The sequence below is a fragment of the Cottoperca gobio genome, chromosome 10 (assembly GCF_900634415.1).
Source record: "Cottoperca gobio chromosome 10, fCotGob3.1, whole genome shotgun sequence".
Taxonomy (NCBI): domain Eukaryota; kingdom Metazoa; phylum Chordata; class Actinopteri; order Perciformes; family Bovichtidae; genus Cottoperca; species Cottoperca gobio.
The window spans coordinates 8369746-8430693 of NC_041364.1; the positions used below are offsets into that span (position 1 = coordinate 8369746).

General features: G+C 41.2%; 1 protein-coding gene and 1 long non-coding RNA gene across 2 annotated transcripts; one reads left to right on the plus strand and one right to left on the minus strand.

Annotated features, from left to right (window-relative positions):
- The first annotated feature begins 4923 nt into the window (after positions 1 to 4923).
- On the plus strand, positions 4924 to 60714 carry LOC115014392 (uncharacterized). The gene is made up of 3 exons (XR_003832896.1): positions 4924 to 5048; positions 6130 to 6209; positions 60287 to 60714. It is a non-coding gene; the product is annotated as an uncharacterized LOC115014392 (long non-coding RNA).
- On the minus strand, positions 14711 to 36997 carry apln (apelin). The gene is made up of 3 exons (XM_029441188.1): positions 36489 to 36997; positions 22650 to 22822; positions 14711 to 19087 (listed from the first exon to the last, which is right to left on the minus strand). The coding sequence occupies exons 1-2, from the start codon at positions 36553 to 36555 to the stop codon at positions 22656 to 22658; spliced, it is 234 nt and encodes a 77-aa protein (XP_029297048.1). The 5' UTR covers positions 36556 to 36997; the 3' UTR covers positions 14711 to 19087; positions 22650 to 22655.
- Positions 60715 to 60948: the final 234 nt, after the last annotated feature.

Genomic DNA, 60948 nt, shown 5'->3' on the forward strand with positions numbered 1-60948 from the left:
ATACATTATCTGGACTGTAAATGAAGCATATCTAATGGGGAAATAACAGATATCAAGGTTGAGCATAGAGCTGCTTTGTTTTTCAAGAGACGCTGACTGAGTTGAAGAGCCAGAGGTTTGTTCGGACGTCCCTTTTGTTGCCCTTTGAGTTGCGTTGTTGGCACACGGTGAAAGGTCTGTGGAGAGCTGCCAGCGGCTGAAGTCATTATTGTGTTTCTAGAAAACTGTGACCACAAAGTTACTTTCACTGAATCAGACACACTAGATGAACAATGCAACAATGCTACTGTGGTTTGGACTGGAGTTGTTACTGAGGCTTGGAAACTATATTTAGACCATTTGCAGCAGTTTATGCTTTTCATACAGTAGAAGACTTTGAGAATACTTTTAAAAGACCAAAGTCTGACTCTTTCACATCTAAAGACAATGTATCACATAGTTTTAGCTACATATTATTGCAAAGATGGGGATCTTGCAGGTTCACTATTTGCAAGATTGCAACTAGATTCATTTTGAGATCCTTTCCCATCCTGTTCAATTTACAGGAGAAAGGCTGAGTCTTTACTGCAGGGACCTGGATTTTAATCCGACCAGCGGCCCTCTGCTGCATGTCGTCCCCTCTCTCCCCCTTTACGGTCTGTTTTTCCTCTCTATATATTAAAGACAGGAAGTTCAAAAAAATATCTTTAAAAAGAGATGCACTTTTTTCTCTCCATTTTCTCCTCCTTTTCCACAGTCCAAGAGAACCGAGACTTGTTCACGTCCTTGCGACTCCCCAGAGTCCCCTCCATGTTTTTATATATATATATTTTTAATTATCTTTACATCCCAACAACAATCGCTAAATCAAATGACAAATGACAAAAATATCTGGTATTTGTGGCTGTCATAGGACTGTAAAAAATCCATCCAATCATTTAATTTGTCCAAATTAAATGATTGGACAGCTGGTCTGTCTGTGTACCTGCCTGCGCGTACTCTGCCCGTGCACTCACTGTGCGTCACTGGAGTCTTCGACAAGCAGCTTGACAGCTGTGAGTAATGGCAATAGCAATGTTCGTTGTTTACGTTCATTATGATAATTTTGGATGTGGTTATAGAGGGAGGCCTGACCAGACTGTCTGTGTTGCCAACTTCTTGCTAGATTTAGCAACTATTGGATGAAGTGCTGATAGCTACTTTCATTGTAAAAGAGTTGACAACACTGGGCTGGGATTTCCGTTCAGATTTTTTAATCTAGTTTACTCTCGCTGTTTTATCCGATGTTACCTAGCTAAGCTTTAAGACAGCTCGCACTGAGCATTATGACTACCTTACACCAAACGATCGAGATCATGGAGCGCGCCAGAACTCTAGCAAAACTGGAAACTGATTTTATTCCAAAATTGGAAATGTATTCTGAAAATAATCCTGAATTTTCATCTTGCACCGTCATCAGGTCCAAATTCTCCAATAATACCTGCAAAACTAATGACTAATTCCCATCAGGTGTACTTTGTGTTTAGTGATAATGAGCAAATGTTAACACGCTAAACTAAGATTATGAACACACTTAACATAACACCTGCTTAATATCAATACAGTAGAATTGTCATTGTTGGCATGTTAGTAAAATGATAATAGCATTTATAATTATCAGCATTTAGCTAAGTACAATCTCACAGAGCCACTAGCACGGCTGGAGACTCTAAATCTTATTTAATAAGCATGATGACAAAACCTTTTTGCAATACAAGAATGTTATACTTCCTTGATCATGGCAGAAATGTTGTTTCCTTCAAGTATTTGGCAAAACACAACAGTAAACTGAATTTTTTATGAGACAAGGTTGTGCGTTTATCTTCCTTTACTGCTCCAGCCTTGCTTGAATTTAACTGCTCTACCACAGAACAAGAATAAGAAGACATTAATGTGACAATAAAGTTTGTGAACTGACATGTTTTTATGAGATTATCTTGTGAAGTCGACTTCTCTTTTCTTTAGGTGACAGTGGGAGAAGTGTAGTACAGTGATATTAAAACACAACTCATTCACAGTGGAAAGTTAAACACAGACTGACAAAAACTAAAATGAATCTTATTTTTATGTGATGAATTAATGTGCTTAAGATATTTTGTCAGTGTCATCTCACTGTAGTTTTTCATGCACAACAATAAATGATATGTCCATGTTAGTTGACGTCAGTAGGAGTAATGCAAAGAGAGCTCAAACATCAGTAGTATCCGTTAAGGAACCCTCTGCTTCACTAGATAGTACTCAGTGGAACATGACAGGAAATTCAGGAAGGAAACAGATGATGTCTTGCAGAGGTCATGAGCTGGTTTTGAACCCTTGATGACAGGAACACATGGCGTTCACCTCCAGCCCGCTGCGCCACACAGACCGATGATTTATCTTTAAGTTGAGAATGTGACACTGAATTTTTCTCTCTATCTCCGCTAAGCTGCCATGTGTTTGGTACACGCATACTTGAGGATTTTCAAAGTGCCTGGTCTGGTTTTATAGCGAGTTCCCCTGGAATGAGATTAGTCTTTTTTTTTTTATTTAGGCTGTTGTTAGTCTAACAGAGGTCATGTTTACATGAGTGGAGTAGCTGTTGAAGCGACGGCCCCGTGAGGGCCAGCTGAGCCTCATGTCTGGAGTGGTCTGGAGGTTTTTATTTTAACCTACAATGGCCCTAAATCCGCTGTCGAAGCCATTGAATGTAATTTCTCTGTGTTTAAATTCAAATAATATCGACCAATTACTGGGAAATTACCTAATTTTCTGTTTAAAGAGCATGATAGGGGAATAAGTAAGGGGAGTCTTGTGTTGCCCATGTGTGTTAACGCCCACACGTCTGACCTTTGGAGATCTGAGTCAAATAATCCCTAATCCAGAGTCATCCTTATCTGTCAGTGTGTACACTGTGCCTTCCCCTGCTGTGTTTTCCTGACATTTGATTGGTTGGCTGGGTATTGAGGTGGTCTGTAATGTTTACCTGTTGCAGGCAGATGTTCTCCAGGAACAGGAGGAACACGTCCTGGCTGGATGTCAGCTGCTCTGTTTGGACAGTAAACCTTCCTAAACTACCTAAACACAAGTAATTAACTTTAAACAACAGCATGTTTCAGTCGGTCTGTGGGTTAGTCAGTTTGAAATTTAAATATTATTTAGTAGGCTAAAGCAGGGATACAAAATGACAGGAGGACAGGGGCCAATTTTCTTTATTTGATTAATAGATACATTTATTAACTAAATGATCTTGTCACAATGACTAACATTAGGCCTATACGGAAGATACATCTGATATTTTATTACGTTTAAAAGCTGCTACTGCATTTTGGTTGTAAATTATTTGGTTACATTTGAAAGAGTTTACACAAAATAAAACATAGGACCTCTTACATTTATTTATGTCCTATCTGGGCCACTGTGAAGATTTCAAACGAATTTGTCAAACTGTTTCATTTAGTATCATTATCCTCATATGTGTTTAGTATTATGGTACAAAAATGTTATCTGTAAACTATTTCCTTAAATGCAAGGAAGGACAGTTTGTCCTGTCGCAAACATAATATAGACTGACCACAGTGGCTAGTTGGGGAGGCCATTGCAGTCAATTTAATCAAAATATGATGAAGTCTAAAATACAAATATTAGGTTAGTGTTGACTGATTCGGCAGATAAAATCATACAGTATGACGTGTTGAAGGATACTAATCCTCTAAGGGTCCAGTCTCTGCCTGTTCTTCTCATTAAGATTATTCTAAGAAAAAAAGTAGGAGTACAACAAGGATTAAGAGCATTTGAACTCTTCTACCCACAGTGATAATGTAGACAAATTGATGGATAGCCCTATTAACACCACCATGTAATCTCAGTTTGGTCCGTATGTTGCTGTCCTTTAAAAAACTGTTTTGATGGATGTCTGTTCTCGTATTGACCAGAAACACGCAGTAAGTAATGAACTGTATTCTAGAGAGGATTCAATGCAACTAATCACAATCCAGTTAACAGCAGATCTATGTTCCTAGGGTCCTATGTTCCCATATTGATATGCTCTCAATATGACACATTAACAAGACCTTTCAAATGGTTTATGTTCCCAGCAATATATGTTTCTCTAGGCTAAATGATAAAAAATAAATGATTAAAATCACACAGCTAAAAGACTTCTGATGTTATACTCCTTGAAACCTATCCTCTCAAATGTGTGGGAAAGATAGTTTCCAGATTTGTATTGTTCAAACTGCATTTGAAATGTCCCTCCATTCAATTGAACTGAAAGATAGCCTTTACCAATCTCTAATAATGTTAGTTCGTATCAAGAACATAGTATACTAGGGACATAGTAAAAACATTCAAATTAAACAAATAAATGAATGTGATTTATTTTCATCTAAGTGTTCCTCTTCACAGCAGGTAATAAAGTTCTTACAAGGAAATGGTTATGGCGGGAGAGCCCAACTTTAAATGCATGGGTGGACATTATAAAGACATTTACAAAATGGAGAAGTTAACCACGTAATACTTTAATCAGAAATTGGAATTATTTGTGTCATTCAGGGAAAACTGATAGGCCAGATTGAATTTTTGCTAGTCTTTTATATGACAGGTACATATATGATGTATAGGTCTACATACAATATTTGAAAGTCATTAATGGAATTGTATTTGATAATGAATTTCAATTAAAAAGAATCCTCTTCACTGTTTTCAACCTGAGTTTTGTTTCATGTGGGGAAGTTGTGAGAAGCTACGTTAGCATAAATACTTCCCATAGCCCCTGCGTTTCAAGTGCTCACCCTTAACACCTCTCCCCATGTGTAAAATATTTATCACATCATACTCGGGATGTATTGTCCTTCAACTGCAGACATTAATTACCGCGTTTTAGTCAGTCTACCTCTGAGGGAGAACATGGACATCTCTACATTCAGACAAATGGACGCCATCTTGCTAACATGCTAACTGTTGGCGCTAACATTAGCATAGTTCGAGGACAAAAATAAATAACCAACCAAGGAATACCAGATCACTTAACTACTAACTGTTTCAAGTTTTAAGTAAGTGTTTCAGTAACTCATTGTTGTCTTTGTATTATTAATGTATGTAACTTACAGTTGCTGTTTAAAGTAGTTAGCCTACTGTAGTTATAGTGCAACATTAGCTATTAGAAACATTAGCTAGGTGCTAATGGCTAGTTTGGGTTAAATTAAAGTAATCCTTCCAAACAATAGAGATAATTCTCCATAGTTTGGTTGCTGTGGATCATAACTTTACAACATATTGTTTGTATTTTCAGTTTGTCATTTAAATACAAATGATTTATTATGCTGGTTTGTTGTAACCAGATAGTGTGTCTAAACAATAAAGTGTATTTAATCAGGTTGAACCAGGTGTATTTGTAGATTCTTTTTGTAATTTCAAAAGTTAAGAATGACACTGGCAGCAGGTTTTTCTTATTTATTTTTGCTACAATTATTGGTGTCATAGAGCTAATTATGTTCCCTAAATAAATCTTAATTTATGTCAAACCCATAATAATGCTTTTCCTGCTTTCTTTAATGTATTTCCAGAGTAGGCTAATGTTACTCAGAGAATATAAAAATAAATATTTAGTTCACTGCACCGTATTTTTTTTTTTCAAGTTTAATAATCCAAACAAAGAATGTAGCCTTGCCTGATTTGTATGACACGAAAGGAATAGTATTAAGTTAAATTCATATTGGTTGATATATGAATTCTGGCCACCATTTTTGTTTGGATCAGGAAATATATTTGCAACTTTGGAAATGGGTTAGAAATAGATAATATATATATTCAGATATATTTATATTCAATCAATATCTCCAGATGGTTGGAGGAGTCTAAGTCTAAGTGACATTAAATTACATTTTTGGGGGATTTTCTTTCAGAAGAATGGATGCCTAACTCTGTGACTCAAACACATTGTTAATACCTGAGAAGGGTCTGCCCACCTTTTTTTGGGAGGGTAAAATTGCATAAGACAGGGGTACATTATAAAAAAATATATAACATAATTGAATTACATTATCTTAATTTTGCAGTTTACATGAAATGCATTCATCCACCATCAAAAATTGTAAGGGCATCTCATATAAAACCGATGTGTGCTCTTTTCAGCATCTGCCGGTACTTGATCATCTCCTCTATCCTCCAGCACTCCTGACTCATCTCCGCTCTGTCTCCCTGTGGCATCCACGGTCAGTGTGCTTTGTATATTGCTGATGTCTGTGTTTACTAGTCTTACACGCAATGTTAGCCAGAGATGTCACCTACCGACACACACATACAATTCACACAACTGTGTACACAGAGATTTACACTGAGAGAAAAGTCTTCAGGGTTTGTGTTTGATAAACAATTCAGTGGAGTTAATTAGTTGATAAGACATCACTTTGATATACTGTGGGGACTCGACTGCATCTATTGCCTGCAAGCAGAGCCTCACTCACAAGCTTTGTATTACCATATGTTGAATTTTTAATCAATTATTGTCCTGAAGGAGAAATGGGAAAGTGCAGATTTGCTCCAGTGGGGATGTAGGGGCAAGGACAATTCTCTGATATTTGCATATGGCTCATGCTTGCACTCTTGTGCACAGTGCTAATGTGTGCTTCTATATGGCTTGAGAGACTGTCGAAAAACTGCTGTCTGAAGTAATTAGTAGCTCTGACCACTCAGACAGCTGGCCAATTAAATGTGCTTGTGGCTGCTGCTGCTGCTTGATGTGTGTTGGGCTTCACACAGAGGTGTAGATGGGAGGACAAACTCATCTCTCCGTAGTGGGGGGAGAGATGCCAGGAAAGCTTGGCTGTGTCTGACAGTGCTGTGTCGGTCTGCGTGCTTCTCAACTGGCTGTGCGAGCAGATAAGAAAGGAGGCAGAGGGAGAGCTGCTGATTCTGGGTTTATTCCACAAACCCCCCCTGCCTTCCCCCAGCCTGTCTTTCTCTGTGCAGCTGCAGGTCTGGGAGCTGACCTGCATTAAGACATCAGAAACTGCCTGACGGGCTAATAGGAACAGTTTTCTAGAACATCTTCAAAAGCTTGTTAAACTGTAGAGTTTTGGCAGTGATTTAAGGAAATCTGCTATTATGGCTTAAATAGAGTTCACCTAATCTGTGTTGGCAGATTAGAAATGCCTGGACATTGCCCAAATGCTTCCTTGCTAACTGATGTCTCTATCTCCACACTAATGTATTTATTAGACTTGTCCAAACGCAGCCTTTTTTCTGTGGGACTGAATGAATGAAACTTGCATTTTGTTACTTTTCAAGGCCCTCAAGACTGTCATTATTGGAGAGCACAGTATCGTGGGAAGATAAAAACATCATCTTTCCATCTCACTCTTAACGCACTTTGTTCTTTTGACTTTGGCACTTTTTGTTGAAACATGCCTAAAGGATTATTTCTGTTTTATTGTAACCATTTATTTTTATTGTCTTCTGTAAACCCTCTGATGCTGATGGGAAAATAGCTTTGGTTTGGAGTGGTCTAGCCAGTGGGCATCTGACAGTGATTTGCTGATCCTGTGCAATTGCATCCTCTAAGGCCACAGGGCCCTAAGAGCCAGCCAATCACTGCCCCTCAGCACTCTGCTGTTGGCAATTATAGGTCAGTGTGTGTCACGACATCTTTGTCTTTGCTTTGAATGGCTCAGTACCAGCTCCCAATGCAATCAGTTATGTTTTTCTCTTTGCTATTTAAAGAGGAACAGAAATCAAGTAACAACATAACCACAGTTTTCTGAATCATTGTTGTTTGGGTTGTTTTTAGGAAAACTCTCCCTCGCCTAATTACAAGCAAGTGAGAGTGAATGCAATAATGAAACTTTGCGTCTTTTATGCTTTTGCAATCACTTCAGTCAAAATCAAACATTCTTCCATTTTGAAGCTTCCAACATTAATCAAATAGATCTTCACCCTGATTAAACTTAAACATACCTAAGACCTGTTGCACCAGCTGAACATAAGTCTAATCATAAGTTGTAGTGTTAAGTGTAACTCCTTAGTTTCACCACTTTGTTCATTTGCATCATCTATACTGAGACACAATTTAACTAGACTCTAATCAAAACAAATATTCACAGACTGTTATTTCACAGTGCATCACTTAGAATAAATAACTAAATTATTTATCTAAAAACACTAATAACTAGTGAGGGAATTAAGAGACCTACAGTCCAATGTATTGTTTTATCGAGATAAAGAATGTGCAATCATGTGTGCATTAGCTAACAATGCATGTTTGTCTGTTGCATCATTAATAATTCAACGTTCTTTTATTGATCGCTTTGTGGTGTTTTGCTATTTATTTTACCAGAGTGTGGATGGCTGTATAACGCATAAAGATGGTCATCGCTGTGGATTACAATAAATACAAATTTTAATTTACGGGATATGGTGGAAATATTACCTGCAATATCATGGTCATAATCACTGAACATTTTGAATGAACTATATACACTTACCTGCACTTCAGATGTGATATTATACATAGCCTACATACTGTATCTATATGCCACTTCTCGTACCTATCTATATACATCTGTGGATGTTGGATACCTGTTATATATGATATTGCGCAGTAATTTCCATCGGGATGAATAAAGTTCTATTTTGTCTTATTTTTATCAATAATGAAAACACAAAAGTATCTGGAAAATGTCCGTCTTGGTGAAATAATTCTGCCAAAGTCGACGCCTTAACAGTTGCAGGTTTTTTTTTGTCAAGCAACAACTTGTTAACAGCATCAATTCCCATCTCTATTAAATGCACCATAAAATCCTACTGTGCCCTCATCGCATATAAATAAAAGTAACTGTCTAGCACAGAAAAAAAGTCATTATAGATGTTAAGAGATGTAGTCTGTCACAGGCACTGTGCTCCCAGTTTAAATATGAACGAATATATTCCTCCTTAGTCCTCCTTAGGCTCCTTAGTCCCTCTCTGTTAATAAGGAATGACTTGCACCTGTTTGGGGGAGGTGTACATTTTAAGAAATAACTTGTATGGTGCAGCTCATTATTATAAGTTATAGAGTAACTCCCCTACTGACATATAGCTACATTTGAACTCACATAAAACTGATGCATAGACATAATTTACAACTGTGTCTGATACACATTGATTTGTTAACGGTGGTATTTATATGAATGTTGGTCACTTACTTAATAATAGCTTTCTTAATATTCTTAACAGTCTGAGACAAAAACATTCAACGTCTCTCAGCAGACTCTTTGAACAGATCAGGGAAATACCTTGAGGTTAGTGAAGTGACCCATGTTATTGTCTGTCTTTGTGTGCGTGTTTGTACCCTTTGAGTGTCCATGTGGTAAAGAGGTTTGGACCGTTAACGTCTTTGTGGTCGCATGGCAGCCCACAGAGCAAAGTGACGCCTTCCAGACAGGTCGGCCTCAGAGACACGGCCTCTTAACCGGCCCTAACAAGATAATAACACCGCACGGATCCCCTGATCAGCACGCAAATTGTTTCTTTTAAATGCTTTGGGTTAGGACAGAAGAGGAGTGGGCTTGACTGACATGACCTTGAATGGATCTCATCAACAATCTCTGTAAATTCCAGGATGTGTTATCAGATAATCTGTGCCATGTGCACAGCTGATAAACATGATGTGTTGGGTGACACCCGGGCTCTGAGCACGCTATGGATACATATATGTAGCGTAGTAAAAGATAAACCTATCACAGAAAACCTCAAGGACAACTGGACCCTTTAGATTTTAGTTTCAAGCCGTTAACATCCTATGTTGTTAAAATACAACGCGTAGGAAGGCATGAGGAAGTTATAATGTTACGAGCAGTTAGACAATAGAAAGCATTCCTGTAAATAGTTATTGCTCAATGAAGTTTTAGGCTCTTTATAACATGACAGCACAACACAATGGCTTTAGTATGTCACATAAGTTCCCTGAGGGTTTCTTGTTTACTCCCTCATATATGGCCGTAAAGATTTCCCTTGCTAGTGTCTCCCTACTCTACATGGACAACACACTAGGGCTGCAACTAAGGATTATTTTCTACATTAATTGATTGGTCTATAAAATGTCAGGAAATGTCAACTTCTCAAAGTCAAAGGTGATGTCCTAAAACGTCTTGTTGTGCCAGTCTACAACTCAAATATATTTAGTCATATATGAAAGCAGGAAATTATTAAGATACTTGGCGATTTATTTCCTGTCTATCGGCTAATTGAGTAGTCAATTTATCGTTGCAGCTCTATAACACACCTTCATAATCGTTTAACCACGAGTAAGAGAAAATAGCAGTTGCCAACATTTCTCTGTGTAACAAGAAAGGAAGCGTCCTCTTGGCCCCGAAAGAGGACACTTGAGGAAGGGCTTAAGGTTAACTAACAGAGGAAGGCCTAACAGTTTATATCCTTAAATCCATCCATCATCAATGTATAACGTTCTAATGATGGGAAAGTTATGACCCAGATTACATTAGCCTATGGGCCGGTGCACTCGCTTTGTTCCTGGCCTGTGAGCTAAAGCTAATGTGGCTAAGCTGCAGAGGGTATAGAATAATCCTGAAGGAAGTCTTGGCTCATTAACAAGGGACTCGAGTTCAGAGAAAGTTACTAGTCACCATTGTCATGTTTTCTAATTGATGTTTTTAAAAGATCAGGGGAAGTTAAAACTTACAGTAAATCCCAAACACATGTACAGTAGAGGGGAACCTCTTGGCAACTCATGCAGCCCATAGTTCTTTTTTTCTATATGTCACTCCCGTCCAAGCTTTGCATTTTTCTACCAGCTGCCCCCCCCCCCCCCATCCTGTGTTTGTGCTGGCTTTGTTTTTATGACCACTCCAGTGATCCGTCTCCACTGCAGAGCTGATGGTGTTAACACAGCTGAGGTGCATTACACAGACTGTTGTTCCTGCCTCTTACCTGGCTCCAGGCGCTGTTTGTGGTCAGGAGTTGTTTTGTGTTCACTTCAGAAGCAGATGCAAGAATTCTCCCACACACACACACACACACACACACACACACACACACATATATATATACACGCACAATAAATAGGGTTTGTTAAATAGGGCTTCTTATTGTTGTTGAAAAGGGAGGATGAGTCTGCCGCTCAATATTCCAGCGTTAGTTGACACGTGATACAGCCCTATATGTTGTAGCTAGATAGATCACAACAGTATCTTAATCACTTTAATCAGGATGTCTGGACATCCAGGGATGAGCAGAAGCATGTCCTGTCAGTCAATGAAACTATAACATTGGCTAACATAACGCTATCTGAGCAGCTCAGACTGTCAACAGGCTCAACCGAGACGATATCTGCTAACTTTAGCATTATTGTCAGACATCATTTATAATTTCTTACCTCTGCAGACGACGTTTTTAGCAGTTACCATTAAAAACGATTCCACTTTTGAATGTAATGATTAGAATAATGAAAAAGTGGGCTTCCCTGGTGAACGACAGCATCCCAAGTTTTTCGGCTGGGGACCTCTAATGAAGGCATACAATGTATAAAAAATAACTAAATGTCAGCTACAGTAAATAGGTCTTTTAAAGTTGACTTCAGGTAAAATTAAAGCTGAAGCGATTAGTCGATGAATACATTTGTTGATAGACAGAAAAATAATCTGCAAGTAGTCATCATTTCAGCAGCCATAAGCAATTTTATAATCGCCCTATTTTTCATCATGTGAATTTAACATTTCCTAAAAATGATCATATTTTGTAATCTTAAACAGAGTACAGTTAGAAAGAGCAGTGACCGCCTTGGCTCAAACATTTGCAAAACCTGCACCCTTTGAATCATCTACTTGTTGCCACATAACTACAGAATAACATTGATTAAAATAGTAAAACTATAATCCAAACTTTGGCAACACCTGCTTGTTACATGTGTGCTTCATTTGCAATCTGTATAATGTGAGTCTATGGAGTCCAGGTGGTTGAGCGACAGGAGTGAGCTGGGTAATATCCATCATTGTGGGTTTGTCTGCGGTTCTGTGGGCTTTGTTGGTGGTATTGTGGGAGCGCCAACTGCAGTAAAGGTTTTAATGATGTGGCAGAAGTTGATTCTGGGACTCTGTGCCAAGATCAATCCAGATGTTACTCCTATGGTCTGTTTCTGTAGTATAAACATATACATATACATTGAAGTACCGAAGGCACAGAGCAACACATACTTCCGATCTATAAATCTCACTGCTTTTTCTCTCGCTGAAAGGGATGTCGTCAATAATTTAAAGAACCTCGAGAGGGTTTGCAACTGTGTCTGACACTCATTATCCACAGTACCTCACTCCTCATCCTGAAAGTTTTCTTTCTTTCTCACAACAAACCCAATATACCTACCATCTTCTTCACCCACCCCCACCCTCCCAGCAGTGTACTGGTGGCTGGCAGGCAGTGACACACATTCTTGCAGTGACAGTGTACAGGGCTGGAGCCACTCTCGCAGATGGACCTTGAACTCTTTAAAGGGACGTCTGGCCTCGCAGTTATGCCCCACCGGGTTGCGCGACTACAAACTGTAACTCTATAGCCTCATTGTCACGCTCCATATCCTCTCGGTGACCCCGAGCCCAATTATACAGCTGACCCAGGCTTGATGATATAACCTTGGGCGTCTTTTGGGGGCTGCTGGGGCTCAGGGGTTCACCTCTTGTCTATCATGACATGTCAGTTCAGTGCGTTAACCAGACACTTCCCTGAGTGGTCCCAGTGGGGCTCTGGAAGGAAGAGTGGCTCCCATGCAAGGCCCAGTACATTTCAACACATTGCCTAACTGAGGCTCTCGTTTGAGAAACGTATAATTTCTAGTGTAGCTTAATGCAAATATGTATCATGCACATCAGGGCTAGGTGATATAGATAAAATGAAATGTCACAATATGTTTTTAACCAAATACCTCAATATCGATATTACGACAATATTGTAGGGTTGGTGCTTTTATAAAATATTTACACAATGAGATTTTTATCAGTAATGTGGATATAATGACTAAGTGGGTAAAGGCAAATAACAGAACAGCTTTAACAGTCTGGAAAATTCAGAAAAATTACATCACTTTATTGTAATGCAGCCTTTAAAACCAAGAAACGACAACACTTATACCATATTACGATATCTGACATGTAAGTCGATATCTGGTCTTATATCACAATGTCGATATAATATCAATATATTGCCCAGCCTTACACATCCTATGTACAAAGAAATTGTTAAGCTAACTTTTGAAATGTCGCAAAAAAAGAAATGTGAATTAGGCGCCTTTCCACTAACCTCGGTTTTGAAGCTCGGCTACAGCGTGGTTTCGTCAGAAATTAGCTATATATATATATATATATATATATATAGCTATAACACCGCTACTCAGTGTCGTAAAAATTCTGACATATAAATGTGGATACAGTGCGCTTACCTCGGCTGAATAATATTTTGATTATCCAGCAGTAAAGACTGAAGGAGCCTCCATTGTCTGTAGATATGACATTAATGCACGCTGAATCTCAGTATATTTAGACATATCCATAGTCTCCATGCACGCTCAGCAGCTGCGTTGCATTAATGTGCAGCGTGCTTAGTATGCACTATATGCTCTGGAAAGGCTACCTGTCACTGTTGAAGTGTTCCTTAATGGATGAGGAGTTGATTTACATTTACAAAGACATGTGCATACTTCAGCAAATTCATTTATACACAAGATTCAACTGAAGGTAAAGGTTAATGGCCATGGCAGTCAGGTAAACATGTCTTCTGCAGAGTTTCCGGCCAGGTTCAGCTACGCAAAAGTAAAATACACAAACATCTGGGCTGACTCGAAGTAGAATATTTGTAAGTAAATCTTCAGGAGCTGAACAAATCTGTTGAGTAATGACTAATTAGATGTTTTCTGATTAGAGCTCCCCATTTAAAGTAAACAGTTGGCTCGTTGATGCCACTACGCTGCGTCAATGTTTAGGTGTAGTTTTACTGAATGTATACTTTACATTTCAATCTACTTTAACTGTTATACTGTGCATCTAACTTCTGTTGTTCAGTATCTTGATATACGATATATACTAAACTTATTGTTTGTGGCTCTAAGGGTGGTAATGTTGGTTTGATGGTTGGTGGTTCAGTCCAACACTTTGGTCTAGCCTGAAATATCTCAACTATTTGAGGGATTGACGTGGAATTTTGTACAGTTGATGGTCATGGTCCAGAGAGGATGAAGACGTCTGATTTAAGGGGTCCCGTGGCCCCAACTGTAGCGCCACCGGCAGGTTGACATTTTAGTTTTCTTGTGAAATGTCTCAACAACAGTCACAAGGATTTATATGACATTTTGTACAGACATTCATGCTTCCCAGAGGATAAATAATACATATTTTGGTGATCCCCTGACATTTCCTCTATCACCAACATGAGGTTTGCATTTGTAGCTTTAAGTGAAAGGTCTCTACAGGTTTTTGGATGGATTGACAAAATATTTGATGCAGACAATTCATGTCCCCGTCAGGTTGAATTTGAATTGAACACCTTTCTATTTAGCACCATCGTCAGCTCAAATATCAAATACTAGCTAACATGCTAAACTGAGACTGGTAAACATCACCTGCTAAACATCAGCATGTTAGCATTGTACCGCTTTGCCCCACGGTGTACATGGCTGTACACTCTTAAGATGTATTTCATTTTCAATATCTAACAAGAAAGACATGACACAGTGTTTTCTTAAAATAAGATTTTTAATATTACTTATTATCATAAAGATATATTTACACACTTTACAGAAATAGAAAATAAAAACACAAAGCTACGCATGAAAGGAAAAAATAAAATAAGTACTCCAAGAGCTAAAGCTTATCTTTTATAAATTAGAAACCAAAAGTTCAAATATGTACACAGTATTTCAACCATTTCTGATACACTTGTTTTATTTATTTATTTATGTCATTTATTTTTGCCCAGTTCAACATCAAAACAGAGACAGGGACTGTACATTTGGCCTGGTGAGTAATATGAGCACACACCATAAACAGAATATAAGTTTCAGGAGTAATACATTGTCTTTTAAATGGTATCTGCTTGAGACCTAGTAACACTGTTGCGATGGCGTGTAAGCCTACAGACTGCATCTCTCCTCAGATCGTTCTGAATGTAGCTGATCTTGGACACAGTGGTTAGATGGAGAATGTGTCGCAATCAAGGCAGGAGGGGCCTGTGCTATTCTGGGTGTAGGAAGTCTCATTTTGAGGCTCCAAGATAATGACAGATCTTAGTCATTTCCCATGGGAGATAAAATCTAGTTATGCTTTGGATTGCCCAGCCGGTGGAAATGTGTGAATGCATTGGATTGAATATCAGCCACTTGATCTTGCAGACACCCACTCTGAAGGCCAACATGATACAGTTTGATGGGCTTAGAGATTCACAAGGTAAAATCATGGAATGTGTTGCGTGCCAACTCTGTTTGCATTTCCACAATGAGTGAAATGTTTCAGTGTCATTTTAAAGGAATTTAATCTGGTAGAGAACTGAGTATATAATGACAATAAGATAAAACAAAACAACATAAAAACCTTGTGTTTTCCTGTGATCATTTTGTGTGGGGGTTGTGTCTATAGCTATTAGGAAACAGAGATAAATTGCTAAGCTAATATTTTAAAACCTGCTGCTAGCTTATTCTCGTCTCCACCTGTAACACAAATCTATCTCTCTGCTCATCCCCACTCCTTACACACTCCCAGCCAAATGCATTTTGGACAAAAAGAACTAAACACAAAAGGGGCAAGTTCTCAGAACAAACATTTTTCTACCAGGAAAACATGCTAACAAGTGCATAGGAACATTACTCAGGCCTTGTGATGGTCACAGAGAAGAGGAACTGGAGAGGAAACATTGAGAGGATAGGAATCGTTTCTCTTGTGTAAGCCTTGCTGGAAAAGACCATTAAGGAAAATGGTTTTGCTCCCCCAGCATAATGTATTGGTTTACCATTTCAGTTTGAGCCTGGACGTGCTTGTCCTTCCACACCACAAGGCCCATTAACCTGATGTGCAGGGGAGGGCTGTGGGCTATGATCTACAAGAAAAGAATGCCTGAAAGCTTTCACGTGTCCACGACATATTGTGCTGCAGACTACTTTTCTATTTTGTTACAACCACAAAAGATACAGCTTTTCACACTGTTTTCAAAAAGTAAGCTTTGGACAACCAGCTAGACAAGAATCAGACAAAAAAATTGTCACAATACACTGGAAAACCATTCCATACCAAGAGACTCTTGTTTTCAGGGTGTATTTTTCCAGCAGCATAATGGAATTGCAAAAGTGCAGCCTTGCGAACCCATACTGGAGAAGTCTTGGAGCAAAGCCACGTCTATTAGTTGGGACTAGTTGACACCGGAGGCTTTGGATCAGTGGGATATTTGGCTTTTGATTTTTTTGGATTCAACTGATAACCAGAACAATATTGAAAAGAGTATTTTACATAAACATTGGTTTGCTCTGGTCTCTGAAAGGGCAGCATGGCTGGTGCAGATGGTGAGGATACATTCATGAAGAACAGTGCGGATACAGACGTTGCTCGGCTCCGTAACAATAACTTCTGAGATGGGGAAATATTGATTTGAACCCCTTGTCATGACCCAGTCTACTTCCAGCATCCAAACTCCAGCGGCTTTGAACTTCTATCCCCAGCTCATATCTTCCTACTATCTTCCCCAATAATACATGAGACATCCTGAGCAAAGCTGTCTCACTCCCGTGGAGCATTAATGAAATCTACATCTCTGTCTGAGAGGGTATGAAAAAATAATGGTGGAACTGAAATTATTACTCTTCACAGTGCCCTAGGATTTAATACATTTTTAATCAAGGTGATCTTGGCTGGGTGGATTACCACTGTGATTTCAGATGCTCTCTTAATAAAAGTTTCTCATGCTGGGACTGAGAAGACTCTGCTTTTTATTATAATATTTGCATGAGACATGGCGAGAGGGAAAAGGTGTTGGAAATCTAGGTTAACCTGCCAGTTGCTAATGTGGTCAAAACTACCTTGAAATAGGAGTATGTGCTGATTGAACCGCAGTGGATTGAAATGAGATTTTCACCTAAAGTCCGAGTGAAAAAAACAACAACTAGGAAGTTGCGCCGCACACCGAATACACAACGAACGATTGCAAGGTGGCTGCTCTACAGGTTACAGTCCTAATATGTTACATGGTTACACACTGAATCAGCATGGGTTTGAGGATTGTAAAAGGGGGAAGGGTGTGGTTTCAGTCTAAACCAATCTATCAATGAGCTCAGACTAAGTGGCCCGGCCAGCCTTGGGGAGATCCATCTGAGAAAGATTAACTCCAGGATTTAATGAGCGTAATGATCAAAGCCACGACCACCTGTGCTGTGGTAGGGCAGACTAGAAAGGCAACTGTACCCAACGTAATGTAGGGTAAGGATCATGACTAGAAAGGACTGAATCAGGATACATGGCTATATTGGTGAATACATACAGGGAGAGTAAGGAAATATACGAAAATATGCTCATATAAGCTTTAAATGTACTGTATGTTTGTGTTTTGTTAAATAAATGCACAAAATAGACTGCTCTAGTACAAGCCTCTATCACAGCACCCTGAGAAAAAAAGAAATAAAACTACTTAAACACAGAAATAAAAATAAACAGTAATATATTCCAGTATGATGGAAAGGCATAGCATTTCATTAGTGAAAGATTTCGGTCAGAGGGTCAAACCAGCCTTATGCTGAATATTAAAACAGCCAGAGCACTAGTGGTAGGCTGATCATGGTGGCATATTAACTGAGCTGATATTTGCTTTCTTTTTTTTGGTCTAATTTAACTGTCCTCCTCGCTAACATTGTCTCACGTGGGATTTCTGTTTGCAGAAATTTAAAATGCATAATGTGTCAGTGTATCAAGACTTCAAACAAGAGGTAATGTGTTTCTCCCTAACCTTTCATTCCTTCGTTCCTGGCAGCATTGTGGAGAAGGTTATTATTTGGCACTTCATTAAAAGGCAAGGCAGCCCGTCGGTGGAGCAGACTCCCCCTGCCAGTTAACAGTCGTGTAGAGCAGCTGCGCAGGGCAGCAGTGTGGTGAGAAGGCTGGGGATTGGGGACAAGATTGGGATTTGGGGTCAAAGGACTCATCCAAGGTGGGACATGTTACAGTAACCTTGAGCGCGTCAGTAAACCCCCCCAAGGTGTTAATGAGTTCAGAAACACCAAAATAGCTTTGGATTAAAGAATCTCCTAAATGAAGGAATTATTCTGTCACTTAAATAGATTGTTTTGACAATATGTGCTCTCTTTTCAGTCCGACTTTACTTTGCATGTGGACGTACTGTCATTAGGAGGTACAAAGCACCATTAATAATGATAATTAAGCAGTGGATATAATGTCATTCAAATGTCTTACTCTTCCATTTTAAACTTTGAATTCCTTGTCGCAGCAGACATCCAAAGTATCATAAGTGAACTTAATATTGTCAACTATTAAAACTGACCCTGCCCTTCCACATTATCAGTGCCCTCTCCCGCTAGTAAAGCCGTTAAGTAGCTACACAGCAATGAAATCAGCGGCTGCAGTAACCTTGGATCTGAGAGATGGGAATACCACACCGTGGAGAAGTGACAGATGCTTTAAGACTCAGATTGTTTTGACCGGGCTCCCTCTCTACCACATGTCATGCAAAGTGTGTGAGACACTCAGGGAGATCTCTATGATTGGGCTCTATTAAGCAAATGATAGAAAAAAAATAAAAATAAAACACTTGGGAGAAGACAGAGATAGATAAGTAGTGAGGGAGTGAGAGTAAGAGAAAGAGAGAGACAGAGAAATAGAGTCTGATCGCTCGGGCTCCATACCCCCCCCACCCCCCTTCTCTGCCCCCAAATCCTCCTAGAGCTGAGGGTGAGCGGCTTGTCCTGATTTTTTTGTGGACAGAGTTGCTTGAAGAACCAGCAGGTGCTATGGACATCACTCTTCAGGCTGGGCAAGCGTAGGCCCTTCGTTGCAAGGCCCCCCAAGGCAAAGGAAGAGCATAGAAATCAGAACCTGGGGGAGGGCGCTCAAAGCAGTGCCTGCAAAACAGAAAAACAACACAGAGAAAATGCCATCAGCATGTGTTTTTTTTTGTTGTCTAAAAATCCTTTCATGAGTCCTGCAGACATTTCAATTTCCTCTCCAATAAGGAAACCCTTTAGGGAGTTTCTCCTAGAGCTTTCAATGTGTTATATGTTATCTTTCACTAACTAGAAAACAGTGAAGAAAGGGTTATCCCAGACATGTTCCAGCTGGATTTCACGGTCTTTGATGGAAAAGTGCGACAGTGAGTAAGAAAAACATTCGTATATCTTGCTGTAGAAAAAACACAAGCACAACCTTATACTACGCTCGGGGCTTTAAATCACTCCTTAACAATGAGGAAATCTTTTATCTTCCCTCGCCTTTTATCTGCTCCTGTTCTGTGATAATTTCCCAAGATTTCTGATGAGTAGTACAGTAAGCTTTGTTGTATGACAACAAGGTTCATTCACTGATAAGATCCTGCTCCTGTTTCAAGATGGCATATTTCTGTGGTCTTGTAATGCCCCGGGAACTGATGATCCGTATATCTAATCTCCATTGAGTTGTTGTTTGTTGTCGTCCTTTGTGCTTTTTTGGTCTACGGTATGATCTCAGTGCAGCAGCCCCTTGAAGTCGCACTACATCACAGAGTGAGTGTATGGGAAGAGTTGCACACATGCTCTACATTGTTTTGATGAAAGACTCGTTCACTGAGCTCACTCACACTCAGGGTCTCAAGGGGTTTTTCATAAATTGCCTGCGGCTTTAAAATCTCTAATATCCTGTCGTCCTTTAGACTGGCACGGCTTAGATCCGAGAGTCGTAATAGCACGTTCGGAGCCGAGTCTACTGGGATGCACAAAGAGGAGGACCTGGTTCTCCATCTTTCTTCTCTCACATCTGGAATGTGTAATGATGAAAAGTCAAACTTAGCCTCAGGTGTTTTAGGGAATAAAAGATGAGCTGCTTTTGACATTGAAATGGGGAGATGTCGCTAAAACACGTAGAGTTGATGGACAGACAACGTCAAGTCAATCATTGTTCTTAGTCTCTACTTTAACAGCGCAGTAATTAAGTTCAGGGCAATAATGACATCCACATACAGTCTGTCTGCCTGAGTCTCCCCAGCCCTTAGCTGGATGTCTCCATTGAACTCTAGCTTTGATCAAACAAAATGCATCTCCAGCTGCTTCCAGAAGGTGTTTTTCCCATCATCAGCACGAACTGAAGAAAAGAGCAGGACACACGAGGAAGAACACAGCCTTTCAAAGCTTTTAGAAGGCTGTCGGATGTGTTGATGCCAGAGAAAAATTAATTCCTTCAGTCAGAATACTTCATACAGAGGCATAAAGAACAAACTAGGACTGAACTGTGAAGAAGTTGAACTCCTTGGATCATTTACTCAGTGTCTGTTGGTAGCATTATCACTAAAACACTGCTAACGGACAGCCCATGATGTATTAAAAGAACTGGATACAGCGTTGGAGGTGGACCCCCGTTCATTTTTATGAAAGTATAAAATGACCCGGATCTTCCAGCGTTCTTCCGCGTTCATGGGGCCCATAGAACATGCACACTTGCGTTTTCCTTAAATCCCGGCTGGTCTCGGCTCAGTCGCATGAATGGAGCTGGGAAAATAACTCTGAATTGGGCTATTAGCGCATTTAACAACTTTAAGGACCTAATGATTTAAAAAGGGATTTTCAAGTGTTCGTACTGGGAAGTTGATTTACAGACGTTTCATTCCCAATGTAAGTATATAAAAAGTGTTTTTGGGCCGCACGGCTTCACAAGACTGACATGGAAAATTGTAATTCAACGGTTTGCCCACTATGAAAATTTGCTTTAAAGCCTGGCGCACTTCATGGGGGGCTTGGGACAGCCTGATTCCCACTGAGGTCAGGTTGGGGTAAATTGGCATGGTATGTGAAGAAACCATTGAATGAGTTGAACTACGAACTTAGCAAGAATGAGAGGAGCTGGAGTGGGAAGCAGACAAAAAAAAGGAAATCGTCAGCGTGTTGTGGTTTAAGAGGTGTTTGCAAAGACAGCATTGTGACTCACTGAGCCGTTCACTTTTAGAGAGCTTCACAACTTCCTGAAGCTCTCCGTATTTGTGGCCAGTTTTCTGGCAATGAACACTGAAAGCTGAACACTCAACTTGCAGAGGATTCTCACATTTTATTGGCAGACCGAGGAAAGTTGGAGTACCCATGTCGTCCTTCAAGTGCAGACTGCCCTGGCTCGGTTCCTACTCATTGTTTTCACCTTTGTGCTGAGCCTGTAGAGTCCCGTATTGAAAGCAGGAGTGAGTTCTAAAGAAGTCTAACCTTTTCAAAAATACAAAAAAAACATAATGATCAAAAATTTGCTATAGATTGTAAAACCTCTGCGGCTGCTTGAGAGAAAGGAGCTTCCAAACTTCTAAAGCTTTGATCCCTTTTCCTTAAAACTGATTAACCATGCCTTGACACTCTCTGGCTGCAGCCTCCTCTCACTACGGCTTTAATTTATGGCGACCCTATGCAGGTCAGCGTTGTATGGTCGGCACCTCCTGCAGGGATATTGTGTCTTGTCGAGTTTCCCTGTCTCTCTCAGCATCTGAGAGACATGGGAATGGGTCCCGCGCTTGTTAATGCAGGTTTGATATGCTGTTGCTTTCTATTCACACAGATGTGCTATCATTAACAAGTGCAAAGAAGTTTTAATCTTTATATACTGTAAATTTGGTCACCTTGTTTAATTAGCTGCAGTAGTTTCTCAGTGAAGCTTGATCTGTTTTTATAGAAATACAGTTTGTTTTGGTTCAGAAAAGAAAATCAGACTGTGAAAAGGTGATAAGTAAAATATTGTCTCTGATATTGGATGAAAGACTTTTCACACAAAGACTTGTTTTACTTCACAGCAAGTTAAACATTATTTCAAGAGAAAAGCGGTGCCGTGAGGAAACCCAACTCTACAAAGTGTTATCTTTGGAAAAAGGGGGTTTCATATACTTAATGAGATGGAGAGAAAAGATTTATGCTAGCTGAATTGACTCAAAGGTTACATTTCTAAGTATAACTGTTTCCCACATGAGGAAATAAATGACGTAGCCTTAAAAACAACCTCTCGTACTACGAAGGCATGCAAGCGGGTAGGCTAAAGTCCAATAATCTATTAAGACATGCACTTATTTTCAGTGCCAACAATAACATCCTTGTGTTGGAGTTGAGTTGGGCTGCAGAGTTTCCAGTGTTCCTGAAAGAGTTTGAGTTTCCCATTCGTCATCGAAAAACATCCCAACTGATTCTGCCAATAAAGTATTTTAGGACTCAACATATTCCTCTTATATTGTGTTTCCTCACCAGTCAGCAGATATGATTAAATATATCGGGAAGTGCTTTTGCTCATATTCTCTCGAGGAACAAGTAGCTCTGACTTGACAGAAAGTTGGACTGATGCAGCAAACATAGGCACATACCTTTTCACGAGAATCCACTTTTTACTGACCGTTTTATCACAGGTTTGATCGCACGCTTTTCCAAACAAAACCTAACAAGCGTCTTTTCACCTCTGACTGCTATATAAACTCACCTTGCTCTAGAACGGCATGGGCCCCTTGTGGGAAAGACGTGGCCGTGGGCGTCTCCTCTTCCATCCAGCTGGTCTGTGGGTCTGGCCGCCCCTCGCAGGGTTTTGCTGGACCATTTTTCTTACTCTAGCCGCCTCTTCCAGCCCTCTGCCATGTTCTGTGGAGGCCATGGGACCTGGAGGACACACACAGAGGAGAGACCAATTAGATGACCTCGCCAGTAAATGGCATTTCACAGCCTCTTCTCACCCAGAGTATCACATTTTGATTATCAGCTTAGTCCATCAGTGTCTATGAAAATGTGTGGCCAAATCCAAAGAGGGATCACAGTGGTAATGGATGAGGAAACAAGAGACATGTATAGATAAGTGTGTGTGAGAGTGTGTGGGCCTCTTTAAGCCCACCCAGCATTGTAGTTCATCAAGTCAGCGCGCTGGAACCGAAGCACAGCAGAAAGACGAGAAACCCAAACCCTCGTGTCTCATGTCTCTGTCACTCTCCCTCAAGATTACAAAACGGCGCACAGCACCAGACCTTGTGGAGGTGCATCCTGTGGCAGTGTTTGATCCAAGATTAGAGATGAGTTTAATAGCGCCGTGTCTTTGTGAGAATGTGTGTGAATGTTAGGTGTGTGTGAGTACATGTGTGTGTGTGAGAGCGATCCCAGATGTTCTCAGTCATCTCTCAATAAGTGTGGCCTGATCCCCTTAAGCCCCTCTTTTCCAAATGATTTGGTCTACCATAAGTGTCTCTATGACCTTTCAACCTATCGCAAACGAAAAAGATCTCCTCTTGGAAATCCAGATTTAAATTTTGTTTTTGTTTTGCAGTAATATCTTTACGTTTAATCGGATATTTAACATGGCAGATCTTTCACACTACAGCCAGTTATTAAGTCCGATACAATTTGAGTAAAAAAAGAGCATGACTTTTTATTAAGGCATGTTAGAGTGTTTGAATATCTCAGTGGCGAATCATTGTATGTATTACTTATACAGTGACGCCAACAACTAAATGTACATAAACCTTTATTTATCTCATAAAGAATGTAAGTTAATGGAGCTGTATATGTATAGTATATGTATTAAAAAAGGTACTCCAGTTATTTAGCAGTTGACTGCCATAAAGTTTGGAGGACTCACAAGAGACTCACAATTGACACAACAGAGGTTGACTGACTTCAATTCCAAAGTATGGGTCAAACTCCCAAAACTAAATGCTACATTTCCCAAAATGCAACTCCCCGCCTCCTAAATAATCCCTTCATCCAAATGACACACCTCTAGTTTGTAGAACAAATTAAGTCTCAAGAACAAGATATCCCCAATGACATTGTCAGGGTTATTTTTTCAATTAACTTAATGGAGAACCCCTTTAGCCGCACACCTTTTTAATTTTAAAATGAATATTATGTCCTATGATCCATTCTGCATTTCTACGGCGTCTTCAGAAGCCAAGCTAACCCCTTTCTCTCAAAAGAAAATACAAAGCCCAGCTTCTTTTTTTTGGTCAAAAAGCTGATTGACATCACTCACACGGGGTCATGACATTCCCGTCCCTTCTCCTCAGAGACACTGGCACCATTTTTTGAATTCCCAAGAGAATGACCTTCCTCCGTTTTACGAGGGCTCGGGTGAGGACATGGCTTATGATAAGTCAGCTAGTCGACTGCAGAGGTTTAGAAAAGCGGCAAGTATACTGAGGAGAGCACTTGTGCAGCTTACAAAAGCCATGATGATGCTATGATCCCTGGTTCCTTAGGATTGTTTGCATCAGTTAGTGTCTATGTAAGCTGTTATGTGAACAAGGCACGGCGTTAAAACACGGTCTCTAAAACCCTTCTACTGCATTCAAAACACTCAGACTCTAATAGCCAAGATCAACTTGTTTGAATTGAGGGCAGCTTTCTTCAAGAGCAGAATTCAAAACACCATTAGGAGGAAAAGTCTCTGCAGCCTCTCTTAATTATTGACCTTCAGCTGTGGCATATGAAAGACCTTTTAAAAAGAGCAACTCTCAATAGAAAAAGAGGCAAATAGAAGTGTTTCCAGCCTTCAAGTTTGAATAATGGCCAACTGCACAACTGAGCAAGACAGCTTGTTGAATGTTTTCGATGTATATCCCTGAAATGCCAGACATCTCAAGTTCCACAGCCACACTAATCTTCTTCTGCAAGCACATTACACACTATATTTGTGAGTGAACAGTGGGCTAATTCATTTGCAGGAGGGAAAGTCTCTGTTGCATATTTCCACATCTAAAGCCCATCTTTGCCCCGAGGAGCACTAATCTGTGCATTATCCTTTTGTTATTGTTCCAGATACACTGTGAATGAGGGACTTTGACACATTCTGAAGGCTTTCAGCTCATTTCTTTCAAATCCAGGGGGTTGAATGTGAATACACTCTGTGTTTGAGCATTATGGGGGGGCCTGTTTCTTCTCACCCCTGAAACACCGGCAGCATTTAGATGGAGAGAACATAGAAATATAGAGAAACACAAGGCTGCAGTCAGTATGCTCAAAAACAAACTGGTTTGTACGCCGTTTGGTACGACCACGTCTGAAGTCAGAAGTTGTTTAAGCTTGTTTCAAATTGTCACTGTTGAAGGCCTGACATTGTTCAAACCGGGATATGGTACACATTTTTGGTTAGAATCTCCTCGAAGACATTCATTGTGTCGCACTCGGTTGAACATTTTTAAATGAGTTAAAGAGAGAAGTTAAAATCGGGCCTAATCTCCAGGGATGCCCTCTGAAAGGTAAAGATTCGAATCATCCGTCAGTGACCGCTCAATGGTCAAATTCTTCAAGTGGAGCCGTGTTTTTCTGTTTAAAAGGCTAAATCTAAGAAGAACTTTGTACTCTAGCAAACAATTTGTACTCTAGCAAACAATCTGTGCTGTAGGCTGTAGATATGAATGGTGATGATGCAGCAAAAAAAGGCACATCCACAAAGCATGGTACACAAGACGGGTTCCAGATTTCAAGATGGGTCGGTGGGTTGCCAACACGTCGGTGCCACAGGTCCGGACGAGGGGATCCTTCATCACTACGAGCGGAGGTCCAAATGTAATCCCACAGGCAGACTGTGTGGACCCCACCCATTGAGAAGTGTAAACATATTTTCAGTTCATTCGGAGACTGTGGAGGGCCGCCTTTGACTATGTTAATGTAGTCAAAATCATCAATGAAACTCAATGCATTTAGACAAAAATAAACAAATAGTCTAATCTTGGTATTAAACAGGTACATCCGATTGGAGTAAAAAATAATTCTGATTTGGGTAAAGCTCTACTAATTTCTACCCTCCACATACCCGTCCGACTGCTACATGAAGTTAGCGGGATTGTCAAATTGTTGGTTTTGTAAAGTTACATAACCTGTCGGATGCAAACCCCCCCAATTCAAACTTTGGTTAGGTGTGGGGTTTGGGTTTCAGACTCTGTTTGACCATTCAACAAGCACTTTGGTTAAAGCATGCTGACACCTTAAATGTCTCCCAGTGATCCCTGCAGTAACAACAGTGCTACACATCGGCCAACAGCAGCTGATGTTTGAACGATATCTAGTTTAGGATGCACATACACACGCACACTGCAATGCAAGATGGTAAAGTAATTGCATCTTGGCTCACACAACTCACAGGGTGGCTCAGGCTGTCATAACCCAGGTCCATAATGAGACAATTTAGATGTCTCCTGCCATTGCAAGCTGTCAGCCACTGCTCGGCACTGTGGTTTAAAGGAAGAACATCTCATGATTCTCCTGACGAATCTCAACCCATCCAATCAGGCTACAGGATAGAAAAGTGTAATGAAAGCTGCTAAAAATAAGCCGGGCCCCAGTGATAACACTGGCAGTATAGATTAACTCTTGCAGCCTGTAGGGAAAGCATCTTGGCATGACATATATGACATACAGCAACATCTAGCTTCGTATCTCTACCCATCTGTAGAGGAACTCAGATAAATTGAATATGGCAGCATCTGTTGCATCTGGATAATACCTTTTGATTGTTTTCATGGCAGATTTATCATTTGTTAATGCATATTTCATCTCTGTAAACAAAGATATCTCTGCTATCGTATTGCTCTGAAATTGGATCCAGTCTCTGTAGTATCCCATTTGATCTTTTCCCATGAGAGATTCACATGTTTATGTTTAGCTGGTAAAACAGTAAAATGGCAGGATAACATATGTCTTACAATAATAGGTGTCTTATATACTTCTGATGACCTTGGAGCCCTGCTTTTGCCTTCTTTCCATCAAATCTGAACACGTTTTCCCCCACTTGGTAATTCCCCAATTAAAGTTTAATAAAGGAGGAATTTCAGGAATGCCTGGTTATTGCTACTACCCTCTGCCTCCTCCTTAAACAGGATATAGTAGGAGAGGAGCGTGTAGAAGTGGTCAGGCATAGAGGAGGATAGTTGACAGTGTCACAAACTGGCCAGTCTCCAGACTAATGATGAATAGCTGGTTGGCTGCTCCCTGATTCCACGCCCTAGTTTCACCACCACCTCCTGAGGTGATATCTGTTATGTTGTGTTTTTCAAATGGACTGCTCTCCATCTTATTATGGCCCAGCGGAAAGCTGAATACTGACAGCTTATCCCTGTTGATGCTGCAAAGAGTCCATCAGTGGAGCCTGGAGAGAAATACATCTTCCAGCACTTGTCCATCCAGTCAGAGAAGAGAAATGGCTGTCCTCTGGTTTAATGCCAAGTTCATCAACTGCCCTCACGGCTGGCAAGAGCAGACAGTATATCACAGCGCTGTGTGTCAATGCAAGAACACAGACAGCATGGCAAATGGGCCAGAGCTGCTTATTAATAGTTGTAAAGCTGATTTGTGTTTATCGGCTGCCAAAACGACCACATTTACAAATGTCTGCACTTGTAAATGCAGCCACAGCATAATGGTTTTTCTGCCACTATGACACAAGAGCTTAAACTATACCAGCCTGTGAGTCTTAACTGTTGCAACAAGTAAGCAGAGAGCTAAGTTTAGAAACTGTTGCATCCAATGTAAACATGCACAGTCAAGCATGGCCACCAAAATGTAATCCTTGCTGTGTGTAATTTTCTCTGTGTCACCGACAATTGATTTTGCTGTCCTCTTGAATCTTATCTGTTTGTTTACTCGTCTTGCTCATCACTCACAGTCACACTGATTATGAATCAATTGTGTGCATTCTTATTGATCCGTTTTCTCGGTTGGCTGAGCGTCTCAAAAACATTTAATCTCTCCTCCTTGTTTCTTTGCTGTCCCTGCATCACTTGTCTGACAACTCGGCACCATCATAAATCTTGCTCACTGCAGTTTGTACAGATGTATCTTGATGTGTAAACAAACCGCTGGGAGAATATGAACGGGTTAGTGCCCATGAATGAGAGGAGTTAACCACATGTGCCCGGAATGTGATTCTACTTTCATATTTTAGCATCAGAAACATCATAAATGATCAAAGCTGGATAAGTGCTTTCTTTCACAGGTGCCTGGGATGTTTTTAGACTTGCACCACCACTACGGTTGAGTTTTGCAGTGAAATGTCTCAATAACGTTTAATCTAGTCAAAAATGTTATATATCCAATACTTTGCTTTATGAACAAAAGCTAAGCTAAGATAATGTGAATGTAACACTATGATTAGACTAAATCTGAGCCAGAGTTAAAACTTGCCCTCTTTTTGAGATGTCATAATCACATATACGTAGCTATGAGTTGCCGATATGCATAGTTGTTTATACATTTGTGAAACTACTACAGCATTCCTTTAAAACAATTTCCCATGTAATGGTGGATCGGGTTTCTATTGCAAAAACAAACCAAAGACTTGCACAGTATTAAAAACGTTTGTATCTATATGGGAGATAATTGTGGCTTATTATGTGTGTGTGTGTTATCCTTATGGGTAACAGAGCAATATTTTTGTTAGTATTGGAGAGGAAGAATAAATACCCTAGTGTGTGTAGCCATGGTTATTACCATGACGTTGGAGGAGCAGGCCTGCTGTCTCCATCGTGTGCCTCCCTCCTTCATTCACTAAAAGAAGCTTTAGCTAATGAATCCCTCTATAGCATACCATCACCACAGACATACTAACCCACACAGCCAGACAGGGACATGTCATGAGCAGAGATGCTTCCCACTGCATAAGCACATTAGGGGATCAGGATTATTTAGCCATGGATGAGATGTGTTAATTGTGCTAGATACAAGCCAAACAGTCTTTTAACCTAGAATAAACCCCATCACTGCTACAGCATCGTACTGGGGATTTGCTTGCCGCCTGATAGCCTCCCCACACATTCATCCTGCACATATGGAACGGTGCCTAACGAAGGAGGCAATCCCTTGTTGTTCAGCTTTCACAATCCAACACATAGTGTCGGAAACGCTGCTTATCGCATGCCTACCAGTAAGTCTGGGCCTTGGCAGAAACTGGTACCAATTGCATGCCGACTTTCAGACCACGTTACCATGGCAGCCACCATGAAAGGCGCTCAGTTTGGAGCAAAAAGAACGACATTGTCAGCTAAAATCGACCAGGTTCTCAATTTACAGATTTCACTGCACACAGTCTGAACCCCTGACTGTGACTGCGATGTTTTCAACCTCCTCTGTTGGCCACCACACTTGGGGTCTGAGTGTTCCTATTTGTGGGGGGGGGGGGGGGGGGGGGGTTGTTTTGTTTAGTCGTGAGGACTTTCCTTTATTTCTGTGGGGAACTGTTTGATATGCAGCATTGTTGTACTGTGATAATGCTAGGCTTGTGGCTGAGTTGAAGGCTGGCTTTGTCTATACAAACTCCTGTGAGGAAACCAAAGTGGATGAAAAGTTGCTCCCATTACGGCAGCTTTCAATTTTAACCCCTTGTCCACCCTGCTCTGGAAACAACCCCCCCCCCCCCCCCCAACTCTCACTGAAGGTTCAGAACAAATTAAAAACAAACAAGCAGCCCTCTAGTTTCTGCCTTTCTGCAGATGTCCCTTTGAGTCAGCCAGCATCCTGTGAAGTGTGGTGCTGTATATGCTCCTGAATTAGAGAGTATGAAATGATGAGGTGTGAGACTGCGTACTCTGCTATGATCAGAGCGCTGTGAGTTCAAAGGGCCGACAGCAGCATTGAGCTGGCGAATAAAGCCACTGACTCCCCTCACCACTTGACTGCCTGTTGGTTTATTCACAATCCCACTCCAGTTGAAGGGGTGAATTTGTGGCTATAGGGTTATTTGCAGGTTGGCGCTTACTGAGCAGTCAGAGAAGCAAACACAAAATAAATCATAGAGAAGATTTATTTTCACAACTTTCCTCAAGGAGTGTCAAAACTGAGGGCATTAGCAGGAGAGATGCTGGTGTGGCTGTTTCCGTTTCAGGTACAGTAGGTAGGTAAGGCTACCGACCGTTGCCCTAATCTCAAGAGATTGCATGTCAAGGGCAAAGGGATCCTCCAACCATCCGTTTCCATGGGCACGCTAATCATATGTGAAACACAGCCCCCACCCTCTCCTGTGTCATCACTCCCCCATGCTGTGAACCTGCATGCCTTCTCCAATTTTTTATGTGGGAGAAAGAGAGAGAGGGAGAGAAAAGTCACTGCGCAGGGTTCACTGCAGCGTTTAAAGCCTGAGGGGACCATTGTTTCTCCCTATAGCATATACTGTACTATTAAAGGAAAATAGCAGCAACATTGCATCAGACTGTGTTACCTCTCAACCAAACTAAAGATTACAAAGCAATGGCTCTATCACATTAGATAGATTAACTCAACAAAGGGTATCAATATTTGAGATATTGACATCACGCTATGGCAAATATATGCTACACAAAAGTGTCTGCTAAAACAGAATTGTGTACTGAGCATATGGCGTGCAGGAAATAAGCACCTTTGGCTAAAGGTTATGCAATGAAACATAATAGGCAATTCTGTCACTTGTATTTAGTGAAAAAATAAGATTCATGAAGATTTTTACAGACAGGTTCAGCTGCTCTGCTGCAGGTGAGCTAAAGTTGGGGTTTTATTGGCCCTCTGCATTTACAAGGTTTTCCTCAGCTGTTAGAATGATCTGTTTTCCTGATGTTGTAGCATGGTTATGAATTCCATATCTTGTTTTGCTTGTCTGTTTTTACAAACATCTCTTCATGTTCAAGGAGCCCTGGGAGCAGGGCTTCCTCTGAACAGAGCCAGAGGGACACAGCGAGAGGCCTGATCTAGAAACAGTCTGTGGGGAGATCCACGCTATTAGTCAGTGGCAGATCATTTGATTGACCAATGTTTAAGCGTGGACCTGTATGTGTGAATAAGTCTCCCAGGAAAAGTTACATTTGTGATCAAAGACAAAGCGATTGTGAGAAATAAAGCGTGATTTCTATGTTGTCACATAATAACCCCAGTTCTGTGGAAGACGGAAGAGATCGTAAACTTTGAAGCATTTCAATTAAAGGCGAGACCATAAGGTGCATGACAGTTTGAAACCTCATGAGGTGCACCACAACATCCTATAATACTCTGAGAATGAAATGTCGTGCACATCCTGTTGCCTAAGGCTTGGAGTTTAGGCAGATCCCAGTGGAGGCGTCAATAAATGAACCCCAAACCTACTAAGTCCCTCTACACCCTCCATAGCACCAATCCACACTGCCATCTTCACAGCAATGAAATCCCTCGTCTGATTTCAAACTGCCTAACAACAGCCAGCTGTGCAGAGCTTTTAGCCATGAATTATATGAAATCTCACTGATCCATGATGGCGCCAATATTAGTTTCACATTAATAGTGATAAAACCCTAAACCATATTTATTTGATTCTCCAGAGTAATTCACTTCTACTCCTACATAATGTTTTAGTTGCTGCAATTATGAATACGTACCACAAATGAAATCTCCAAAGCAATACACAGAAGGCGTATTTTCTCATTCTGGGTTACCACAAATTGAGCATGAAAATAATTAAAGCACCTGCATTCCTAAAGACCACAATATTTATCCTGCGGTCTGACAGCCCGTTAATAAAAATGTCCACTCAGATCTTGATCAGGAATCTGATCTGCCGGGACTACCGCTATAAATGTAACACTTAATGTTCAAAAAGAGAGTCATAAATCACTTTAATATTGGTCACTAGTGGAAAACAGAGCAGTTTTTGAGAATATCTGGCTCTGATTAAGTTGTAAGAAGCGCCCTGGGCCTGAGGATAAGGTCTGGTGATCACATGAGGTCTGGTTAACACAGGGCCCCCCCCCCTCCCACACCGCAAACCTTCAGTTTGTGCTCTCAGAAGGGGGTCTGGACCGCAACAGACATATATACATAAGGAGTCAGAATGGAGTCAGAATTGTATATTTAAGTAATATAAGTAATTTTGCATATTTAGCTGAGCAGACTTTTCCCTTACAGCCAAGAAGTGTCATTATTCCACATGTGACTTAGTAAAGACACTCTGGATCACCAGCTGTGAGGTTTTGGATGTTGACGTGACTTCCTCCTCCGTGGAAAGCTTACACAACCTCTCAGCTTCCAGATAGCCTCTCTTCCTGTCCGCCCTTTTATTTTTCTGTCCCTTTTCTTTTTCTGTCCCTGTCTTTTACTCCCACTTTAGCTTTTTTTCCATTCACTGCATTCGTTCTCAAGGGAAGATGTAAGTGAGTAGATTTATTCATTCAAAGGGTTCTGAATTACATTACAGCAGCCCAGCAGTCACATATGCCAAAGTCTTCAACAGCTGAGCTCTCTAGGGAGTGTTAGCCCAAAGGTTAGCTTATATCCCTACCAAATGAGTTATGATTTTTCACTAAATCTCTTCCTTAACTCCCACCCACTCCAGAGCAATTGTGAGTGCCATTCACCAAGCTCACTTTGGATGATATTATACAGATGTGAAGCGATTTATCACAGAAAGCCTTTTTCAAAAACCTCCTCATTGAAACTTAGTAACAGCTACACTGAGTTGCATATTATGAACCCTATAGGGCTGGGCGCTAAGGATAAAATATTATGTTGCTACAGGTATCACAAAATAAATATTTGGTTTGAGAAATTGTTAAAAGATAACATAACCGACTAAGGAGCGTTCAATCATTCTTCCAAGATGGCTACCGACACTGCTAACCTTGTAGTCGCACCATTTAAAGTGAAACCAGATGCAAACTGTGTATAACGTTTACTCTTTTTTAAATGAGCTAAATTGATTGTATTTGTGTTAATATTGGATTTTATTAAATATATCCTGCGGTTTGTTGAAATTACTGTAGTTATTTCTTTCGCCAAGTGGGAGATATTGTTGCTGTCAGATATAATTCCCCCTTGGCTAAACAATAGGATGTGAAAATGGCATAATATAGCAAGAAATATCAAAGAGTTAGCTACCAGTACTGACGACATAGCAAGCTGACACATTTATATCATCTCAGATTATATACTGTTTAACGCCCTTAAGCCTAATGCTACGATTTAAAAGGCTAAACAAGAGACAAAGCAACAAAAGGATAACAAATCCCTCTTTACTCACATCCCAAACACAACTCATAGAGCGTTTAGTGTGTGTGTGTGTGTGTGTGTGTGTGTGTGTGTGTGTGTGTGTGTGTGTGTGTGTGTGTGTGTGTGTGCGCGTGTGTGTGTGTGTGTGTGTCGTCTGCAGCAGATAAACTCCACTGTTGCCTCAGGCTGCTGGCTCTATTTCCCTCGTAATGCTGCATGAAGTGGAAATCCAGGTTCCTCATGAAACAGATTTCATCTGACCCCTCTGTGTATGTGTGTCTATGTGTCTGTGTGTGTGTCTGTGTGTCCGTGACATAAACCCAGCTGGTCCTCGAAAGCTCCTGTGCCTCAAAAAAAAGAAAAAGAAAGGAAAAGGCTCTGTGATTCTCCATAATCCCGTAATAACCTTTCTACCGCTCCCCCTTTGACACAAATGTTTGCCCACTGTTATTAAGTTATGCCTGGAAATCTGGAAAGGTTTATCTGCTTTTGTTCTCTCTACAACCACCATAATTACGTCCACAGGCGCAAACACCTTCTTAACATTAGAAAAACCCGGCATTATGATATAAAGCTTCCTGGTTACGGGGGGTTTACATCCATGTATGTTATTAACGAAATAGTCACACCCCATTGTATGCCTCTAAGTGCCTTAATGAATGGCTGCATGTATTGTAGCCCTCCTCGTTTTGGCTTTACTTTGACACTTGAGCATGTGAACGAGGCGGGCTATAGTACAGTATGCATGCATGATGGTGCAGCCAGCCCCAACAATACATCAACATTTAATACAGAATAATAGCACTGCTGACAGCTCTCAAAAAATCAGCACCTTCCAAAACAGACGATTTCTCTGCCAGATAATGGCTCTGATCTGGGCCTCGTGCCCCACTCACACTCACAACTGGCTCACCTGTGCAACCCAGGCCTCACAATTACACCGTGTGTGTGTGTGTGTGTGTGTGTGTGTGTGTGTGTGTGTGTGTGTGTGTGTGTGTGTGTGTGCGTGTGCGTGTCTGAGCCAGCTGCTATTGTTTTTATCCTGTGCATCCCTAGGTGAAGATTGTCAGGGTGTTTCCATGGCAGAGAAAAAGGAAGCTTTGATATCTTTTAAGAGGCTGTGACAGACACGAAAATGTTTTGAGACTGTTTATATTCCAGTCTTAAGAGTTACACAGGGAGGAAGAGTGATCGGTCTCGGGATGAATTATGGATAACACATGTCTAAAGCTGGAGCCCACTCTTGAGCCAGAGTGCTTTTCAAGGATGGGTAATTGAAGTGCGCTGCTAAAGGATGCTAATATTACATAGAGAAGGCCACAGCAGCTCTTTTAGTGTACTGAATGAATATGGTAAGTAGTATTAGGTTGTTGTAGTTGAATTGCCTGTTGCACTAGGACTTCTTGCTAATATGCAAATACATCCATAAATGCAATCATGCACACTTCCCCACCCTATAGCAGTCAAATTCAGCTCTATAGTTATTGATTCCTGCAAGTGCACACACACATGCTGTCTCTGTCTCACTCTGTGCATCTTCTTTCTCAGACACACATGTCCACACACAGATGCCTGAGAGAGAAAGCCCACTGAACTAGAAAAGCGTTTGTCTCAAGATGAAAGGCTTCACACCCACTGCCTACATGCAGAGCCTCTTCCGACACCTTCCCGCGACAGCGCATACTGTAGCAGAGGCTTGTGCTACGCAGACACACTCCAGCTAGCATCCCTCCCCACACCCATCAACGCCGCAACACACTTGCATCCCCTCCTCTCCTTCACTCCCTTTCTCTCTCTTCCTCTATGTCAATGGAGCTCTGGTACTACAGTAGCAGCCAGGGAACAGAGAGGCACATAAGCGGCATGACTTGAACAACGTTGAGAAGGATAAGCTTCCATGAAAGCCTGAGGCACAGCAGCCTTGTTTTCCCCGTCGCTGGTGTAGCACGGTGGGCTCTCAGGCGTGGAACATGCTTAGCCACACGCAGGGCGTGAAAAACGACACTGACCATGATGCTAGATAATTGCTTCTGATTTACTCATGTACTGAGAGCCTCAGACAAAAATAGCATGTCGCTGTAACGAATTTGCTGAGAAGCATGGGAACTGTGAGTGCTGTGGCCGTGGATCGATACAGAGTGGACAGCATCAACCATAAAGTCTACACAGCATCTTACAACCACAGCACCTAGCAACATATAGTCTTTACAGCATTGTACACTATATATTCCTAGGTCTATATCTTCCAATGTGAAGAGTATACGGCTTATTTCAATCATAGTCTATGCTACATCTTATATTGTCTTCATCTTATACAGCATCTTCCTCATGTAATAAATATAAACACAGTGTGTCTGTGTGTCTAAGCCGCTGTAGTTGGTGGGTAGGTGATAATCCCAAAAATGGCCCAGACATTTACACAGGCCTTACTGTTGTTTTTTCACACCACAATGTTACCTGCATCACATCTGCAGACTGCCCTTCGCTCTCTAAACTAAACCCCCCAGCCACATTTCTCAAAACCCGTTTACTCCCATGAGCCTTAAGAGAGAATATGCCCAGCCCCTTTATAATTGTTCCAAGTTAATGTTTTTGTTCCAAATATTAGACATTTTACATCGACACTGGAATTGATATCTAGTCCAACAATGGCTCCAGAGACGCAGCAGCACTTTACGGAAATTTACTGTGACAAGGCATCAAGCCCGAGCCCCTCAGGAGACGATCCATGCATCTGGGATCTGTGTTCCCCTTATCGATGCATACAACAATTACAGTCCTCATTATCATCACCACAGGAGGCAAGCACGCATATATAGGTGCTGTGTTGCCCTGCTGCACAACCACAGTCATGTAATAATCATATAGCACTTGGGTCAGATGGAATACCTCAAGCCATAAATGAATCTGATTCACTCCACCTTACAAAACATGTGCCATGCATATCTTACATTTCATAACAGCCACAACAATCACCCATACATCCAGCATTATCTATCACTCAGGCATAGCTCCACACATGAATGTCCATCAACAAAAGCCTCTTAATATTTCATCTCCAAGTCTTACAAGCTTACATCAAGGTGAGGCAGGGAGGGAAAATGATCAACATAAGCTGGAAACCACATTTAAGTTTACCATAAAAAGCCATGGCAGCACAATAGCAGACAGTATAACCACTGCAGTGCAGTACTGTATACAGCCAGGTGCTGATATTCCTGCCTTTTAGAGCCCACACAAGGCTAACCATGCCGGGTAACTGATCAACTACAGATGCCTGCACGAGCACAAGGCAAACAGAGAGAGAAATAGAAAGCAGAGCGAGACGACCAGCGATGAGGCTGGCCGCTCCTGTACTCACCAGCACTGGCAGAACACAGCAGAGACACCAAGAGCACAATCACCAGCGTCAGGATCTTCACATTCATTTCTGCACTCCCCTCTGGCTCTCCGCTAGTCACTCGCTGATATACTGTAGTGGTGTGTGTGTGTGTGTGTGGATGGGAGGAAGAGAGAGAGAGAGGGAGAGGGGGAGAGAGAGCAGCTGAGCGAGCAAGAAAGAGAGAGAGACTGTTTGCTCCCCTGTGTGTGTGTGTGAGAAGTGAGTGTGTCAATTTGTGGGAATATGTGTGTGGTGGCTCCCTAACTGTGCCTGTGTATTTGTCTAAATGCGTATTTGTATATCAGTGTGTGTGACAGCGCCACTCCAAGACTGAAGGCACGTCTTTATCTGAGCTCTCCCACGGAGGTGTGCGTCTGTGTGTTTCTTCTTTTCTTCTGTCAGAAAAATGTCAGCTTGAGCCAAGTTCAGTGGAGCTGTGAATGTGCTGGAAGTCAGCTTGCAGGTCTGTCTGTCGGCGTGTGTGTCCCTCTGTGTGTGTGTATGATCTAGCTGGTCATGTGGCTTATGTATCATTGACTCTGTGGGTCAAGGAAAAGCCCCCCCCACCCCACCATCACCCACCCTCTCCACCCCTTTTCCACAAACATGCAAGTGCACACGGCTGAGGAAAGAGTAGAGCGGTAGCAAAGGGAGGGAGGAAAAGGGGGGGAGTTGGGAGTTGAAGGGTGGGGGTGCATGCAGGTTTATGATAATACCCAAACAGATGCTCTTGTTGAAAACTCTTTGAATTGCAAACAGGGCAGCTTGCCAGGAATCCAGGAATCAAAATACCAGCTTATTAGGGGAAGTACATGAAAGAAAGGAAGGTGTGAGATGAGGTTCATGCTTTCCTGCGTTTGTATCTATGCCAGCTGTAAGGACCTTTCTTCCTCACACTATTCTTTACCCTCAGTGACGGTGAAGGTATGGCTTAAATCATTCGCGCTGTTTGAAGTTAGTGTCCGTGACACTGTGAGTAACCGCAGGAAAAAACTTATCAGACTCTGCCCGATCACATCGCTCGCACTGTTTGTTCCGCTGCCCGTGAAGTCATTTGTTTTATTTTGTTACACAGATAATATTCTTACCACAATCAAAAGCAGCAAGAAAAACACCACCCTGCAAGGCTATAAACACTTTTTGTTTTTGTTTATCATACAATCAACAGGAAAGGTTGCATTTCTTGCTGTGAATTGTGAGAACTGTAAGCAGGCACGAGAAGTACAACAAGTTTTCTTATCGCGCTTAGCCACAGAGCGATATCAATGTGACAAGTTTCTACATCCCCACGAGAGAAGAGAATCGTTTGGGAAGGACCATAAATGTTGTTTCGAACTATGCATACAGAATATGTGAAAGAAACACTGAACTCCACCCAATTACGTCCTTTTATAATCTGAAATCAAATCCTCAGAAAACAAATCACTACAATGGCAAAATATGCTAATTTATCAAATGAATAATCTTAAATATAGATGCTTTTTAAGAAATATTGTTGGTATGGCTTGAGCTCACTTTGGGCTCATAGGGCTGAGTCCCCAAAGGGCTGAAGTGACACATGATGGATGGACCGCCTTTGGTCACAACCTCCAGACACAAATCCCCCCCACCATAGTCTTCCACACAAACCCCTTTCTGTGTGTTGTCACTAAACAGTCACTTTAGTGGTGTAGACCTGAGGAGAGGGGCCCTGTGACCCTCGACTCTGCAGCTCCCGCTTCACACAGCCCGCCTATTGTCTCCCTAGGGCCCCGGGTCCCAGAGGGCAACATGTCTGTGCCACCCACTTGAGATCCAACAACAAGAGCAGCTTCCATTTTTACATGCAGCACTTGAAGCCTTCACTTCATGTGAAGCAATCCTCTCACCTCAGGGGTGGCCAAGCCCCCCGGGGGCTAAACATGCTTATCCAAGCCTGTCCTTTTTTTAGCTTAAAGATAATTCGCCCAAGTGCCTTTTAAAAGAATCTGTTCACAGAGTTTTCTCAAAGGTGCTCACTGATCACTGACAGAAAGCATGACCAATTCTTTCCAGTTGAACGTAATGAGAGACAGTGGGGATTATAGCGCCATTACCAGCACACTAAGTAGTTCGGAGTTGTTAGGAGTAATTCAGAATTCAATTTAATTCAACATTCAAGGATAATTTTAAAGCAATGTGGGATAACTGCCTGCAGAGTTATTTCAAATTAACGGTTAATGTGGGCATCAAAACTGAAACTAAGGCAAGAATGTGCTGAGTCCAGGTGCTACCCGTGATAATTTATGATTGTGGATTTATCAGTCATTAAAATGTCCTATGGATATGGATAAGAGTGTGTGAGACATTGTAAAGTTGGCAGTACAGGCTCAAACATTTGCACTCTATTAGCTTTAATTGTCTAAGCTTGAAGCAAAGCCTGCAATGAAAATGGAACAGATGGTGTTTCCTCAGAGTGTATCAGTGGACTTGGTGCCATGACGTGAGTGTAAGCCAGGGGAGGATTGCCTTTTTGCATCCAGGGATGTTGTGCGGGGACCTGGCAACACGACACAATCGGAGGGCAGCAATACTGCCACATGTGCCTCAACGCAGGAAACACTTGCCTGTTTACAGGAAGTGTTTGATGATAGGAATGCGGCGTATGTCTGGGTTCGCTCACTGATGACGACTTTTCCTGATTCCTGAGTTTTTAATAATAACAGGCAGACATTCCACAGATAAGTGTAACACAAATGATGGAAAAGGTGTCTTTGCATTTCCTTTTCAAATAGTATTCATGCTGTACTGCAGGAACTGTCATCAGGTGGCCTCTCAGCTGTGGATAAATTAGTCATTATTTACTGTTTTCACAATTAATGTGTTTCCTGTTTATCATCCGCTTCTATATAAAACTCCTGATTTCTGAAATGCTAATAAAGTGTGCGGATGTTTTTTTATATTGTTGTTTTGATGATTGAATGAACAGTGGCATGTCGCTCGTGTTGTTGTTATTGTTGTGCAAAAATTAACTCCGCGCTTCCGTGTCCGCTTCCATTTCCAGGGCTTCCATCAGATACAGCGCACCTTTTATTAAAATGGAAAACAAATCAAATCTCCATCAAGATAAGAGTCACAGTCTGCAGCCTGAGTGAATGCACAATGTCAATGTGAGTTCAGGTCGGGGTTGCTAATTAGCTTCTCCGGAGAGATCAGCAATGAGAGAAGAGAGCGTGACATCTTCATTAGGACATTTCAAAGACAGTTTATTTTTTTAAGATCTGAGAGAATCTGAGCTGTGTTATTTGCTCATTTGAAGCTTTAAACAAATGTGATTCTCCCCTTGAGGCGGCCTGTGCTTCGTATCATGAAATGTCAAGATTCAGAGGCTCGGTGGATTAACTTATCTGCCTTTAATCGTGACATTATCAGCAGCACTGCAAATTCAGCTGAGAAATGTTCTGGGCTCACCAAAGCCCCCTGGTAGATAGGGCAGCAATTTTCTGCCAGTTTGTGGTTCTCATTCTGTCGTTTTGCCTCAAAGCAACCACACACATACACACATTTTCTGTAATTTCATACTTGCATGAATAGAGTTCCTAGAAATCATTAAAATACTACGAAGAACTGCTGTTGCTCTGAAATGCAGCAGTTAACAATTATCATAAACACTTTCTGCAAAACATCTTTTTCCATGCAGATAACACAGTGAATTTATTAAGTGGCTGTCTTTTTGTAAAGAAATTATGACAGACAGGAGGTTTGCTTATCCCTAAATTTGAACACCAGCTGCGGTTTATCTCCTCTAATGTTGAACAGGCTCTGAACTCACAAACCCTTGACATCAGAGGGTTACAAGCCCAGAAAGAAAAGCAATTTACACAATAGTAATCATATTAATACTAATAACTTCTCATCTTCTTCCGCTTCTCCTTTCTACTTTGACAGATTCATCCTCGGTAGTGTAACTTTAAATCCAAAATAATCAAATAGAAATGATTACATTTTTTATATGTGCTTCCAAATCGTTTTCACTGCTACGAAACGACCAGACAAATTATCCCCTGGGACTGCATGCTGTGTTGTTGCGTGACTCTCAGACAGTTGTCTCTATAATCAGTCCAGTGTGGCTCATCAGTCTTAGGAAACAAAGTGGCCCACAGATCAGACAAAGATGCCCTGTGAGATGATAATTCACTGTAACCACTTCGATAAAAAAGCAAACTTTTTATATCCAGGGGGCTCTTTTCACCAGCAGTTTTATTAGTCATAATGTCCCTTTCAGGTCACTTCTATCTTAGCGGATTTGCAGCCACAGAGGGCAGATTTTTATCCTGCGATGTTGCACCTGCAGAACGTGCGTTTGAAAAAGAAAGAAATCTATTGATATCTGAGATTAGGTCTGCAAATCCAAATCATGGTCTCGTTTTTTAAAGTACATTTGTCCCTCTGGTTTGCAGCAGGGGCAGGATCAGACTCATAGAGCGTGCACAAAACACGCTTCGCACCCTCATAAGCCTGTCAAACCAAGATTCTCCATAGATATTATAAAACAACAAATAAGGGAAGCCTTTAGAATCCGTCTGCACTCTCCGCTGTCTAATCAGTAATGAAAATCTACTGAGGGTTTCTCTCCAGGTGGCAGGTGATACCAGCCCAGCTTCTGACATTCCCCTCAGAGTTCTAATACTGTTGAACGTCTCTTCAATACCCAGAAACTTTCCTAAGTTTTGACTCCTCACTTTTAACTTTGCCGCACTCGCTGATGTGTATTGGTATGTGCTGCAGAGAGGGGAATTGATGTCGGCATGCCAGCTTTTCACACGCTCCCTTGCACTTAAAAATACCAATCTTCTGGTCCCTGAGTGCACTATTCTTCAGGAGCGGAGTTAAGATGATCATCCACCCTTTCTTTATTGTAACGGAGGATGAAACGGAGTCAAAACAAGCTAAATGGAGGAGGTGTTGTATCCAAAGTGGTAGCTGCTCTATTCTCCTGTAATATTGTTGTAGTTATCAGAAGTTTAATCTGTCTGAAACGTGGCATGTATTTTGGAAATGGCTGATTTGTTTCTTATGGACGATGTTTTTTTTGTTTTTTTTAAGAGCTAGGGGCTGAGCATGCCGCAGCTTGGTCCCGCTGACATACAGTGAGACACAGAAATGTGACTTGACAGATGAGAGATAAGGAAATGTTTTCTGAGGGAGAAGACAGACCCTGAAAACAGACATGGGGTGTGTGCTGCGAAGTGAAAGAGCCGAAGATCAATGTCTGTCGGAAACCAGCTCGATGAACCTCTCACTAAATTCACATTTTTCTCCCGTCTTCTTAAAACATCCCACAACTTTGGAAAACAGGTTCACATTTGTTTTAAAAACATAATTAAAAAAGAAATCTGTAACAGAAGAATCTGAACTCTTAAACCCCTTTGCCATATAAGTATGTTTTCATTTGTGCACGTTGATTATTCTGCGTACGTATGTCGACACATTACTTGGAACACAATAACTCCAAAATGACACAAATCTCACACTAACGCCACGACTTCCCCCTATAGAGAACATGAACTGATCGCGTTTAGGAGCACAAGGTTGCATAGCATAACACATACATAGAGAAAATCTGATCTTCTTGGAAGGCTGGAGAAATTGTATATTGTTGTTATTGCCAACAAATCTTGTGAAAAGACCAAAACTAGCCGTGCATTAGATCGCAAGTTTTCCAACATCCGTGGCTTGCTGGCTCTGGCTCTCAGCCTTTGAGAACATGTTTCTCCTGAAGACATAAATCTTTCCTTTTGTTCAGTAAATTCATGAAACAGCTGGGTTTCTTGCCAACGTTACTCTAATATGAGAGAAAGTGCATTTGTTGGGGACTGTATCTTTATAATAGCATTGCAATGAAGAAACCGAGTGCAACTGTGTAGAAAATCTGTGCAAAATGTTTTTGCAAAGTCTTGGCAGTGCTGACCTTTTGAGGGATACAGAATGAATCTTAATAACACCGATATGCTTAGAGAAGATGACTGCGGCATGTTGACAAGGGAATATCTAATTAATACACGAAACAGCTTAATTATTGGTATCATTAGTATAATAGTTTAATACATTATGGTGATTATGGTTGGACATTTAGCAGCTCAAATGTCTCTTGTTCTTACAGTGATTGATTTTGTTTCGTACGTACAGGCAGTGTAATGGTATTCTGCTTCTTAAGGCTGGAAGTCATTTGAAATGTCACCGTAAATAAATGGAGGAAAAATGACTTCTTCTTCTTTCTTTTCTTTTTTTTTTACGGCCGACTTTCAGTTGAACGTGAGCAAGTACAGAAGAGTGAGGCTTACTTAAAGAACAAAGTGGGGAAACTCAGAGTTTTGAAGTCACTGTTCTTTTGTGTCTTATCTATCTGTAAAATTTCTCTTTGATGTCTTGTCACCTTCCCCCATTATGAATTCTCTTTGCTCTTTCCGAGAAGAAAAAACTCCACAATCAAAGTTCCCCTCTTTTAGTTTTCCGATATGTGCAATCAAAGTAAATTATTCATGCTCGCACAGACTATAAAGTTTAAGCCGATCTGGTGACTATTTCCCCAGCTGCTATTGTTATGGAAAAAAAAAGAGGAAAAGGGCAAGAAAAGGCAACTTCATTAATGGCACATTATGTTTTATGGTGGACTTGGAACTTGAAGTATCCTGAGCACAATTTGTTTCTGTTTTATGTGAGCCACCCCGGTCCCACCTGCCTCGGTTGGGGTAGATGAAGGGCATTTCTCGACATGAGCTTTGAGACCCATTAAAAAGGCTTTTATATGTACCTCAATGAAATGCAGACGGGGGTTCACCTGACAGTTGAGTGAAAGCTCATATTCCTGAACGTATTTTCTCCAGTATGTGGTTGGCTTAGTTGACAAATAGTAGGACACTATATTTATGGGTGGCACCGAAAAATAGATTGGAAAAGTTAAAGAGTTAGTGATGCTTCTCCGCCTACAAAGTCTGCTTGCCATTCAGAAAAGAGAAATATGGTCGTTCCTTTGTGCTGCGGCCATTTTAAAGAAGTTAAATACGACTGTGAAGAGTTTGAAAGAAGAAAAGAGACAAGAAAGACAAACAAAAAGGGAAATGGAGTCAGCGAAGGATATACTGTCCTTTGTACTTTTGGCATTGTGGCAGCACTTGATGAATGGATGTCTCCTAACAGGGAACGCCTGACCTCTCTCAGTTACGTAGCAACTAGACGTTTGGTGTTAGGAATTGTATTTCACATCATTTTTATCTATACATGCACACAGCCATAAATCTAAAGCAGACGTGTGTTCCATTAAAGAAGAAGGATAACGTTTTCCTAACTCTTTCTCTCTTAACTCTACGGCTTATGTTTGGGGTCAATTGAACAGTTCCTGCTATTTGGTTTCACTAACTGCCAGACATTGTTTTTCTGGCATTAGATCTGACACAGCTCAACAAATGGCGAATGCCTCACTATAAACTTCTTCCCACCAACCCACAAAACACATGTAGACACACAGCCACTCTAGCATATCAACACTGCGAGGCTGGAGTCTTTCACACCACAGCCAAGCCTTTTAGTGCTGTGATGTCGACACGTAGCTACATGCAATTAACACATTTTCACTAAAACATTTGTTGATGCTTTATTTTGAGAAAAAGAGAAGACATCTGAAATAAAGTCAACAAATGCCTCCAGACAAATTGGAGATTTTTTTTTTTTTTACTTTGATTCAGTTGCTTCGGGGGACCGTCGAAAGTAATTATGAGAAAGTGTTTTGTGGTTGTTGCCTCCCCGCAGGTTCGACCAGCTTTACATTCCTTGTGTTCAGTTGTTGTGTCGCACAGTTATCAAGCTCTCCGATCCAAACAGCTTGAAATCAACATTTTATGATGAAAAGTTTGATTACAGATTAGAAGCACTAAAGTTGCTTAGTCATGAAGCACACTTCAAACGTAACTAAGTAGAGACGCCACGGTGAGGAACACCCGGTTACTAAACTCATGACAACACCGGTGTTACTGATTACACCGGACGTTTTTCAAGAAAAGATATTCATTGATGACACTCGATATCTGTAGAGCGCTTGTTTTTGATCTTAAACTTGTGTCTGGACTTTGCTGCCAAGCCGACCGCTACGTCCTCGACCAAAGCTTCATAACAAAAGTTTACAGATTTCCTCATTAACTTTATTGGGTTCTCTACTAGCATTGGGTTTAATCCAAAATACCTTTTCACCAAATTCTCTGCTATCGTCTTATCGGCCCGCTCTCATTTCTCCTGCTGCTGCTGTATTTTCAGTTCATAATTGTAGCTGCGTCGTCCGACTAGTATTGATAACAAGCTTTTAATTTGATGAATGCGGTCGCTAATAGCCAAACGTGAAAATTAGCTAAACTGGTTTTATTTCTATAAAAATAAAACAATTGAAAAAATGATGTCATCATTGTCAGTCTGTAATCGGTGTACTACCGCGGCCGGTCTACTCCTAATGTGGTCATTCAGCTGTTTGATCTTCTAAAGCTATGAGTGTGCCACTGGTGACCAGCCTGGTATTCATACTTCTTTGCGGCGTGTTATGTATCTGGCTGTACTGTTTGTTGGTGTCTGTTTCTCCTGCTTCAGATTTCAGCTGTTGGAATACATTCAACATTCCCATCAACCCATTAAAGGGCTCTGCAAACGCCACTGATGAACACAAAGCCACAGACTTTACCACCCTGCTCGCAGACATGTAGTGAGCAGTCTGGCTGGGCAGTCCAACCTAGAAATTATGTCCATATTGGACGTTTCAGCCATTTATATCCAATGCCAACGTTCAGTGCCAATGCGGTGGAAACTACCAGTGTTGAGGCTGCGGTGGTGGATGGGTGTGTAGCACGTCTGACTTTTGTTCAGGAGAGTTTGCATGCCTTTAGAGACCTGCAATAATGTATTCTGTCCTCCTGTTCATACGGGCTAATGAGAGATCCCTTTCTAATGTGTTTCCAACGTAAGTGATAGGACACACAATTCACAGTCTTTGTGTGAAAGAAATATATTCCACATTTTATCTGAAGTTAATACGAGACTTAGTCAAATTAAGTGGGTATCTTTCAAGGTTGTAGTCATTTCAGCAAAAAAATGAATACAAAAGAGTTATTAATCACCATAGCTCAATAAGGAATCACTGTGAAACTACAATGAATTGCATTGGACGTCTCCTTTTTCAATGTCAATCCGTGGGTTTGCAGAATGGTTTAATATTGATGCTCTTAAGGTTACAGTGGGACTGACAACATGAAATTGCAAATCATAGAAATGAGTAATTACACGACTTGTATACATCTCTTTGTGTTTGGGTTAAATGTTATTTTTAGATAACAGAAACAGTTTGGTTGAGTTTTTGGAAGAGCTGTGGAATAGCCTAAGGTAGTAAGGTAAAGTAAATAATAAAAAGTTTTTACTCACAATAGGATTTACTATAAATATAGCTGGGAACTAAACTCCCCAGAGTTGAGGATAAGTCACCCGCACAATGCACCATCACTTACAGTACATCACATTATTCCACCGCCTGTGTCCCAACTGTTTGTAGTCAAACTTTGCTTGATCTGTTTCCATTTAAATATTGACATTCCAGAATAAACTGCTACACAGCAACACCACATCTTGCTTTGAAATGTGTTGTACATCAAGTAAACAATCTGTCAACATTTCTCTTTGAAAAGACAAACAAACCAGCAAACAAATCCTGAAATTATTGCAATAATTGCTATACGATCCCCCCTGTGTTTGCGCTCATTTCTCTTGGAGCGCTGTTTGTGGCTGAGTGGTTCGGTATCTGCATGTCTGGATTTCAGCACCAGCACGAGGCTTTGTGACAGCTCTGCCTCAACCATCAGAGCTCTCCAGAGGAGATGGCGAGGTGGCTGAGTTACCCTGGGAAATACAGCACATGATGCTCGGAGGGCTGAGGTGTCCAACAGGGCAGCACATTCCCCTCTCTGGTCACCACTCCAACTGGTTTAAATGACAGCAGGCAGCTGAAGCGTTTCGCCCCGCTCGTCCTGATGTGTTTGTGATCAAACGAGTGGTCAGGCCCCTCGGTGCTCGCTCATTATCTGGACACTGAGCCTGCTCTGCGCCGTGGGAGGCTCTTTAGCTCAGATAAGACTGGTATTTTTCTTCTTTGGTGTCACTTGAAAGCATACAGTGCACAGGAAAGTGATGCTGCTGTTTGAAAACATTGTGTCCCCAACTTTTGCTGATGTTTGTGAAACTGTGCATGAAAAGGCACTAGGGGGGCATCATCAGTAAAGATAAATATTAAAAAGAAAGAGCTTTGTTAGCAAATGAATAAAATGTATAATCTCCCTGTCACTGTTATTATTCAAGTGTGTGAAATAAACTCCCTTTTCTGGTTTTGTGACGCATTACCAGCCCATCTAAAGTAGCTTTCACACTCCGTCTCCCCTGGCAGCAGTTGCAGTTTGCCTTTGTGGGTTGCTGGAACGGCTTGTTTGTTGCACATGAAAGAAACGAGTCTGAGCTATTTTTCTGCAGATGTTTGTTCACCGTGGCGCTGCTTCAGAAAGAGTCCAAGATAGACGGCTCTCTCTGTGGTTGGCAGTTTGTATATGAATTGATTTATTTGACTAGGGAAGATTGCACGCAGCACATATTTGGAGCAATCAAATCAGCAATTATGTGGTTTCAAATTTCATGTTTGCGCCCAGCTGTGACAAGCTCAACTGTCCTCAGAGAAGTCTGGCTGGATTTAATGTCTGTTGAAGAACGCTGATTGCCTGGCATCATTACTAAAGATAATGCAAAACAATCATTTGTTGACACGGCAGAAACACATGCAGTTGTTATTAAACTATAGTATAATCTTTCATGTATTTCATGATAAAATTCACATCTTTTATGAGTTACTCCATGATAATGTCTCATACTTCTCTCGGCACTCACACTGACAAGAATGTACACTTTGGGGGAAATATTGGAGCACCAGTGAGGAGCAAATCAACAAAATTGCAGGAGATTTAATATGTTCTGTCTAAGATTACATGTAGGATTTGTACTGTATATTTTCCTTTACTGTAGAGCTTGTCCAATATTTTCATTCAGACACATGAAAGCTTGCTGAGAAGAGAAATTATGAAATAGGATCCTTATCCGTATTTTGTACTGGTGGGAAGACTGGGAGTTTTATATATTATATATATATAATATATATTAGGTGCCCATTTTGTATCTTGTGCTAAACTAGCACAGAAAAACAGCGAGCTTGGATTGGTCGTGGACCCACCTGTCATGTCTCTCAGCCAAGTCACGGCTATAATCGCCTAATCTGACACCGTGAGCAACATAACAGACAAATATATTGTGTAGTCCAAACACGGCATAAAGATGCACATGTAGGACACCCCAGGATCTCACCTAATAGAGCGGGCGCTACGTGTATTAATGCTCCTTAACGTAAGCGGCCGGGGATAAAATTCCACCCATGTCCATGCATCCAAAACCGGATGCACATGCACAAGCACGCAGGCGATGCGATCAACAGAGGGCATTGATGCAAATGTGTAGTGCATGCATATCCCTATAGACAACTATAAAGGAAGCATCTGTAAAAGAGTTAACAGTACTCCTCAAACTGCAAACACACTCTTATTCTTTGTATTATGTTATTATTATTATTTAAATCCTGAAGATTTAATATCTGTGCCTAGAAAAGCTACTTTTATGTGCAGGAAATGATCTCAATGTTAAGACAGGTTTCATTGAAATGAATGGATGATATATCAGAGACCTGTTTCCAACTCTCTTAATACATCTGGGAACATCTAGAGCAAAGTTTTTTTCATCACAAAACTCTGTAGGTTGCATTTAGATTCATCAGATTCAACCGAGACTTAAAAATATTTACTCTTTATAACTAACAGTTTTTATTTTCACCTGTTAATGTGCAACTTAAAGTTACCCTGCGGCGCTTTTAACTCTAGTACTATAGAGCGATGTCTGCATAAACTGATGAGAGGGTCCCAGTTTTGTCTGTATCCCGTGCATGAGGACACCCATATCCATAACTTTCAATTCACATCTTTTCCTGTTGGTCAAAACTAAGCAGGTTCCTGTTTCCTAATTCAAAATCTTCTGCTGCTTCAATGCTCAAGCAGGTTCGGCATCGCATGCAACAGCCCAAGGGCAAACAGCGATGGGGGTGGGTGGACAAAACTTTGGTGAGAGCCATCTGTGTGCTATTTAGTCCAGTCCCAGCAGTCATGGCTGCTTAATTCAAAAACTGTCAGGGAGTGTCATTAGGTGCAGCCATTTAAAAGCTTCAAATTTCATTAGCCACAGGAAGGGCCACATTACCCTCAGGATTAATGTCAGGTTTCGCGGTTCAATGCTACAGCAGTGGACTGCATTAATGTGACTGGGTTGACCCTCCTGTTTAAATACACCTCAACTCATTAAATATTATGTGGACCAAGAGCAGCTCTTAAATAGCCTGTGAATTATGGACATTTTGTACAAGCAACATTCTTTTTACACCTCAAAAATTTAAAAGAAATCGCCCACCACTTCCTCCACAGACTAAGATTCAATCACAGAACACTAAATCTTCAGCCGAAGGGAGTCATCTGCCATTCCACGGCCAAATGTTTTGTTTATACTCTTTGAGGCAGCATTGCTCCCAGTGTTGCATCATCATGGCTGTTTCATAACAAGTTGTGCTCCACAGTGTCTTGGTGATGTGGGGTGGGCGGCGTGTGTTGTAGAGGTGACACCATGCTGCCAGGAAGCCTGCGCTCCCTATCTAGAGGAAGACATAGAGAGCTGAGTCACAGCGTAGTGAGATGCCCAGATAACTCACTGAGGATGAGCCGAGTCATCACTCTTCCTGTTTTAATTAGGCAACATGGGTCCTTCAGCAGCCAATCATCTCATCGCCTTCCTTCCCTCCAATGACTACAGACAGTTGTGTAAGTCAGATGGGGAGAGCTTCTTGAATTTCAGCAGATAATTTCTTCCTTTCTTGCAGGTTTTAGTCCCATATTTAACGTCCCTTGTTTAATAACGAACATGAAACTGTCAGCCCCGGTGAAGCAAACAAGACTTAATTGAGAAGCGTGCAGCACTCTCTGTAGTTTTGCTACATCATGTTGACATCTATTCAAGGCCAGAGGCTGTGAATGTAATACTTTCTGTCCCCCTGAGGGGCTGCAGCACTGTTTGTTGGGGGGGGGGGTCACGGAGCCTCTGTGTTTCATCACTTACACATTTGTCACCCAAGTGCCTGCATGTCAGGACTCTCAGCATGCTTCACCAGGTGTGAGAGGGGTCTGAATCTTTTGGGCTTTTAATCAGGAAATGATCGCAACCAGCCATGATTCATGGAGTGGTCTGGTTGTCATACTATATATATGTTGAGCAGCATCTTAAAGTTGAAATGTATACTCCCAGTCCTGAGAGCTATACCTGCACCGATGGGATCTGTTTCCTCCGCAGAGTATGAGCTCACTTTCACCTCAAGAGGCTGAACAATATAAATGTTTGAGAGGCAGTTTGGACTGAATTCCCTTTCATCTTTTTTCCTTCACATGAAATCTGCAGACTGTTTTCTGCATCAGCCAGAGGGGGTTAGACCTTTGTGTAGTAGCAGCAATGCTGCCATACCGCTGACTTGGCAGTGAATCCATTTTTTTTTGCAATTAACACTTTGTTTATGCTCTCACTTCGGTGCACAGTGGGCTCTGAAGTAAGCACATAATCTTTAAAGTGGGTGGGGGCATCACCGGTTAATGCCTTTTATTACTCAAGTGCAGCTCAGTCGATATCTCTGTCACAGCAGAGGATGTCAGACAAATACTGTACACAGTCAATGTGCTCAAGTTCAGCCTTAAATACTTTCCAGACTTAATATCAGCCGTAGACTGTTACCACTGAAACCAACAAGATATTCAGCTAATTTGTTCTGTCATATTTAATGTAGGTTTAGTTCATAATCTGGAGTTTTATTTGCTGTCAACAACGTCCTCATATAAAAGCAAAGATTTATGGCTTTGGAGAAGATAATCTCTCCAGGGTAGTTTTCTGTCTCATGAGTATTTCAAATATGTTTCTTCAGGGTTTCCCTCTGCAAATGGGTTAGTGTGCTCTCACTTCTACTTCCAATAACACTGTATTGGTTATCATATCTTGTAAATAAAACAGCACATGGCTTCAGTAACCCTGAAGGAGATCATCCCAGTTAGAGGTAGCATTAGCTGCTAGCTTACTTGTGTTATTTCGCACACTTCCTTTTTTGCAATAGGCAAATGTTATGATATATTTTTGTGTTTTGAAGACTAAAACGTAAGGATTTAAGGCAGCGCTGTGAAGGAAAGTATGTGAATGGAGAACATGGCAAGCGAGAGTTACTTGGAAAGATCCGTTTTTTTCTGGATTTCATGCTAAATTTGGGTTAGATCTCATGTTGTGTTTCGACGTAGCTGAATCTCTTGACTCTTGTATTTCTGGTTCCTGTGTTCCTCTTACTGCGAGGTCAAGTAGTCAATGTACGATGTGATTGATCAATCACCTTCCGGAGCTGAAGAAGACTCGTCCTGATCCACCTCTTTGAAACATGATTGTAGTTACTGGCAATGCTGTTTGTGTTAACGGTAAACCAGTAGCCTACAGTACGTACAGATACATTTGTTGCTCAGTAGGTTATAGTGTACAGAGAATCGGCCCACGTTAGTTAAAAAGTGTAATTTCTTTTTAAATGATCAGATTTGTACCCCTTTGTTTCCTACCTTCACATCTTGTTCCCTTACACGTGTGTGTGTGTGTGTATGTGTCGGTACATACTGTACTGGTACACCGTAAAATAAATGACACTGTAAATTGGAAAGAAAGAGGAGCTATCGCTCAGGAGGCAGAGCGAGTCGTCCACTAATCGGAAGATTGGCTCCTCCAGTCTGCATGTCGAACAAGACACTGAACCCCAAATTGCTCCCGAAGGCCATCGGTGTGTGAGTGTGTGTGAATGTGTGTGTGAATGAGCATTAGATAAGATGATGAGCAGTTTGGCGCCTTGTATGGCAGCCCTGCCATCAGTGTATGAATGTGTGTGTGAATGGCTAAATGTTGGCATGAAGTGTAAACGCCCTTTGAGTGGTCGGAAGACTAGAAAGGCGCTATATAGATGCCAATCTATTTACCAATTAAGCTATATGTTGCAGTCTGTGATCTGAAGCGGAGGTGGGTTACCTCCACTGGGGGAAACCCTGGTCTTGTTTTCCCAACTAAAGAAGACATATCTCATGTATTGTATATTCATAACATATGCACCTTATTTGCCACTCAGGATCCTACAGTTTTTAGTTTGCAACTCCAACCTGGTGTTGACATAAACATGATCATTATGTCTTCCTTTAAGGCAAGTTCATTTTAATCATATCTTCCTTTTTATTGCCAGAAAAGTCGAAATGGAATTAAAATAGAACAGCAGGAATAATGTCTTTTGAGTTGAAAGTGATTGCGTCTTCTTTGATGTACTGTACGAATGACTGCAACTGCTGATAGACTGGGAAAAGACAATGTTGTGAATGGAAAGGACCTTGACCCAGTTTAAACAACAAAGCTGTGCCGTGGGAAATGAATGAAGGATCATTTAAAATAGAGGTGAGATGAAAGAAATACACCCAAAAGCGAACAGTGGTAATATTTTCTTACTGTTGTCTATTTGAAGGCGCTTGACAACAAGTCGTGTTCTGTTCACTACAGTGGAAAAATCCTAATGATGACTACACTTAAGTGTGAAGAGCTTATTGAGTTTTCTCTCGTAAGCTTCCCTAGTGCGTCGTTTGGAGCTGTGCTGTAGGCAGTCACTGCAGAGACTCCAATTACTGACCAAGTCCCACTTGGCTGGCTTCTAACTGTGACCAGCAAATTAGAAAGAGAGAGAGAGAGTGAAGAATTTTAAAGGCAAGACGAAAGTTTTTGGTTGCAGTGCGATACTGGCCTACAGGAAGCCAAAAAAGACGTCAAGCAGAGTTTAACAAGTGCATTGCCTGAGCAGAGGGAGAGATAGGCAGCTCTTTGTTCATGAGTTGGACATGCTCCAAACGCCTGCTTCATAGGATGTTCTACCATAATCCAGCCGTGAGCAGCTGATTTACGACCTGCATTAATGTTTAACTGAACTTCCTGAACAGAATCTTTAACCTTTATCAAACCACATGGAGAAGCGGCGTGGGGGTTACACCGGTGGCATTAATAGATCTGTGTATCCATGATGTTTGTTTTCGCCTATGCACTTGCAGTGATGGAAATTTCCAATTGTATTTAGTTTCTGCATTGATAGCACCCTTTTCATTAGTTTTCTCAAGGGGGCGAAAATGTTTAATCGGTTATCAAAATATGGTAAACCTTCTATTGATCGATGAACTAACTAATAATTTCCGTTCCCACGGCCACTCTGTCAGATAAAACTATGTATGTTATTGTGGCATAGATCTACAACATAATTTTCGTTTAATTTGGAAGACTTGCTATGTGCGCTTGTTATCAGTGTTCATTCATACTACGGAAGTGAGTGGTGAGTGTTGGTGAGGTAATACTTCCCGTCTTCCGATAACACTTCATAAGTTTGCAACATGTAGGAGTCGCAGTGTTCTAGTGAGGTATTAAAACACAGTTGTGGTGAAAAAAAAAAGATTCTGCGACGCCTGCAAACAAAACCAATTATCTCGAGGTTCACGGGCCAAGAGCAGCTGCCTGTTGTAAAATAAAGCAGAGGAATCTTTTTTGTGTGTCACTGAGCACTTTCAATCCCAGGGATCCCAGGCACATTCAGCCCATAACTTATTTCTGGTCTTCTACTGTTTTGACGTGATATCGTGTTTCCCAAGACAGGAGCTTGTACACTTGGGAGGGGTGATGGATAAGAGTGGATGTGCCACGTTTGACATTGAAGTAAGATTACTCTGTTCCCTGCAAGCAGACACATTAAACAAGTGGGAGATCAGAGAAGCAGAAAGGCAGATGAGAGGTGCGTGTGTGTACTTCCACATGGGGCTTAAGAGGCAGAAAGGACAGCTGGTTCACTCATCACTACTTTGCTGTATCCTGGGCTTTCAAACCCCCAGGGACAGATTGTTTCTTCTGGAGAGCTGACAAGTACTGTTCAGTAATTGGTTAAAAATGGACAACAGGATTTTCTTATGTAGCTCAATGTGTTTTTAATTTAAGTAACATAATGGTGTAATTAACAACATGGCAGTCGCCTTAAAAATAAAATGTTTTGTCACTTTGCGGAGCTTAACTCAGGATGGCCATTGTGTTGTGGTCTTTGGGATTTTTCAATTTGTTCAATAAATCTAATAAAAAAGATAAAATATATGTTCCTGCCGTTGACCTTTCGTTGACTCCTGTTCCCCTTAGTAACTGCCTGTCAAGCTTTCATCCTCACACAGTGCATATGCACTTTACAGTGATAAGTTTGGCACATTTAGCAGTCAATACATACAATGGTATAATGGTTTTTGGCAACTGTTGCTGGCATATTTTGTCAGTTGTAGTTGGCGAGCCAATCAAGCTATGTTAGGCCAATGAGTTGCTCCTTGGCCTTGGAATTAACGCTGGGTTAGGTTACTACTGTAGCCAGTTAGCCAGACATGCTAACGTTTGTAGCAAACGTTAGAGCAGTTTATGAATGTTTTAAAAATGTTTGGTTCATTTCTTGAACGGTTCTGTTGTTGTATTTTTAGTTTTGGGAAAACAAAATGTATAATTATAATTTACAATCTTATAATACAAAAAGAATCAATTGTTTTTGTCTGCAACTTCTTGTAAATAAGCGGATACTATCATAACGACAAACCCGTACTTTTTACTGTCATTGGCTAATTAATTGGCAGGTAACGTTTCATGTAAGCAATGCTATCTCAAAACAGTGAGTCTGAGCTGTATGTGGGAAGTATGACATACTTTCTCCTCCCTTATCTTTGTTCTGTCCACATCGGCACTTTGCACAATAATGGAGCCGTAGTTTTTCACTCCCACTTGATTTGTTGACACTTTGATGAATCTTTTGTATTCTTGCAGTATATGTTTCACTCTCCTTAAAAGGTTCAAGCTGGTGTTTACCTTTTCTGTTGCAGAGAGGTCTACGATTCCCATGATTTCTTTCGTGGGAATGAAGAGTTAGGAATAGTATCTTTTCTTCTATGAGGTCAAAGTAGTAGAGTACTTTGAGATTTCCCTGGATGTCTGCAACTTGGAAATTCTTTCTGCATGAGAATATACTGCAGAAGAAAACTACTCTCCAGGGTCTGAACATATTCAATGCCTGATTTGAGAAGACACTGCAGGTATAGCAGATGAGTTTGACTGACCTGTTACCACTCTGTATGTTGTCAGTTCCCCTCTCCTGGTGATGAAAACATCCTATTGGCTCCTCACGCATGGCTAACTCAGACCCATCACAACAAGTCTGTCTCTCTGAGCCTGCCAGACATTGTGTGTGTGTGTGTGTGTGTGTGTGTGTGTGTGTGGTGTGTGTGTGTGTGTGTGTGTGTGTGTGTGTGTGTGTGAGATGGTGTTGCAGACGAGAGAGTGATGGACTAGAAGTGACATACGACCCCTGAAGCAGCCAAGGATTAATGGCCTCAATAGACGAGCTCCTCTTGAAGGATGTGGATAGGTAATAAGGACTTCCACCAGCCACAGTTCATCCATCCATCTGCCCTTCCGGCTCCACGCTCTCCTGCAGCTGGAGCTTCCAGATGTGGAGCCACCTGTGGAAAAGGGGACACTGATTTCCTACCACAGAGGCAGACAACATATCCTTGCAAAAAAGAAAATCACTCTTGACTCGATACTCTCCTGATCTTTTGTGTACAGGGAACAACAGTCAAGGGCACCTTTGGTGGTCTGAGCAGAGATGGTTCTCAGGTGGGGACAGTGACAGTTTATATGGAAACTGGGGAGGCGAGAGATATAAGACACTGCAGGGACTCCAGGTCAAGGTCCACAGGAAAATGAAAGTGCGATGACATTTTGCACTTTAAGCGAGTCTGAAAAGGTTCAAACACCGACTGAGAAGTGAAAGTGGCAGCTATGACTATGAGTCACCTGCATGAGAAGAATGTTACTCAGTTTACCGCGTCTAGTTTAGAGGTGTTAATATATACATGGAAACTAATTTAAGAAGCATTTGACATTTTACAGCTGATATTTTATAAAATGTTCTAATATAATCCTTTATTTCAATATGTGGGAGATTTATTCAATATTTATTCATCAATCGGATAACTTTTTAGGAATACTTTAAATGTTTTATTCTTCCTTCCTTGTAGTTTTTGTTTTATCTGCTGAAGTTTTCCGATGTTTGTTTCTGAGACTTCTGTCATCAACCTAATGTAATGGAGGTAAAAGGAATTTAGTTTGCGCTGCTCAAAGCTTTGAACAGCTTTAGTAATAAGAGTTTGTCAAAACAATCCTGACTTAAAGTCTACTTACTGGCTTTTTACACGGGTTTCAACCCCCGTTAAGCAACTGTGATTACATCGTATCGTGAGCAGACATCCATCACAGGTGACAAACTAAACTCCTTCAAGTTGTACTTCCCGTAGTTGTGCGTGCACAGTTGTCATCTGCAATGACACGTGTGCTAACTTTCAGTTTTATCTTCAAAGGAAGTGTTTTACATAATCTGGCTTCTTCACAACTTGTATGATCTTCTGCCTGCTTGTGTGATCATTGTAGTGATGATCTTTGGTGAGTACAAAGTTATCATAACCGATAAATGATCGGCCAGAATTACAAAAATATGACCCTATTTTGTGATAGACTAAATTTAAACGATCTATATTCAGCTATAGCTTGAGGCTTTACTGCCAATAAACCTAGCTTCTAGGATAACCTGGTCACTTTCTTCTTCAAAATGCTCTGTTTGCCTGCTGCCTCTGTGGCCTCAGACAGAAATCACAGATGCTGCCATAGTACATCAAGAGGGCCAGGAGGCAAAACACCCGCTGTCACCATCTCCCACTCACAAAACCAGCATGAACACACAAGGTCAAATAGCCAGGGCTGCACTTCACGTCCCCAATCTATTAGATTTTCAGATGATCCGCTTTTCACCGAGATCAAATCACTTCCTGCCAACCAGATTAGAAGTGCTGGCGGGGGGGCGAAGAGAGGGCTAGCGAGCTGATATTAAAAAGGACCCATGCTGCTGACAAGTCTTTGAACAGGAGCAAGCTACACATTTAGGAGAGATTGTTCTCCGAAACTCGCTCAGGAGAAAATCTGACAGATAAATTGTCCTTGTGACTTCAGTTAAAGTCTGTGTTGTGTCTCCTCGTCCTTTGAAGTGCAGATTTTCTGAGGTCATTTTAACACTCTGTGGTCCTACACTCAATGTCGAAGTTTGTAGTCACATAAGGGACACTGCCTTACGATAACTACCAAAGTTTGTTTTTTAAATAGTCAGTAGTTTAAAGAAAGGCTTTGACTTGATGAAAGGTTTGCAACTATTGACTCTGTAATTTGTCTTTATACAACCAAGCATGTTTTTGCAGAAGCACAAGAGGTTTTAAAGACGTGCTGGTTTCCATTGCCTACATTTCTTTATTTAAATTAAATGATTTGATATGATACTCAATTCACCTGAAAATAGGGGAAACACAACTTGGGTTTATAGCTGATACTTAGAAGCACAGTCTTTCCAGATGCTATTTGACAGCAGGATATACGAGCTGTAAACACAACACTGACACATTTTCACCTTATAAAGTTAATTGGGCTACCTTGTTATTAAACAGTTGCCTATTTAACCATCCAGCAGACTTTAAGCAATACTCACATTCATGTGTGGCTTTGTCCTCGCCAACCTGATGAATGAATTTTATGTTATGTTTGGTGCTAGCAGGTAATACAGTACAGCTGCCCACTGCCACAGCATGCAGGTTATGCTGATAAGAGTTATTAATGAACCAAAACACAGAAGTTGTGGATCGTAAAACAAAAACAATGAGCTGAAAGACACAAAAAATGCTCCAAAGAGTTACACATAATCATTTGATCCATTGTTAATATAGAACATTTAAGAAAAAACGTGAAGGCATTGACTTTGTTTCAGCTGGTAACATTGTAAACCTTTAATTGCAATTACAAATCCAACACTATGTATAATAATACAATGTATCATGTATAAAATACATTTTATTAAATGATATGTAATAAACTTCCTAGCCTTTGCTACTGTTTTGGACAACTTGATCCTGAACTGTAGCTTCATCCCCAAATGTCAGCTTTGCGTTGATTTAAAAAGGCTTATTTCGTTTTAAATCAGTGTTATCAGTACATTATGTTCCCTTTGTAATCGTTTTATAATCTAAAGTATTCCAGCATTTTGCCATTGGTCTTAATCCCAGCACCAATTGATCCCTCTTAACTAGTTAATTGTCTAATTGTTTAAATCCAGACACAGAATAAGGAGACCTGTCTTCCTATTCCAGCTCTTGAGGAGTTCACATGGGGGCTCGCTCACTGGTCATCTGTCTCGTTGTCCTAAACCCAAAACCCTTCCATCAGACCCGCCTGGGCCACTTAAACAACCTCGAGCAAACGGACTCATTGTATAATGGAAGCGTATGTTTGGTTAATGAGGGTCAGCTGTCCAGTCAGTTTCACTCATGTATATCTCCTAATCTGACGGTGGCTCTGTGAGGATAATGTGGGGTGGGGGGGGGGGACTTCAGAGGCGATACAAACAGACAGATAGCAAAGTGCGTGGCGGAGGCCTGGCCCAAGATGTCAGTGTTCAGGACGGGTGACAGTGTTATTCCCTGCCATCTGTTTCCCAGGCGGCGGTCCAGCAGTGCTATGTTGAATGCACAGGCATGAGGGAGTAAGGAGCAGCCCACCATGCAACACTATTGGCACTGCAGCATTTCTTATTAACATAGCAGTGTGTGCCGGGCTCCCGTGCCTGTTTGTAGGGCCGAAATGTGATCAGGCTACACACAGATATATATATAAAAAGCTCTCTTACACTCAGACTGCCCATCTGTCTATCGTCTGTGTGTTTTTCATGTATATGGCGCTCTCTCGACTCAAAGGAAAAGGACTGGCACTATCATAGTTTGCTCCACATTGTTGAGCTATACAGTTACAAAATGGAGATTATTGAATTAGTGCAAATACAACTGTTTGTTTTCTCCTTGCATTTCAGTTTAAAGCCATCAGTCCGTGTGAGTTTCCCATGAAAAGCCACTTCTGCTCTAACTGCTCTCTTTTAAGAAGGTGAACAGGACGGTAAGCAGCGTCAGTGTTTGGTGACACGGCAAATGCCGTAAATGGCATATCATTTTCTATTTGGGTATGTTACCCAAACAACAAAGGAATGTTATGAGAGCAGTGGGGTCTCATCGCTCAAGCTTTTATGAGAAGAACTCACAAAGGCCTGAATCACTCTTCCTCTCTGTCTCTGCTGTCACCCTCAGGAAAAGTGAGCACGCCGTAAATCACCTTGGCAGCTCTGTGTTTTGAAGCGGCAGACTGCCCGTAGCCAGTGTCATTTTATAGGTTGTTATTTCACTCCATGTTGTAGTAGAGAGAAGAGGCTCTGAAATCATGTCGCTTTAAATGCTGGTGTGCTTGCTTGAAGTGGTGAATCAAAGTTGGGATGAATGGAGGGAAAGACGGCCCCAAGTTCACAGAGAAACTTCAAGCTAACCTTTGTCCAGAATCTGAACCTCGAGGAATTCAGCTAATTCTTTTAGTATGGAAAGTGGAGGCTTTATTGCATTCTTTGAGGATGTGAACCTGAACATTTAGGTGTTAACTTGCATTTACATGTGCACTTTATATACAATGAATGAGGGTTTTGGTTTGGACCATTCCTGCAGAGATCTGGGACATTTTCTGGGTGTGAAGATGCAATGATAAAGAAACTGAAAATCATTACCTCACTTTGAATATTAACACAATTTTCAACACTAGAGACCTGCATATTGGTTCCCTCTATTTCTTTCACATGTGAAGCTTTTCGCTTTGATTCTTTCCCAAAACATTTAGACACCAAGGCAACGTATCATAAGTGCGTGTATGCTTGCATGCATAAATCTGCACAAATCCCAAAACAGGCTGTTCATAAACTCCAGAGGGAAAGAACTGGATTATTTCTCCCTGATGCCCTTTGTTTGAAGAAAAAAGGTGTTGACTGACAGCTGAGCTCCTGGACCCTACTCAGCCAGGGTTCAATGCGGATGCTTGGCTAATGAGGTCGACCACAGGGATTATAATCAGACAGGGAATATTAGCGTTCTCAAGTGTCCGTCAAGACGGGAAAACCTCCCAGTGTTGCAATGTCAAAGTGAGCTTTTCAGCTTCCACTTGGTTCATATTTACCATACAACAACATGGAGCTATGTCACAGCGTCCCCCAGGGTGGCTTTAAGACGTCTCAAGCCTGTGACAGTTAATAGGAGAAGGAGTTATGGTGGGAAATCTCACCATGGGTTCAATTCCAAGGCCCCCGGTGGACACTGAGGGCACGCCAAAACGTACAAATTATCTCCTGTCGGCTTTTTGGCAGTAAAATGTGGTCGTTTTAACCTTGCCGTCTTTAACCTCACAATAATCATTCAGCAAAACTGGGACTGAATCCCCGCTTTAGCGCTGAAATGTATTAATGAGCATCACATTTGACCCTCACTAACCTCGATAGCACCTCTCCCTCCTTGCTCAGGTCGTTTTAAAGAGCAAAACAGAGAAAGAGATGAGAGATGGAAAGAAAAACATTTTTTTTTTTGTTTTTAAAGGGCCGACTCACAAGAGCTCTGTGACATATGGAAGACATCACAGGCCTGGACTTCCATCTGTGTCGGCAGTCGAGCCCTGCTGGCACCCACCAGTCACTGCGCAGGAAGAGAATAATCCAGGACAGAGGAGTTGTGATAAGAGGAGTCCGAATCCCTTGAGGACAAGATTTCAGCGTTGGGGGAGGGGATGGATGTTGTCATGATGTGCAAAATCTCGCCGCAGTTTGCAGAAAACAGGTGCCCGGCAGCTCAGTGGGGTTCAGCTGGGTTTACTAGGGCTCAGTTTCTGCAACTAATACCCCATACACGACCAAAACTGCACCACTTCCTTGTTTTACATCAGCCTGTAACAAACTGTAAATGTAAGCGACACATTCTTCTGCCTTGGAATTTAAACAGTTTGCAAATGTACGTTTCCTGCCCTGCAGTCGCCGAGATACATTTGATTTATTTGTGTTTGATTTGTGTTTGGATTGCAGCCGCAGTTTTTTTGGCAAACTGCAATAAAACTGAATGAAAGGCATAATTGGAAAAGGAAATTGGCTTCTCATCTTAATTTACATGTTTGCATTGTTGAATTCGCCTAAAGGAATGAATTTAAAGTATGTTATTGTAAGCCTCAGAGTTGAAAGGAGAAGGTAATTTCGGAGTCTCCTGACCAC

Excerpts from the sequence above, each read along its gene's own strand:
- apln (XM_029441188.1), bottom strand. The coding sequence starts at position 36,555 with ATGAATGTGAAGATCCTGACGCTGGTGATTGTGCTCTTGGTGTCTCTG. Across the intron at positions 22,823-36,488 it reads GCTGTGTTCTGCCAGTGCTG|GTCCCATGGCCTCCACAGAA; the intron begins GTGAGTACAGGA and ends TGTGTCCTCCAG.